The sequence below is a fragment of the Heteronotia binoei genome, chromosome 4, assembly GCF_032191835.1.
Source record: "Heteronotia binoei isolate CCM8104 ecotype False Entrance Well chromosome 4, APGP_CSIRO_Hbin_v1, whole genome shotgun sequence".
Lineage (NCBI taxonomy): Eukaryota > Metazoa > Chordata > Lepidosauria > Squamata > Gekkonidae > Heteronotia > Heteronotia binoei.
In genome coordinates this window covers 152,629,467-152,700,447 of record NC_083226.1, presented here as the reverse complement: position 1 = coordinate 152,700,447, position 70,981 = coordinate 152,629,467, and the positions used below count along the sequence as shown (strand labels likewise).

General features: G+C 45.8%; 2 protein-coding genes across 3 annotated transcripts; one reads left to right on the top strand and one right to left on the bottom strand.

Annotated features, from left to right (window-relative positions):
* Window positions 1–11,459: 11,459 nt before the first annotated feature.
* Window positions 11,460–23,066, top strand: NIM1K (NIM1 serine/threonine protein kinase). Its single transcript, XM_060236027.1, has 3 exons — window positions 11,460–12,043; window positions 20,535–20,803; window positions 22,180–23,066. The coding sequence occupies exons 1-3, from the start codon at window positions 11,767–11,769 to the stop codon at window positions 22,927–22,929; spliced, it is 1,296 nt and encodes a 431-aa protein (XP_060092010.1). The 5' UTR covers window positions 11,460–11,766; the 3' UTR covers window positions 22,930–23,066.
* Window positions 23,067–24,489: 1,423 nt separating this feature from the next.
* Window positions 24,490–69,682, bottom strand: HMGCS1 (3-hydroxy-3-methylglutaryl-CoA synthase 1). 2 transcript variants are annotated; one of them, XM_060236033.1, is made up of 11 exons: window positions 69,575–69,682; window positions 51,762–52,219; window positions 49,996–50,121; window positions 45,367–45,531; window positions 44,292–44,460; window positions 42,787–42,957; window positions 41,650–41,756; window positions 34,070–34,195; window positions 33,360–33,523; window positions 32,511–32,672; window positions 24,490–26,405 (listed from the first exon to the last, which is right to left on the bottom strand). In XM_060236033.1, exons 2-10 carry the CDS (start codon window positions 52,207–52,209, stop codon window positions 32,580–32,582), a joined length of 1,569 nt encoding a protein of 522 aa, XP_060092016.1. In that variant the 5' UTR covers window positions 52,210–52,219; window positions 69,575–69,682; the 3' UTR covers window positions 24,490–26,405; window positions 32,511–32,579. The 2 variants fall into 2 exon arrangements, with proteins under 2 accessions (XP_060092016.1, XP_060092015.1); XM_060236032.1 differs by lacking the exon at window positions 69,575–69,682 and adding an exon at window positions 57,237–57,385.
* Between the last annotated feature and the right edge of the window lie 1,299 nt (window positions 69,683–70,981).

Sequence of the window (70,981 nt, the reverse complement as noted above, 5' to 3'; positions counted from 1 at the left end):
GGGGCTCTTTAGCTTGGAGAAATGTCGACTGCGGGGTGACATGATAGAGGTTTACAAGATAATGCATGGGATGGAGAAAGTAGAGAAAGAAGTACTTTTCTCCCTTTCTCACAATACAAGAACTCGTGGGCATTCGATGAAATTGCTGAGCAGACAGGTTAAAACGGATAAAAGGAAGTACTTCTTCACCCAAAGGGTGATTAACATGTGGAATTCACTGCCACAGGAGGTGGTGGCGGCCACAAGTATAGCTACCTTCAAGAGGGGTTTAGATAAAAATATGGAGCACAGGTCCATCAGTGGCTATTAGCCACAGTGTGTGTGTATATATAAAAAAATTTTGCCACTGTGTGACACAGTGTTGGACTGGATGGGCCGTTGGCCTGATCCAACATTGCTTCTCTTATGTTCTTATCTGTTTTCTCCAGTGATTTTGATTGTGGATTATACCACATGCAGCATGGTGCAGTGTTAGAGCATTGGAGGATCTGGAAGATGCAGGTTCAAATCCCCAGTTTACCATGAAAATTTTCTGGGTGACCTTGAGCCAAGCACTCCTTCAGCCTAACTTACTTCAGAAAGTTGTTGAGAAGGAAGAATTGAGGAGGGAGAACAACATCATAAGCCACTTTAGGTCTCTGTTTGAGGGGGAGGGCGTAGGGTATAAATACATAAATAAAGCTCTCTGAATGTCAACCCAGATGATTTTCAAGGTTTCCTTCCATTATGACATTACATGAGCCCTGCAAAGGCAAGCCACTGCATTCATTCTGACTGTTTTAACTACATATTATGGAGGTTGCAGGATCAGCAATAAGCCACATCTCCCCTGCAGTACTGCAGTTCTAAGCTCTGCTCACGACCTGAGTTTGATCCCGGCAGAAGCTGGTTTCAGGTAGCCGGCTCAGGTTGATTCAGCCTTCCATCCTTCTGAGGTCAGTAAAATGAGTACCAAGCTTGCTGTGGGGAAAGTGTAGATGACTGGGGAAGGCAATGGCAAACCACCCCGTAAAAAGTCTGCCGTGAAAGCAACGCCACTCCAGAGTCGGAAACGACTGGTGCTTGCACAGGGAACTACCTTTACCTTTTTACCCCTGCAGTATTTAATTAAATACATGAGTGACATGGCATCACTTGCATCGTTTCCCTGACCCTGCAAATCCAAACCAATTAAATGGCTGGAAAGCACTAGACGTGGTGATGCTGCATCATGTTCAGCTAAATGTTATCACATTGTCTGAGAGGTGAAAAGGAAGGTCCATACAGTGACAACACTTTTTTTGCTGTTGCAGCTGACTTATGGTGGTCCTGTAGAGTTTTCAAGGCAAGAGAAATTCAGAGGTGATTTACGATTGCCTGTCTTTCTGCAGTGATCCTGGACTACTTTGGTGATCTCCCATCCAAATACTAACCAGTGCTGACCCTGCTTAGCTTCTGAGACCTAAAGTGATCGGGCTAACCTGTGCTATCCAGGTCAGGACAGTGACAGCCATACAAATCTCATAATATTCAGTTAGTCTCTGGCCTTCACTTCAAGGACAGGGGGATTAGCAAAAACAGCTGCTAATCGGCCACCAGCTTTCCCCCATCTTAGAAGTGGATGAATTGTTTGCTGAGCAAACTGGGTAACTGAACTGAGTAAATCCACTAATCTTATAAATCTGTCCTCCTGTTCCTTGTCACCAAACATTCGCCAAAAACACCACAGTGATTAGCTTCCTAAAGCAGAGAGAGCTGCATTGAAGGAAACCTGGGGGTTTCTCTATGAGAAGTTTATTAATGGCAGACACATTTCCCTGAAAGGCTGTTAGCCTGATGCTAGCAGACTTGCTCTCCCAGTATGTGATTGCAGGTCACTGAAGTGATGAGAAGTCTGCATTGGTAGAATGGACTTCTAGAATTGTTATTCCCCAGTTTGGGGGCAGGGGATCCCCTGGTTTGGAAGCCTTCCCCTTGTCTCCATAGACCAGTCTCCATAGAGTATAATGGAAAATTGATCCGTGAGTATCTGGGGCTCGGTGGAGGGGGGCGGATTTTGAGGTAAGGGGACCAAATTTTCAGCATAGCATCTGCTGCCTGTCCTTAAAAAAAAAAAAAAAGATCCGAAAATATTGGACCAGGGAGTCCAATTCTATGAGCCCCCAAAAGAAGATGCCCCTATCCTCCTTTATTTCCAACACAGGGAAGGCATTTGAAAAGAACACAGTCTGGTCCCAATGCAGCAGGACTGAATTCCAAAGGAAGTTCTGGCCATCACATTTAAAGGGACCGTGCTCCTTTTAAATGCCACTTACTGTATGGTATAATGGAGTGCTCAGTAAATATTTCCTACCCCTTCTGATAAACCTGAAGTGGGGGGAGGGCCTCCAAACCAAAGGATCTCCTGCCCTGAACTTCGGATTGGCAACTGTAAGTGCATGCCCTGCTACAACACTCCTGTGTTTAGTAGGGAAAGAGAAGTGGGTGTACTTCATCAGGGTCTGGGGTTTTAAAGGAGCCTATACTACTAATTTTCCTCATTATCAGTCACTTTTTACACTGGCTAGTTTATAGCCCTGATTTGGTCAGCCAAGTCTTCTCAATTTTCAGAAATTTAGCAGGGTCAGCCCTGGAAATTATTTGGAGGGGAGACCGCCAGGGAAATCTAGGCTGGCTATGCAGAAGCAGGCAATGGCAAACCACCTCTGAACTTCTCTTGCCTTGAAAACCTTTAAGTCAGCTATGACCTGGCAGCAAATAATTTTTTTTTAAACTTCATTTCTACCTCAGCTTTCTCTGCAATGGAGACCCCAAGGTTATACTGTTCTCCTTTCCTCCATTTTGTCTTTATAGCAACCCTGTGAGGTAAGTTAGGCTGAGAGTGTGTGACTGGCCCAAGGGCACCCAGCAAGCTTCCATGGCACAAGTGAGGGTTTGAACCTGGATCTCCCAGATCCTAGTCTGACCCTCTAACCACCACACCACCCTGGCTCTCATCTAGCTAACATAAGAAAAAAAATATTTGAATGACTTTTGAGCTACACAAGTATTCTGAGGGAATTCCCCCCCCCTCGAATTTCATATTTGTTTCTGGAGGCTTTTTTTTAAACTTTACATTTGTAAGTGTAAAGCTTTGGAGTGTTTTTCAAAGAAGACACAAGAGGATATGAAGGCTGCTGGGAAGTCACACCCCCTCAAGAGGAAGCAAATACTCCTGGTGATGATTGTCACTGTGTTCTGTGTTAAATGTACCCTGCTCATCTCCTTGAGCTGAAGACAGTGAAAGCTGGGATTACTGCTGCGGGCTACTTAAAAGCCTGTCTTTCCAATTGTGTCCAGAGATTAAAGCCTGAGAGAGAGGGGGGGGGGATGGGTAATTGGTGCATGAGGTCACATCAAGCAAATTGCTCATAGCCAATGGTGGTTGGGTTCCCTCCCCTTCACTCTTTAGTAGGATTTTGTAATAGCTGGTTTCAGAATGAATGACAGGCAAATTCAGTTATGGAACAGCTCTGTAAACTTGTGTGGTTCCGTAAGCGGATACTTGGAAAGCCAACAAACATGGCAGAGAGGCCAAAACTTTTCTTTGGTCTTGCCTCCTACTAGAGCTTTTTTTTTTTTTGTAGAAAAAGTTCAGCAGGAACTGATTTGCGTATTAGCCCACACTCCCAGACACCAGGCCAGTCAGAATTGTGTTCTTGTGCATTCCTGCTAAAAAAGAAAAAAAAGACCTGCCTTCTACTATGCTGAAGTTTACTGCCTTTGGATTTTGGTAGTTTTGGGAGGATAGCCATGTTGGCCTGAACTAAAGTTGATTCCTGTAGCACCTTGGTGGTGGAAAGTGGTGTTATGCTGACCCCATAGGGTTTTCAAAGCAAGAGACAAATGTGGTATATTTATTGTATATATGTAATAGAACACTCTGTTGCCCCCCCCACCCAATGTCTGTGCGATTTAATTTGGTCCTATTAGATGGAGTTGTTATTTCAGTTTCCAGTTTTGTATATTAACTGTAGTTGTTGGTTGTGGGAGATGTCCGTTTGCAAATAAATGGTTATTTTGAACCAGCTTGTCTCTGCTGAATGAGCCTGAAAACAAATGCCTGAGTGATGACTCTAACCTGGAACCCATAGCCAAAGGGGGGGGGGGGACATTGTAAAACAGGTGATTTGCTATTGCTTGCCTCTGCATAGCAACCCTGGATTTCCTTGATGGTCTCCCATCCTTATACTAACCAGGGCTGACCCTGCTTAGCTTCTGAGATCTAATGAGATTGGGCTAGCCTAGGCCATCCAGTTCATGGCAAAGTGCTAGAAGGACTGGCCTGCCATGTTGGCAGTGAACACCCTACTTATCCATTTGCCAACCATGCAGGCAGCAAGCATCCTGCCTCACTGTGCTGGTGACAATCATCTCACCACACCACTGAACACTTCATCTGCTTGCCACATTAGTGGTGAGTGCCCTGTTTGCAGCTTGGGTCACCCAATCACAGCAGTGGCTCACACCTGCCTTATATGGGTTCAGGTCGCCAGCTCAAGGTTGACTCAGCCTTCCATCCTTCCAAGGTCGGTAGAATGAGTACCCAGCTTGCTGGGAGGAAAGTGTAGATGACTGGGGAAGGCAATGGCAAACCACCCCATAAAAAGTCTGCCATGAAAATGTTGTGATGTGACATCACCCCAGGGTCAGAAATGACTGGTGTTTGCACAGGGGACTACCTTTACCTTTTTATGTTTCTTCATCACCTGGGTATACACAGCCTCAGCCTTCTCTGTAGGTGTCCCTGGGGTTGCCAACTTCCAGGCTCAGGCCTGGAGATCTCCCAGAATTATTCCTGGAATTACAACTGATCTCTAGACTACCAAAATCAGTTTCCTTGGAGAAAATGGCTGCTTTGGAGGGTGGACTCTGTGGCACTGTACCATGCTGAGATCCCTCTCTTTTCCAAAAACCACCCTCCCCATGCACGGCCCCTTAAATCTCCAGGTATATTGCAACCTGGAATTGGCAACCCTGCCTACAAATAGTCTCTTGACCGTTATGTTTCATTCAGTATTCAGAGCAACATGGCAATGCCATGCTCATAGGTTTTATTGTGCAGAGCTCAACAAAAGAGGTACTGAAATGAAATTGATGGGACTGATAGGCAAAGTAGAAACAAAACAGGGCTCCCCACTTGTGGCTTATTTCCCCATTTATGGCCTATTTCCAAGTCTGCATCAGATTTTCACCAAAGCAGAAAACAAAGCCTTAGTCAAGTACCTGTGTCTGAAATATCACTGGCTCTTCATGTGGCACAGAGTGTTAAAGCTGCAGTACTGCAGTCCTAAGCTCTGCTCACGACCTGAGTTCAGTCCCCGGTGGAAGCTGAGTTTTCAGGTAGCTGGCTCGAGGTTGACTCAGCCTTCCATCCTTCTGAGGTCGGTAAAATGAGTACCCAGCTTGCTGGGGGGAAAGTGTAGATGACTGAGGAAGGCAATGGCAAACCACCCTGTAAAAAGACTGCTGTGAAAACGTTGTGAAAGCAACATCACCCTAGAGTCGGAAACGACTGGTGCTTGCACAGGGGAGCTTTCCTTTTCCATCACTCTATATAACTGCTATTGTCTGGAGGCTGGTGCAGGCTCCTTGGCCAGAAATTAAAACATGTGTTTTGATTATGTAACCGGGGGAAATGAATGCTCCAGTGCTCATGATGTTCATTTCTTACAATTGAATATGGCATGTGCGGGGGGGGGAATAGCATCAGCATTTGAAGCAGAGATGCAAACGTATTCTGAATAATGAATGTAGTTTCAGGGGTGGGAGTTGGTTTGCCTCTTTCTTTGCTATACCCATCTGCTGCTGTTGTCCTAAGTGGCACTGCCCTTAAACTGCTTTGCTATTTATATCCTCTTGGCCACATATATAGAAAGCCTGCACTAAGTATCTGCTTTTGCTTTGTCAGAAGTCTTAGGATCTTTTTGTATTCTAATGGCTCTTTAACAGTGATGCAGCAAAATATGAACAGAAAAGCAGGAACAGTGGGATATACTCTCAATTCAGCCTGGATCAAAGAATAGAAATGGTTTGTTTATATTACAGAGGGGGGTTGTAGCAGGAACTCCTTTGCATATTAGGCCACACACCCCTGATGTAACCAGTCCTCCTGGAGCTTACATTAGGTCCTGTACTAAGAGCCCTGTAAGCTCTTGGAGGATTGGCTACATCACAGGTGTGTGGCCTAAGATGCAAAGGAATTCCTGCTACAAAAAAAGGTCATGTTTATATTACTTCATCTATACCCTGCTTTTCATTCCAATGGGGACCAATTACATCGTTCGCCTCCCCTCCATTTTAACTTCACTAAAACCCCATGAGGCAAGTTAGGCTGGGAATTTGTGGACTGACCCGGCAAGCTTCCATGGAAGAGTGGGGATTCAGATTCTAGTATGACAATCTAACCAATACATCATACTGCTGCTTTTACAGTCATAGAATCATAGTTGAAAGGGATCTTCAGGGTCATCCCCTTCACAGTACAAGAAATTCACAAATACCTCCTTTCCACAGACCCAGACCGATTTCCCACTAATCTTATTCCACTCTCATTCTCCTCTTCTCCACAGGCCTTCGGTCAGATTTCACACTATCTGCCCTGAGGCTTCAACTCGCTCCGCCTCTTTTGTGCAGCAAACCAGTTCCTCTAAAAGCCGGTTTCTGTTTGTCACGTGAAAAAGGTGAAACTAGTTGCAGCCCCGAGGCAGATAGTGTGAAATCCAATCAAAGCCCTGTGGAGAAGAGAGAACAGCATAAGGCTAATGGGAAATTGGTCCCAGTTACCATGCAATATATCTCACAAAGCCACACTGCTGGTGGGGGACTGTTGAAGTGTTGTGGGAGGTTTCAGTGTGCATTTGTGTGCAGGTAATGATAATCTGACTGATAACTGAAGCAAGGGTTGCAGTAACAGGGCATTTTTGACCGTCTCCATCAAGTCCTTTGACAGCAAAGAATTTGGATGACAAAAATCCTCTCCTTGAACAGCCTGCTAATTTGGCTGCTTGCCACTCCTGCTGTTTTGTCTGTATCCCAGTGTTTCCTGGCACCTATTTGCTTCTACCCCAAATGTCTTCCCTGGCTCTTCTCCACTTCAGTGAAGTAGGGAGTGCTTCAGAAGAGCCCAGGAGGCATCAACTTTGTATTTGCAGGGAGCACCCAATTGGAAGTGACTGCCTTTATTGTTAAGAAGAGGCTCTGCTTGGAACCTCCCAACATTTTGTGACTGGCCCCTGCTTCCACGGCAGCCATTTTTAAAAGTCTCCCTTATGCATGGCAGCCATTTTGATGTGGCAACCACTCCCTGTTCTCAGAATTCTGTATGTGCTCGCAGCTTCAGCTTGAGGACCACTCCTGTATCCTTAAAAAGCCCCGTGGCGCAGAGTGTTAAAGTTGCAGTACTGCAGCCCTAAGCTCTGCTCACGACCTGAGTTCGATCCCCAGCAGTAGCTGGGTTTTCAGGTAGCTGGCTCGAGGTTGACTCAGCCTTCCATCCTTCCAAGGTTGGTAAAATGAGTACCCAGCTTGCTGGGGGGAAAGTCTAGATGACTGGGGAAGGCAATGGCAAACCATCCCATAAAAAGTGTGCCGTGAAAAAATTGTGAAAGCAACGTCACCCCAGAGTCTGAAAGACTGGTGCTTGCACAGGGGACCTTTCCTTTCCTCCCCCCACCCCATATCCTTAACTCATGTCTTCTCACAGAGTCTTTCATTCCACAGGAATAGTCATGGTTTTGGAAAGCAAAGCAACATTAAGACTTTGAGAACTGCCCCAGTGGGGTTCAGATAGGCTTATTTGCCTGCCCCTGGCAGATAAACCCCCATTCTTGTCCCCAATTTCCCACTTCTGAGAAGTTAAGAAGGTGGAGGAAAAAATGGCTGGAAAGTGGCCTCCATAGTGATGGCCTCCATAGTCTAGGAATCTTCCCATATCTCCATGTTCTTCACAATAGAGATTAGGGGAAATTCTCATAGTGTCTCCCAGAAATGACATCACACCTTCCCCAAATTCTACCCTCCCCAGGCACCAACTTCAAAACTTTCTGGCATTTGTTTGTTCTGGCAGTATTAGCAATCCTAGTTTCAAAATACAATTTTATGGTTTCAGCAATAAGCAGGTGGTGAGAATCCAGTGTTACTAGGCTGTCTCTATAAGCCCAATAGTGAAAATCTAATGTTTCTAGTGAATAATATCTGCAGAGCCTGGTGTAGGGCTCTCTGCCTTAAATTTTAAATGGAGTCCCTTGAATAGCTTGTCCTCTAATATTGTCTTGTATAAATGGACACACCGAGTCCACTTTAAGAACATAAGAAGAGCCCTGCTGGATCAGACCTGTGGTCCATTTAGTCCAGCATCCTGTCTCACACAGTGAGAGTAGTACCCCAGAGTGTGGAAGCAAACTCTAGGCAAGTGAACAGGCTGGTTCCAAGGATGTCTTAGGCCTAGTGCACTATGCCAAAGAAAACTCCAGATCTCTGCTGCCATCATAAAATATACACCCAGCTGGCCAAATACTGCATTTACATTGTACTGTGCTCACAGACTGTTCCTGCGCAACCAGCCCATCCCCCTTTAGTTCGGTACATGTTTTCTTTTGCATGTAAGAAGCTGCCCTTTTCTCCTTCTAACATATACATGCAGGTTTTTTAAAGAAGTGTCAGACTTCTGTCTCCAATGCAATACGATGGTGAGATCCAGTGCTGAATGCATGCCAGCTAAATATACTTGTTCCTTCAGTTGAGGGAAGAGATGACTGCCCAGAAGAGGAGTGTTTTCAGGGATGATTTGAAGGAAGGAGGGATGAATGAGACAGAGGTAGCATATCAGTGCTCTGGATACATGTTTCAAGCCTAGGGAGTAGCAGTATGAACATTAAAGCCACCTGACTGATTTTTACTCTTTATCTCAAGGATGTCAAACTCATTTGTTATGAGGGCCGGATCTGACATAAATGAGACTTTGTTGGGCCAGGCCATGTGTGTCATAAAATGTAATGTCAGGTAGCAGAGATACAAACTTTATAAAGGACACAAACACATTTTTTTTTAAAGAACTTAAAACATGCTTAAAACATTGGCACTTTTTGGTCTTAATGGCGCTTTGTTTGTATCTCTCCCATGCAATCCAGGGAACTGGGCAAAGGAAGCTCTGGCTCTTTCCTTTCTTCCCCAGGAGATCAGGAGGTTGAGAATCCTCAGCCAATAGAAGGAAGAGAGGCTGGGATTAGTAGCTCTGCTGTGCGATTGAGAGAGCCTGGCAAAGCAAGCTCTCCCCCCCCCCCTTCCTCCCCAAGGGAGGAACCTCAGCCAATGGAGAAAACAGAGGTTTTGCACTGTAGCTCCTGTGCAGTTGAGGAAGCCTGGCAAAGCAAGCTGTGATGCAGAAGGAAGCAGATGACAGCCAGTTGCTCAGGGGCCTGATAGGAGCCCTCTGGGGGCCTGATTCAGTCCCTGGCCCATATGTTTGACACTCCTGGTTTATCTACTGCTATTTTACATTGTCCCAAATATTTATTTGGATTTTTTTTTGCCTTTATGGAGGATGTTGTAATTTTGTTGGTCTTGGGTAACCCAATCTTGATGGACCTCAGAAGCTGAGCCCTGGTTAGTATTTGGGTGGGAGACCGCCAAGGAGGTACAGAGTCGCTGCACTGGAGGCCTGCAGCACCTTCCCTATGAGGAAAGATTGAAGAGTCTGGTACCTTTCAGTTTAGAAAAGAGATGACTAAGGGGGACATGATAGAGGGTTATAAAATTACGCATGGGGTGGAGAGAGTTGACAAAGAGGACTTTTTCTCCCTCTCTCAAAATTCTAGAACTCAAATGTATCCAATGAAGAAAACTGAGAAAAGGAAAGACCACTTTACACAGAAAATGATTAAAACGTGGAATTCGCTGCCAGAGGATGTAGTGATGGCCACAGGAATAAACATATTTAAAAGGGGATTAGATAGATTCATGGAGGATAAGTCTATCAGTGGCTACTAGCCGTGGTGACTAAAAGGAACCTCCACATTCAGAGACACGAAGCCCCTAAATCCTAGAACCAGGAGGCAACATCAGGGGAAGGCTTCATTCACTGTGCCCTGTTGATCCTCCAGCAGAATTGGTTGGCCACTGTGTGAGACAGGATGCTGGACTAGATGGACCACTGGTCTGATCCAGTAGGGCTCTCTTCTTATGCTCTGCAGAGTCAGACGATGGCAAACTACCCCTGTCCATCTCTTGCCTTGAAAACCTTTTCGGGTTGCCATAAATTTGCGGTGACTCGATAGTACTTTCTACCACCCATCAGTGTTTGTATAGATTAGTTTACCACCAGATTAGATTACCACCATATTTTACTTTGCTTGTAAACTGTCTCAAATTTTGGTTGAGAGTTTGTGGAGCGGGGTGGGTAGAAATGTTTGAAGTAAATGGAGTAATTTGAAGAAAGCAGATCTTGAGGTGGCTGAAAGCAGCAGAGCTAGAGCACCGAGAGTTCCCAAATACTCATGGGAAATAAGGATAGATGCCATGGGAACCAGGCAACAGAAAGCACTTGATAGGCAGGTTTCAGAATGTGGACTCCTGAGCTATTGAAAGCTTCAGTGCATCTGTAGGCATCAAAGAGACGCTTCAGGCCAACAAAATGACAATTGAATTGGTTACATAAAGCAACAGCTGTGTCCTTGGTAAACGGCAAGACAGCACAAAGAGAGAAGAGAGCCATCCTCCTTCAGGAGCTGTTTTTTCCAGCAGACGCTAGCTGGGTTACAAAATGGGGATATTGTCAGTTCACAGTTTTGCAAATCTCTTTTGATCCTTGGCTAAGGGGAGAGAGGTTAGGCTGTTAGCAAGTGCAGTGAGTGCCTGTAACTGAGTGCTTCCCAAAAGATTCAAAGGCTCTAACCAGATTTTCTGCAGCTGCTGCTTCTTCTCAGGTGAGCATTGGAGTCAGCAAAATTTCTAGAAGGCTCAAGGCTTTAAAGCAACCTCATCTAAACTGAGGAGGGTTTAAGGTGGCCTTGCAGTAACTTAATCCTTCATTGACGTGTGACTTGCGTGATACTGAAGATTAGATTTTTTTTTTCTTTCAGATTCCTCCTAGCATCCTCCATCAGCTCTTTACATCATTCTAACAATGGCAATGAAAAGGAACTTGGGCAGGTTCTGTACAGCTGGGCTTTGGAGGTGTGTTCAAGCATTTCCAAAGGGGAGTTAAAAGCTCTCTGCTGTTGAAGAATGTAAGAACAGAAATTCTGGCTTTTGGCTCTTAGACCGGGACCTGATTTCCAGGGGAGAGGAACATCTCCACTCTTGCCTGATGTGGCCAACTGTTCCAAAGGACCTTGAGAATCTTGGATGTCCTTCAAAGCCGTTGCAAGTTGAGCATTCATTCATGTGTGTGTGTGAGATCAGCCTGGGGATTTGAAGCAGCTTGTGGAAACCTGAAAATGAGCGTCTGTGTTTGTGCTTCACTGGGGTATGTGCTCTCTGCTTTTCTGCTGTTGCTTTTACAAAGCCTTCATTAATGCTTTAGGCCATGACCCATATGAACTCAAAATGGCTCCTTGAAGGTGGGTATGAATGGCTTGTCTTGCATTTTCATCTGACAGCGACTGAACGCTAAACTTTGATGTCTTGGACAAACTACGACTTCTGCTTGGGCTGCCATGGATTCTGTTCTCTCCAGGTGAATATCTCTGAGCAAATCCCCCCAGAAGGGCTTGTTAAAGCCTGCGGACATGTGATTGCCCCCGGACTATGTCCACAGGAAGTACAGGGAACCAGAGATATGTTAGATGGCACCGGGAAGACAGCGGCGAGGACTATACAAAAACTGAAGTCTATGCCAACGATGACCAGGGCCAGCAACGCCGGCTGACCCCTTTTGAGAAACTTACTCAGGATATGTCCCAGCATCAGAAGGTGGTGAAAGAATTAACTCTAGGGAAGAGGATTGGGTTTTACCGTATCAGAGGGGAAATAGGGACTGGGAATTTCTCTCAGGTGAAGCTTGGGATCCATTCTCTCATCAAAGGTAGGCTGCACCAGTTTATGACACTTGTGTTTGGGGGCAGGGGGCTGTGCACTGAGGCCATGGAGATATTCATTGGTGACTGCAGGAACTAGAAAGCATTGTGTAAAAGCATCCTCTAATAATCTGACTCCTGCGTAAGTGCAGGATATGAACTGGAGGCTATGCCCAGAGCTGGATTATTACAAGCCATGCACCAGTTCAAGCATGGAGACTTAAAACGGGTTATCTTTTTTTTTTTTGCTGTCCTATAAGGTTATTTAGGGAGAGGTGACATCAGGGCTTTTTTTGATCAGAAACACACAGGAACGCCGTTCCAACTGGCTTGGCATCAGGGGGTGTAGCCTAATATGCAAATGAGTTCCTGCTGGGCTTTTCCTACAAAAAAAGGCTCTGTTAGATCTCTTCCCCTAGTTTAGCACTGCATATTTATTTCAAGAGATGCTCAGAAGTGCACTTTCTTGGAAGTCTCCCATCCAAATGCTAACCAGGGCTGAGCCCACAGAGCTTCTGAAATCTGAATAGATCCTGCTAGCCTGGCCCATCCAAGTCACCACTGGGAAATGCAGTGCTTTTCCATGTCATTTTAATAAAAGGTGCTGGTACTCATATAAAGTTGCACTGATTTCCACCAGTTCCCCCTCCAGACTTGGGAGAACATCCCCTCCAAGGGGCCGGTACTCAGGACCAGTGAGTGCCAACACAAAAAAGAAAGAAAACTTCTGACCCACTCAGTCAGCCATCCTATGAGTCTAATTTCTCCCGCCATGATTTATTATTGATTTGTGTGTGTGTGTGTGTGAAACAGGTACAGACAGTCTTCCTTCCCATAATTCTTTATGGGTTTGCACTTGTCATAGTCCAAAATCAGACATTTTGAGGGTGTGATGGACAAAGCCAACTCCATCCTCTTTTCCAGTTATCTGCCAATCTCCTCTGTACTCTGTTGTTCTGGAGAGAAAGCCAGGAAAACAATCAGGGCTCTCAGAACACTTTGAGGGATAGGGAGGAACCAGAGGGGAAAAAGAGGAAGTTGGAGATTTAATGGAAGATTGAGTCAAACAGGGTTGAGAGGCTTTCGTTCCAGCATTTCCCCCAAACACTGCAGTACACTTTCTTTGAGTGTTCTGATTATTTTGGTTTCCAGAAGGCTGGTGCACTCTTTTCAGAACCCAAAGCCCTTCTCTTAAAGCACCAGTACTTGTCTTGAGTTTTTAACTGATACTTAAGGTCTCCAAAGGCAGTTTCTAATCACATCAGCCCAGGGATCTCTGCACTCTTCAGAGCTAACTCCCTGTTTGATTGGGTAGGGAAATTCTCCTCTCATTAGAAGATCTATCCTCTTTCTTTGGCCCAAATGGGGGCCTCTGTCTACCTACTCACTCGTCCTTACCAACTTTCTCCCAGTTTTGTGTAGTGGTTAAGTGTTTGGTGTAGTAGTTAAATGTGTGGATTCTTATCTGGGAGAGCCAGCTTTGATTACCAACTCCTCTACATGCACCTGCTGATGTCACCTTAAGTCAGTCACAAGTTCTCGCGGAGTTGTTCCTCTCAGGAGCAGTTTCTGTTAGAGCTCTCTCAGCTCCACCTACCTCATATGGTGTCTGTTGTAGGGAGAGGAAGGGAAAGGAGATTGTAAGCTACTCTGAGGGCTGGATATAAATCCAATCTCCTCCTCCTGTGTTAAATTCCAAAACTGTCAATATTTAACTCTTCTCATCTAGGGCTGAAATCAGACTCTCAGTACTCAACTCGGTCAAGGCAGAAATCTGACTGACTCTCTCCTCAGCATTTAGTTCAAAGTCTCTGCTCAGCTTATGCTAACCAATCAGATTGCTTGGAGCAGCCTGTCACTCAGGGCTGTCTGTTTCTGTGAAGAATTAACCCTTCACAGTCCTTCAACTGTTTATACAGCACTTCTAAACTTTTTAAAAGTGCAGTCCGTCAGATCAGGTCTGGATTGGGAAATATCTGCAGATTTTGAGTAGAGCCTAGGGAGGGCAGGGACCTCAAAAAGAAATCATGCCATAGAATCCACCCTCCAAAGCTGCCATTTTCTCCAGGGGAACTGATTTCTGTAGACTGGAGATGAGATGTGATTTCAGGAGATCTTCAGGTACCGCCTGAAGGCTGGCAACCCTAATCTGTTATTACTATGGAGGAGTTGAAGAAAAGGGCTTTTTGTGGTGCTAGGAAATATTGTGGGGAAAGGGTATAAGTAAAAGAAGGTTGAGATTTTTAGCTCCCAGGTGCTGAAAAGGATAAAAATCATTTGATGACCTGAGACTTCAGTTTTGAGGCAGCCCTAATGCAATGCAGTTAATAATCTCATCAGGGCTGAGCTTGTTGCTCAGAACTGGTTTCTCAGGGAGTTTCACATATCTCATTCTCTCACCTGCATAATTTAACAAAGGGAATCCTGTATCCTTTACTGACAGTTCTCTTTGTATGTCCTGTCTCCATCTGTAAGTATACCTGCAAGCTTCAGTGAACACATTTTTGGATTCAATTTTGAGCAAGAAAAGAGCAAGAGTCCAGTAGCACTTTAAGACTAACAAAATTTGTGGCAGGGTATGAGCTTTCGTGAGTCACTGCTCACTCCACTTGCTAATTTCTAGTGCTACAGACAGACTAATACAGCTACCCATCTAGCTTCTGAGCAAGAATGCTTAGCTAGAGATGACAAAGACAGAGCTCCTTTTAACACCTACAACTTCTCCTTCAGCTAAGCTGTTGTCAAATGTACTAGCTCATAATTTTACTCCTTTTCAGTATCTAGGTTGCCAGGTCCTCCCCCCCTCCCTCAGCCACCAGCAAAGGATAGAAAGGTAGAGTTGCTAGATTCAGGCTGGAAACTACTGGAGATTTGGGGGTGGAGCTTGGGGAGGATAGCAGGGTACAGTGCCATAGAGTCCACCCTCCAAAGCATCCATTTTCTTCAGGGGAATTCATCTCCATAGTCTGCAGATAAGCTGTAATTCTGGAGGATCCCCAGGTCCCAATTGGAGACTGGCATCCCTATTAGAGTACCTCTCAAATTGGACATACAAAACTGCTTTATCATGTTCTTGGTCTATCTAGGTCCAATGTGGTTGGCAGTGCCTCATCAGGGTTTCAGGCAGAGGTCTTTTCACCTGTAGATGCTGGGGACTGAACCTGCTGCTTTCTGCATAAATTGTTTTGGCTACCAGAGTCCTAAAATACTTTCCCACTAGAATGTCAGGTGATATTTCAGTGTAAAAACCATTGTTGGCTTTGATTCTGGTACCTCAGGGTCAGCTTACAGTTTCAAGATGTACAACAGAAATAAAACAAGAGCAGAAATAAAGCAAAACAACAGTAACAACATTAACTGTTGCTGAATTTCCCCCGATAATGAAGCTAAAGACAATGCATCCACCTGGACTGAATCAAGATCTAGGTTTCCTGTCTCATTATCAGTGCTGATTTCTCCACCCTACTACCCCTTTGCATATCACATCTAATCCCTTCATGCCTCCTATTGTCATTTGGCATCTGAAGTCATTTCCATTATTTAGACTCACATTCCGGCTGTATCTGAAAAAGTGAGCGGTGACTTACAAAAGCTCATCCCTGCCACATGTTTTGTTAGTTTTTAAGCTGCTGCTGGACTCTTTGGGGTGCTTTTATACATGCTAAATAATGTAGTTTCAATCCACTTCAGCAACCGTTTGCAAATGGATTTTGCCATTTCACACAGTAAAACACATAAAGTGCACTAAAAGTGGATTGAAAGTGCATTATTTAATGTGCGTGAAAGAGCTATTGCTCTTTTCTACTGCTACAGACAGACCATTGCAGCTATTGATCTTGATCTACCTTTCTTTAAAAAAAAAAACAACCTGTTTGAAATGCACTAGTTGCTAGGAAATAACTCCACAGTGCCATATAAAAGACAAGCTGTCACACAGTGTGGCATTAGATTTCCTGAAATATAATATGACATCGTTTGGAATGAGGTCAAATAAATAATATAATAAGTGGGCAGCAGATAATATTTGTTTGTTTATTACTTCACATTTCTATCCCGCCCCTTCCCAGATGGGCTTAGATTTGACCAGTCATTTGGCCAGTGTGACAACTTCTGTGCATACCTGCATTTTCTTTCCATGCCCCATTTCTGTGTGCCCAGGGACATGCAGTGAAGTGTGAAGTACACCCTTAAAACTAGTTCCTCTTTCATGTGATACAAATTTGAAACCCAGTTTGGTGTAGTGGTTAAGAGCATGGACTCTGATCTGGGAGAACTGGGCTTGATTCCCCGCTCCCCCACATGCAGTTGCTGGGTGACCTTACGTAGTTACAGTTCTCTCAGAGCTGTTCCTCTCAAGAGCAGTTCTCAAAGAGCTCTGTCAGCCTCACCTACCTCACAGGGTGGGGAGAGGAAGAGAAGGACATTGTAAGCCATTCTGAGAATGAGTGAAGGGTATAAATCCATCCATCCATCCATCCATCCATCCATCCATCCATCCATCCATCCATCTTCCCTCCTCCAAGTGACAGCCCTTCAGATACTTCAAGTGAGTCATCAGGTTTCTCCTCAATCTCCTGTTCTCCAGACTGAACATTCCCAAGTTGTAGTCTCCTCCTCCTCCTCTGGCAGTTCTGAACCACTCATTGCATCAGAAGCAATGATTAGACTGTTCGCCTGACATCACAGGCAAGGTTAAAGCAACCTTTTGGGCTGAATTTTTCCGATCAGTGGAACAAATGCAAAGGGACGGGACTTGGAAAAAAGAAGGGGAAGGGAATTTTAGAACTTAAAATCTGATGTCAGTTTGTTACTGGTTTAGTTTTATCTGACCTTACAGGACTTTATGTTTCCTCCCACCTTTTGTATCACCACCTTGTCCTGCCCTGGATGGCCCAGGCTAGCCTAGTCTCATCAGATCTCAGAAGCTAAGCAAGTTCAGCCCTCATTAGTACTTGGATGGGAGACCACCAAGGAAGCCCAGAGCTGATACGAAGAGGTAGGCAATGGCAAACCACATCTGTTTGTCTCTTGCCTTCAAAAAGCAAGAAGGGGAAACAGTTCTTTCTGTGAGAATCCTCTGATGTGTGTGTGTCACCTTATAGAATTCACTGCCAGATTATGTCATGATAGCCAGGGGCTTTTTTTGTAGCAGGAACTCCTTTTCATATTAGGCCACATGTCCCTGATGTAGCCAGTCCTCCAGGGCTCTTAGTACAGGGCCTACTGTAAGCTCTAGGAGGATTGGCTATATCGGGGTTTGTGGCCTAATATGCAAAGGAGTTCCTGCTACAAAAAAAGCCCTGATGATAGCTATTCACTTAGATGACATTAAGATTAGTCAAATTAATGGAGGATAGGACCTAGCAGCTGCTAGCTTAGATGATTTATTGTGGCCTCTGTGCTCAGAGATAGAATGCTTCTGAATACTGTGCTTTTGAATTTGTGTCCATCTTGTCACCCTTTCAGAGGGCATCAAAATGACCAACAAGGGAAACAGGATGCTGGACCAGATAGACCTTTGGGCTAATTCAGCAGGGGTCTTGAGAGAGATCTAAAGATTTCTTCCCATTCATTGAAAGATCCCTTCTTTGAGTAAAAGGCTTTTCTTGAGTAGACAGGGAACAGTAGCTCCAACTTAGAATCTACTTACTGAAACATTAAAATCTCTCAATCTTGCAATTTTATCATTTTGATTTCTTTTGCTAGGGCTTTGTGTTTCCATAAGGATATAAGAAGAACCCTGCTAAATCAGACCAGTGGTCCATTTAGTCTAGCATGCTGTATCATACAGTACCGATTGCCCTGGCGTGTCAACAAACAGGGGACAGAGGCCAAGGCTATCTCCTGATGTTGCCTCCTAGCACTGGTATCCAGAGATTTGCTGGCTCTGAATATGAGGATTCCCTTTAATCATCCTGGCATTGATGGACCTGCCTTCCATGAATTTTTCTAGTAGTCCTCCTTGAAATAAAACTCTCCTCACCTCAGTTTGACTTGGTTCTTCAGATGCACTTCCCAAAAACTCACTCTGGCAATGGTATGCCCCATATTTTCCTTTGTAAAAACAAGACATAAAGAATTCATTCAGTGAAACAGAAGTAGAATAACTTGTTATTATCAACTGTATAGGAAAATAAGGAGAAAATGACATTTGGCCCATTTTGTATATGTAAATTATTTCGTTTCAATGAATAAATTAGTTTGTCTTGTAACTTCACTATGTTTTTTGGTTTGAAATAATAAAGATGTTCTCTCACCTGCATGGGATCTGTGTTCATGTAGCTGAGGGGGATTTTAAAGGCCACCAGCTATGGAAGTACATTCTAAATCAGTGGTCTTCAGCCTTTCCAGACCCAGGATGGGTTGAAATTAAATCAAAAGAGTTTCTGGCTCAACATTAGGAAGAACTTCCTGACCATTAGAGCGGTTTCTCAGTGGAACTGGCTTCCTCAGGAGGTGGTGGACTGTCCTTCCTTGGAGGTTTTTAAACAGAGGCTAGATGGCTATCTGACAGCAGGGAAGATCCTGTGAATTTAGGGGGAGGTATTTGTGAGTTTCCTGCATTGTTCAGGGGGTTGGACTAGATGACCCTGGAGGTCCCTTCCAACTCTATGATTCTGTGATCCACTGAGTATGGGGACTTCTAAATTGCAAACAAGTAGCAGGAAGTTCCGTAACAGTCATGTGACAGGAAGGGGGGGGCAGTGTTATGACCTCACATTTATGCCAGTAACACAGATCAAAAGAGCTGGGGACTGAAAATACAAGCCCACAGTGGGAAGTGAATCACAATGAAGGACAAGCCAGGGGCCAGAGCCGTGGAGAAGTCCTCTCTACTGCTGGTCTCATGATCTTGCTGTTGTTCTTAGCATATAAGCATTCAAAGACAGAAGGCATGACACTTTTCCTCTCATAAGGTTGCCAACCTCCAGGTGGGGCCTGCAGATCTCCCAGAATTAGAACAGAGACCAGTTCACCCAGAAAAAAATTGCTGTTTTGGAGGATGGACTGTCCCTCCTCAAACCCCTCTCACCTCAGTCAGGCTGCTCTCCTGAAATTCCAGGTATTTTCCATCCTAGAGTTGGCAATCCTGCTTTAGGCAGGAGGCACTTCCAAAAGGCTTCATAGAAACAATAGCAGCTGAATAAGGTTTCACAGCAAAGCAAAAGGGCTTTTGTGACCCACCTCTGAGTCTCAACCCATGTTATAAGGATAACCACTTTTCTAAATTAGTTCAAACACAGCAGTGTTTGATTTTTTACTCAGGTGTGTGCCTCTCAACATTGTTCCTATGAATTATGAAGTGATACCAAAGCTTAAAGGGGGCTTTGCATAACAGGACAGCATGGTTTTGATACCAGCAACACTGGCACTTTTCAAGTCTCTGAAATTTGGTGCTTGCCAAATGTATAATATTCCAAAATAAGAGAATAAGAGCATTCTCTGTCACTCAGACCAGTTCGTTCACAAATAAACTCCACTGTTAGCTCAAGCTTCAGTACATCACAGCAATTGGCATGCTTAATGTATTTATAAAAAGGTACTGTATCTATGAAATTGAAACTGGGAATTTTGGCCTTATGGAGATACTCCCTAGCTGATTCAAGCTGCTGTGCCTTCATGACAAATTCAGTTTGCTTCTTTGGTACAGTTTACTACATTTATATAAAATAGAAACTGAGATAATAAAAATGCTCCGACTGCAAAAAGTTGAGAAATGTTGACGTTTCAGCAAATAACTGGTGGCCCAGAGTTGGGTACCTAGTCAAAGTCATGCAGCCATCAAAGTATGGTTCCGCCTATCACCTTTAGAGCCATGAAGAGGAGCCCTGCTGGGTCAGGTCCAACATCCTGTTTCCCTTAGTGGTCAACCTGATGCCCCCTCTGAAGCTCAGGACCTGGCCATGAACACCAAAGTCTTATCCTGTTTTGCCCTAGTAGTAACAGGTATAGTATCTGTGAGTATGGAGGCCCCTTTTAGACATCTTGGCTTGGTGGTTCCATCAGTATTTGTCTAATCCTCTCTAAGACCCATATGAGCTAATGGCTACCACAGCAACTTGGACTATATCTGGGCACACACCAACTTCGCCATCAGTTGAGAAGCGGTATACTGATTGTATACTAAGAGAACAAAGTGTAAGAATATACACCACTTTGGGGTAAAGGACTTATCAGCCCTTTTGTCACTTCAATAAGTCTTAAATTCAACACTTCTTTTTCTATTCTTTCTCTAAAAGCTTACAGTGAAAAAAGAGATGGGGAAATCTGTAGCTCAGTGGTAGAGCACATTTTACCTACCCAAGGTCCCAGGTTTAAGCTCCAGCATCTCCACTTGCCATCATTTCAGGTGCTATCACTCTGAATAGCCAGTGCTGAACTTGGCAGAGCAATGTCTATGGTGCCTTTTTAAGTTTGAGATGTGTATTTTTGAAGTATGAGATCTGTTGTACTTTAATAATAACACACACAAAAAAATCCCACTTGTTAACTTTCCAGAAAAAGTAGCTATCAAAATTCTGGACAAGACAAAATTAGACCCGAAGACTCAGCGATTGCTGTCCCGTGAGATTTCAAGCATGGAGAAGCTGCACCACCCAAACATCATCCGGCTTTATGAGGTGATGGAGACTTTGACTAAAGTACATCTGGTGATGGAATATGCCAGTGGTGGAGAACTCTTTGCTAAGATCACAACAGAAGGGAAGTTGCCTGAATTAGACAGCAAGCTTATCTTCTCTCAGGTCGCATCTGCTGTGAAACACATGGTAAGGATGTTCCAGAGGCCAATGAATCCCCCTCCCCTCCATGTTTCCTTGTGTTTTCTCTTGGCTTTGAAATAAGGGAATGCAAGGCTGATTCATAAGTGTAGCTTTCCCTGCTCCGACTGTATGTGTGGAGGGGTGACAATAGTCTGGCTTCCCACTGCAAAATTGACCCACTGGGGTCAATTTTGAGTAATTGAAGCCAGGGTTCTGCAGCATTTAGATCCAAAAGAAAGTGCCTAAAGGCTACTTGCTTCTGGAAACCACTTGTTGCCTTGCTACATATCCTCCACTTGTAACGTGAGAAGTAACATAAGGACTGTTACAAGATCGTTCTAAGCCTAGCAATGTGAGGACAACTATGGACGACTTTTGCAGCACAACTGCATTTTTAAAATTTCTTTTTTTAAAAAATTGCCCACAGAAGGGCAGCAAGCTGACCTGGAACAGCATGGCCTGCTATTTTCACAGCTGCCTTTGTCAGCTTTTTAAAAGGCTTGAGACAAATTTGTGGAACATTGGTCCTTCAGGGCTTTTAGCTGCTATTTACCTTTGTCTCTCCTCCACTTTCCTGATAAAATATGGTCCTGATCGTAGATATATCTAAAAATTCAGTAGTTAGAGTGGTTCAGAAAAGGCACTGCTGAAAAGCAGCATGTGGGTATAGGTAGAGGGAGAAAAAAGTAGAAGTCCAATAGCACCTTTAAGACAAACAAAGTTGTATTCAGAATGTAAGCTTTTGTATGCATGCATACTTTATCAGACAATGGAATGGGGTACAGTGAGCAGAGCTACATATAGCTGGTGGGCAGTGCCATACAAAAGCTTACATTCTGAATAAAACTTTGTTGGTCTTAAAAGTGCTACAGGACTCCTACTTTGTCCTATTGCTTCAGATCAACATGGTCTGTCCACCTGGATGTAGGTAGAGGGAAAGTTGGTTCTCTCTTCTCTGAGAGCCAGTTTGGTGTAGCGGTTACGTGCACAGACTCTTATCTGGGAGCACGGGATTTGATTCCCCACCCCTCCACTTGCAGCTGCTGGAATGACCTTGGGCCAGCCATTGCTCTGTCCTTGAAAGGGCAGCTTCTGAGAGCTCTCTCAGCCCCACCTACCTCCCAGGGTGTCTGTTGTGAGGGAGGAAGGCAAAGGAAACTCAGAGTGAAGGGCAGGATATAAATCCAGTATCAGCATCTACTATTGCACCCTTCTTAAATCTTCGTTCACGAAGCCAAGCCGAGAGAGAGAGAGAGAGAGAGAGAGAGAGAGAGAGATCTTCTTCTGTAAAGGCTTAAGGGTACAGGCACTATAGAAAGGAAAAAAAAATGCATTGCTTTCTGTTCCAGTGCCCATGACATTTCATTTTATTTGCTCTGCAGCATGAGAACAACATCATCCACCGGGACCTCAAAGCCGAAAACGTGTTTTACACCAGTAACACTTGTGTGAAAGTGGGAGATTTTGGATTCAGCACTGTGAGCAAAAAGGGGGAAATGCTAGACACTTTCTGCGGCTCCCCGCCTTATGCTGCCCCCGAGCTCTTCAGGGATCAAAGCTACATGGGTGTTTATGTGGATATCTGGGCTCTAGGAATCCTTCTGTATTTTATGACAACTGGCACAATGCCCTTCCGAGCAGACACTGTGGCCAAACTGAAAAAGTGCATTCTTGAGGGAACATACGTCTTTCCACCATTCCTGTCAGAACCTTGCCGGAAGCTGATCCGGGGGATTCTTCATCCTGTTGCACCGGAACGCTATTCCATTGAGCATATTATGAACAGTGAATGGATGAGGGGTGTACAACATCCAAGGCCCTTGGAGCCGTTTAGACTAGACCCACAGTACTTGGCAGAGAGCGGAGTGCTCCGAGAGGAAGAAGCAGAGGTGAAAAACGTCCTGCACAAGCTGGGAATCACGGAAGAGCACATTCGGAATAACCGCGGGAGAGACTCTCATAGTGCAATCACGGGGATCTACAGGATTATTTTGCACCGAGTACAGAAGAAAAGGGCTATGGAGACTGTCCCTATTATTACAGTACCCGAGCCCAGAGACCCAGAGATAAGGAAAGGTCCTATTACGTGTCGGGGCCTCAGGCATTCATCAAAACTCTGTTTGATTTTATAAACCCCAGAGCCAGCCTGGCATTCAGCACACTTTCTGGAGTCCTTTCTTTGGTCCTACTTTTTTTTTGGGGGGGGGGGGGAGGGTTTTTTTTTTGTAAATTTGAAATGAAGTAAAAAAGATGCCTTATGAATTAAAAATGTCTTATTTGTGTCAACCCTAAATTAAGTTCCTTGAGTTCTGGGAAGAGGCTACAGTAACAACCAAACACCAATATTTAAGGAACAAATCCCAGTAAACTCCATGTGCAAGTACTGAGAAAGCAGACTCAATTGGAAAACAGTTGTGTGCATTTCAGGGAGCTTACTTATTTGGGTTAGGTGTCTTTAGGTTTGGTTTCTTCTGGGTTATTTAAGGTTTAGCTTGTTTTCCTTATGCCACTCACCCCTTTTCCCAACTGAACCAGGGATTGCCAGAATCATTGGAGGAAATGTCCGAGTTGTAAGTAACAAGAGTTACTGCAGAGCAGCTACGTGTCATAGTACATCAGTTCACTTTCAGTAGTCTACCAGAGTCTGGTTGGAATTCTAGAGTTTTCTTCAGTGCTTCAGCTTGCACGAAAAAAAAAAGATAAAAACTAATTCCTGGTGTCACATCTGCTACAGGAATAGATGTGTGGCTACTGCTGGCACCTAGCTGATCAAAGCAGTGATTCTCAAGTTGTCATTTGGGACCCAAACATGTAGCACAGTTCTCTTAAATGTCAGGCCCGAAGCCTGGATGTAGGAGGACCAGGGGAACCAGCAGATGTGGCCAATTTGAGTTTGACTCTGCATCATATGCCAAAATTACCGGAACATATAGCTTGTTCCTCATTAATACTGTATATAAATAATACACATGAAAAATAGAATATATACTCGTTCAGCCTGATAACTAATGGGACATTCCTCAGTTTTATATGTGGGAGGAGCACATGTCGTTTAAAAGCTAGTCCCACTTCAAAAGGTTGGGAACCACTAACAAGTCCATATATAATGCTAAATTTTCTCCTTCTTAGAGTAGTTCAGGTAGAGTTTTAAGGATTAAGTTCATGAAAGAGATAAGCATCTTCAAGTAGCTTTTGGTAGAAGAAAAAACCCCCTAATCCAGCTATTTAAAAATCTTTTACTATCCATTGATTGTGCCATGAATCCACTGGAGCTGCTGCTTTGCATGCAGAATGCATACAGTTTAAGCCCTGGGCACAGTACTCAAGCTGCAGGAAAGAGCTTTCTTACACTTAAGGCCCTGGAAAAACCCGTCACTCAGAAGGCAATACTTAGCAAGATGGTCCCTCGCTGGCATGAAACTGCTCAATACCAATTAAAGTCAGATGTTCTTACAGGAAAATGGGGAAGCAGTCGTAATTATGAATTGGCTGTACAGCTTAATGGAAAAAGAACATACGTTTAAACCAAAATATAGAGATCAACAATTGTTCCCCTTCCTTCTCACATTTAAAAGAGCCATGTATTACGTAACGAACACCAAAAGAAAGTATAAGATGCGCCTTGACTTGGGGTCCTGACGGTCCAGCTCATATGGGATCCAGAAACAAAACATGGGCAATCACACAGGTCATTCAAATAGCTCAAAGTTTATTTTACAAGGCGTCTGCCTCATAGTTTTGTGAGGTTTATAAAGATTAATTTTTGTGCTGTGGTTCTTGGCCTTGTCCATTGCCTGCAATGGACTCAAATCACGTCAGGTGACGTGAGAGCAACCCCGCCCCGCCCCAGCTTGTACCCTTGCCATGCTTTAGCCACAGCACTTCAGACCGCTTTCATCAAGTCATGTTAAGTCAAAACATTTCATCTAAACACGCTGTACAGATGTCCAGTATACCATTTTAGTCAGTGACAGGCTTTTAAAAAAAGAAACAACCAAGACACTACATTACACCCAAACCCTGCCTCTTGTAACGTAGCACGAGATGTACTAACTCTGTAAGCCTTTTTTTTTTAGCCAAAGCTCTTTTGGATGAATTTCGCAGCAAAATAAAAACTGGAGAAAATGGAGTAAGCTTAAATGCAATGTATTTTACAAGCCAGGAGTTTCCCTCTCCTTTAGGTCCAGTGTTCATCCATGCTGACCCCAACTTGCTTGCTGGTCAACCCCAGGGAGCTTCTGTGTACCACACTTGTTCCTTGAATGATATTCAAATTCCAATGACCAAGCACTTCCTCTGACAGAACTCAAAGTCCAACAAGAGAATCACTGTAGAAAACAAGGTTCTACGCAACTTCTGATCACCTTATGAGATCACACTGCTAAAGGCAGCCCTAGCAAGGGCTCTACAAAGGCCTCTTTTTGCATTGCATGTAGCTAACTGAGGTTCATCAAGTCCCTCACTATATACATAACTGGTGGGCTGCCTTCAGTTTGAAGGGTCGCAAGTTGTAGAGGTCACAAGGGAATGCCGTCTCCCGGTGCTCCTGCAGAGGCCTAAGAAGTTTTAAATAGGGAGTTTGAAACATGAAGCTATGTACAGAAGTTCAGAACCACAGCTATTGTAATAGGATCCAACCACATACATAGGACAGGCTAAAGGAGCAATAAGTTCCAAGACAAACAAGAACTGTTCTTGGGCTGTGAGTTTTGACAAACTTTTTGTACTATCTGAAAGTCAAGTTTACAAAGCAAGCTCTTGAGTAACCTTTATAAAAGATTACATGTGAAGAAGTTCAGAGTTTGCCAACTTGCCAGTTCCTCCTAAGAGGCAAGAGAGCATCGCTGTTTCAATATCCTGCCATGAGCAGTTCTTGGGGAAAAGGAACTGTTTGCTCCAGGGGTGTGTGTGTGTATTCTTTTGCTTTGCCAGCACAGCAAATAAATATGGTGCAGAAGATAAGGGAGTTTCTAGGATGAGGGCACACAGTTGGAAACCAAATTTTAAAAAATCAGTTACGTCGCAGCTTTCTGGTAAGGGTTGTGCCAATAATGGCAATTGGGAAAGGTTTCTCCAATTAACAGCACCTTGAAAAACAAGCCAGTTGCACCCTCTCCTCTTCAAAACCACGGGCTGTTTGGAGAGAGCGGAACAACGCTTGCATTTAAGAGACTGGGTGCTTATGCTGTTAAGGCACACACGCCCCTAACATTTAAGATTTCATAAAAAGTCTCACAAATGGCTTTAGGTCACATTAATTTTTCCTCAGCAATGGCTTTTTAAAAGTCTTGGTTCCTCCTTGGAGGTGTATTTTACAAAATTTGCAGAGATTTATTAAAAACGAGACAGGAGAAGCACAACTGGTGCGTTTTTTCTTTTTCCTGAGCCAAAATTAAAAGTACCTATTCCTGACCCATATTTCTTAAAACCAATCCTCCTCAGAAACAGCCGTTGGTCATTTTTTTTCTAAGAACCTTGCTAATTTTTTTTAGTGTTATGAAACAGTATGTGTCAGCAAACTGCATCATTAAGAACAGAGCCTCAAGATTAATTTTTTTTTCATGCTCCAACTAAGCAGTACTGTACAGCAGAATATGAGTAAAAACAGGTTACTCACCTGTAATTGATGATCTTCGAGTGGTCATCTGTGCAGTCACACACATGGGTTTTCCTGTCAGGACGAACCCTACCTCGGAGATTTTAAATAGCTAGCCTAGGCGTTATTTTTGGCGCGCACTCCCTCCCGCTCTGGGGAGCAGGCATCCACTGCGCATGCCTGTAGCGCGAGGGAGGCGCCCAACCCACTCAGTTTCTTTCCCCGCCGCTGACATAATAGGAGCGCGGATATATAAGACAAGTAGCCAGCAGCGGGGACGGCTGGGCGGGCGTGTGTGACTGCACAGATGACCACTCGAAGATCATCAATTACAGGTGAGTAACCTGTTTATCTTCTTCGTGGTCTCTGTGCAGTCCCACACATGGGTGACTGATAAGCTGATCTGCAAGGCGGTGGGTGCTGGCACTAGAGTTGGAGGAAAAAATAGTGCAAAGGTTAGTGCAACATAGGCAGCACATTATAGGCTATAAGGTAAGTAACTACTCACCAAGCCCGGACCAGCTTCTTAGTCAAAGATGGAGCGAAGAACTGCCTGTCCAAAGGATGCATCCCGCCTAGCACGAACGTCCAAAGCGTAGTGCGTGGCGAAGGTCGAGGAGGAAGACCAAGCGGCAGCAGCGCAAATGTCCTCCATGGATACACCCCTGGCAAGGGCAGATGACGTTGACAAAGCTCTTGTAGAATGAGCTCTTATGGCAGATGGAACTGGTTGCTTCGCGAGCTTGTAGCACAGCTCTATAGCAGCAACCAACCACTTTGATAGTCTCTGCGTAGATATCTTTTTTCCCTTATGACGGCGGCCGTAGGCCACGAAAAGTCTGGAGTCTGTGCGGAACGATGCAGTTCGATCTATATAGTAGGCGAGTGCTCTTCTCACGTCTAGACAGTGTAGAGCTTCTTGGCCCTTATCCGTAGGCCGTTGGAAAAAGGCAGGTAAGGTAGTGGTTCTATGCAGATGGAATGCGGAGACCACCTTCGGTAAGAAAGCGGGATCTGGCCGTAACACCACCTTATCATGGTGAAACATGGTGTAAGGCGAGTCCGCTCTGAACGCGCAGAGATCACTTGCTCTTTTAGCAGAGGTGAGTGCAACTAAAAGAGCCGTTTTCCATGAGAGGAGGTGAAGTGGTATCGTAGCCATAGGTTCAAAAGGTGGTTTTACTAGTTGGCTAAGCACTAGTGACAAACTCCAGCTAGGATACATTTGCCGTAGTGGTGGGTGCAAATGTAAGATTCCCTTTAAGAAGGATTTCGCAGCAGGGTGTGAGAAGACAGTTCGACCCTGTACATGCGGGTGAAAAGCTGAGATTGCTGCCAGGTGCACCTTCAGAGAGGAGTACGTAAGGCCCTTTTCTGACAAATGCAGTGTATATGCTAAGATTTGAGGCATGGAAGCCGAGGAGGGTCTGAAATTATGCTTGGTAGCGTAGATGGAAAACCTTTTCCATTTCATGGAATATGACTTCCTTGTTGACGGTTTCCTTGCATTAAGGAGAACGTGTCTTACTCCTTCAGGAAAGTCTGAGAACATATCCTCCAGGCCGTCAGGCGAAGTCTGTTCGGGTCGTGGTGCAGAACCCTGCCGTTCTGTTGGGACAGGAGGTTGTGTGCCAGAGGGAAGTGATGGTAAGTGCTTTCTGACAGGAGGAGAAGGGTTGTGAACCATGGCTGACGTGGCCACCATGGCGTCACGAGAATGCAATCTGTGTTGTCCAGTTGAATTTTCTGTATGCACCGTGTTATTAACGGAAAGGGAGGGAAGAGGAAGTGTAGTGGACCGGTCCACGTCTGTATGAAGGCATCCCCTGCAGACTGTTGTGAGGGCGGACCTCTCATAAAAAAGATCGCACACTGTGCATTGTCTGGTGCAGCAAACGCATCTATTGACGGAGTTCCGAATTTCCGGAATACTGGCAGAAGGTATGACCGGTGGAGTAACCACTCGTGGTCGTTGATGGAATATCTGCTCAGTCTGTCCGCTTGAACATTCTGTATGCCAGGAAGATGTACCGCAGTGAGGTGAATCTGATGGGCAATACTCCAATGCCACAGGTGCATTGCTCTTTTGCAAAGGCGGGTGGATGCTGTCCCTCCTTGCCGGTTTATATAAAAAACCGTCGCCACATTGTCTGAGGCGATCTGTACGTGTAGGCCTTGAAGAGATGGAAGGAACGATTTTAACGCTCTGTGAACAGCTAGAAGCTCTAAGCAATTGATGTGGAGCGACTGTTCGTACGGTGTCCATTGCCCCTGGACCGTGAGTACGTCGAGATGAGCTCCCCAGCCCCATCTCGAGGCGTCTGTTGTAACCACTGCTGATGGACTTGGCCGTAAAAAGGGCATTCCCGCAAGCAGGTGAGCTCGAACTGTCCACCATTCGAGCGAAGGGAGGATGTGGCTCGGAACAGTGAGGACCGTTCCTTGAGATTGGTGTTGGGGTCGAAACGCGCGGACGAACCAGATTTGTAGGGTTCGCATGCGTAGTCTTGCGTGTGTCAGAACTGCCGTTGTGGCTGCCATAAGTCCTAACATGCGCTGAATGTTGAAGGCCGCTTGTTTGGGTTGTTGCATTATTTGTGTGGCCAGCGTCTGAATGGAGGATATCCTGTCCACAGGAAGATACGCCTTGTGGTCCGTGGTGCACAAACGAGCCCCAATAAACTGAATGTCTTGAGTTGGGGTAAGGTGTGACTTTTGATGATTGACCTGGAGGCCCAGGTTTGCTAGGAGCGCAAGTGTGATGGAAATGTCCTTCATCAACTGTGTCCTTGAAGCTCCCACAAGGAGCCAATCGTCTATGTATGGGTAGGTTGCAACGCCGCGTTGCCTGAGGTACGCTGCAATAACCGCCATACATTTTGTGAATGTCCGTGGTGCCGTGGAAAGTCCGAAGGGCAGAGCTCGGAACTGGTAGTGGTTGTTGCCAACGGCGAAACGCAGAAACTTCCTGTGGCATTGGTGTATTGTCAGGTGGAAGTATGCGTCCTGTAAATCTACCAGTGCCATCCAGGAGTTTCTGGGGATTAATGGCAGAATCGATTGTAAGGTGATCATTCTGAATTTTCTGTGGCGGATGAATTTGTTTAGGGCTCTTAGATCCAGAATCGGGCGCTGTCCCCCATCCCTTTTCGGGACTAGAAAGTACCTGGAATAAAAACCTGTCCGATGATACTGGACTGGGACAGGCTCTATAGCCGCTTTGGCTGTTAAGGTGTCTATTTCTTCCTGAAGGGAAGGTGATGGGGGAGTGGAAACAAAATGATGTCTTTTTGGTGGTGCTTGGAACTCTATGGAGTAGCCCCTCAAAATAATGTTCAGAACCCATTTGTCTGTGGTTATTTGTTGCCAATTGTCGAGAAATGGAAGAAGCCTGGAGACGTGCTGAAGTGGTAGAGGTAGAAAGTCAAAGAGACTGCTTCGATGAAGATGCAGCCTTTTTAGGTGGTTGTGGTCTCTGCTGTCTCTGGTTAAAGGATTGCTTTGGAGGAGGAGCTTTACGTTTCCAGTATTCAGATTGTCGAGGGGATCTGGAACGTTTGAAGGGGGTTGGTTTCCATGATCTGGGCTTATAGCTCTGTTGTTGTTGTTGCTGTTGGGCTACCCCCAATCTTTTCGCTCGTTTGCGGCTGTCATCCACGGTGGACAGTATATCGTCCGTTGTGGCATTAAAGAGACCTTGGCCATCGAAGGGAAGGTCTTCTATCTTGAATTTTAGATCAGGCTGCAACGAAGAGGATCGAAGCCAAGCATGTCGCCTTAGGGCAATGGAGGCGGCCATCGCCTTGGAAGTGCACCCCACAGAGTGACGGATGGTGTTTATCTGTTGCTTTGAAATCCTGTTGAGCTCCTGAAGTAGCTTGCAGGCTTGTTTCTGGGAGGGCTCAGGCAGGGCAGAGACTAGCGTATTCAGTTGGGAGGAGATATTGTGGGAATACGCGGCGAAGTATGCTAGGTAATTGTTGATCTTGGCAGTTGCCGTCGAGATTGAATACATTTTCCTTCCAAGAGTATCTAACTTCCTGCCTTCCTTCTCAGGGGGTACCGGGTGGCGGGTCTGTTTAGTTTTAGAAGATGAATGCACTATCAGAGAATTCGGTGCTGGATGGCTAAATAAAAATTTCGAATCCGGTGCTTGGATCCTATAAAGGGATTCGATTCGTTTTGAAGTCGGGGGAATGGAGGCTGGGTTGTCCCAAGCTTCTTTGATGGCTTCTAGGTGTACCGGCAGCATCGGCAGAAAGGAACCAGCAGGTAAATCTGAGTGCACCAGGTCGTGTACCACGTCTGTCACCTTGGGTGCATCCGAAGTCAGAGTTACGTTAAGTGCAGAGGCCATATTGGCAATCAAGTCCAGGTATGTCTTTGCCCCTTCGGAAGGTGACAAATCCGCGGGCTTGGCGATATCTGAAGCAGGGGACCCAGGGGACATGGACTGTATCGAATCCGATGATTGAGCTTCGGATTCAGCATCAGAGTCAGGTTCGGGTTCAGGTAGGTCCGGCCTGGTTGGAGTCGTGCTTTTGGGTTCCACTGGAATCGCACCCCTAGGTTTAGAAGTCGAAGTGGAAGGAGTCGGAGACGGCTGTCTCGGTGGTTGCTTGCTCCGTTGGACAGGAGTCGCTTCCTTGGATGGGTTCATGTGATAATCGGTTCGGTACCGAGAATGATGGTATCCGCAGCATGCATGGGATTCGATGGAAGGAGACCTTGAAGCATAATGGCGTCGCCTCGGGGACATGGATGGGGACCGAGATCTCGGGTTGTAGCGATGGCGGTCCCTCCCTCTACTAGGGGATCTCTCCGGGAAACGCGCATGATGGTACCTATATCTCTCCATGCTGGGAGACCTGGCTGGGAACCGATGCGCATCGAAGTACCTGTAAGCATCATGTTTGTGCTGGATGGGATTCGACATATCGCGGAACGATCTAGGATTGATGTGGTGTCGAGTCCACTGTTGCGGGTCTCGAATCGGCTCCAGCGCAGGGTCTAGCATGGATCCATGCGGGGAAGGGGATCGGGACGGAATGGGAATAACTTCTTCCGTCTGCTGGTGCGGCGACTCCGTAGCCGGGGTGGTCACTTCCTGGGTGTCGGATCCGGGAGTGGAAGGCTCGCATTGCGTCTCAGGCTCATTCTGTTGTTCGGAGGATTTTCTCGAGTCCTTCGGAATCTTCGGGTCCTTCGGGTCTGTCGGTTTCCGCGGAGCCTTCGGATCGGACGGTTTTCTCGAATCCTTCTGGCCCTTCGGGTCGGAATGCTTATGTTTCTTAGTGTGCTTCCCGCCCTTTGGTTTAGTCGCCGCGGCCGTTTGTTCTGACGTTCTCGCGCCGTCGCCGGCTTTCGCGGCATCGCCGGACTTATGCTTGCTGGGAGCAATGGCCACTGAAGCTGCCGACCTTGCGCCGTCCCCTTGGGGAGTCAGTAGGGGAGGCGACTTACTTGCTGACGAAGATTGCGACATATCAGGCTGGAGCACAGACTCCATTAAGTGGCTTCTGAGTCTAGCGGCTCTGTTTTTTCGCGCCTGTTTGCAAAATTGAAGGCAGTGCGCACAGGCGTCCACTTTATGGGATTCTCCCAAACAGAACAAGCAAAGCGAATGCCCGTCCGATGTAGGGATTTTCGCCCTACAGCGCGAGCACCTTTTGAAAGTTATTTTACTGTCCCTTCCTTCCATACGCCCGGGGGGGGGGGTGGGGGTGGGGGAAGGGAGGTCTGAGGAAAAAGCGGGGAAGATATTTATCTAAATCTTTTTTTTTTTTTTTTTTTTTTTTTTTGAAGATAAGAATATGAAGAAATAGCGAAGGATGAAAGAAGAGGAAACTTGAGGAAAACGAAGGCTAGATATCTGAGGTAAGTGAGGAGCGCAACGAGGTAGGACTATCCCGGGCGGCGGTTGGAAAGAAACTGAGTGGGTTGGGCGCCTCCCTCGCGCTACAGGCATGCGCAGTGGATGCCTGCTCCCCAGAGCGGGAGGGAGTGCGCGCCAAAAATAACGCCTAGGCTAGCTATTTAAAATCTCCGAGGTAGGGTTCGTCCTGACAGGAAAACCCATGTGTGGGACTGCACAGAGACCACGAAGAAGATCAACAGTTAATCCCTTGTACGCTCCCCACCCCTCCTTAATCTTTTGTTTTCCAACTCCCACCTCACAGAGGTATCTTAATGCTCCCCATTAGAAAGGGAAACAGCAACGACTTCAGAGTCTGTTTTCCCAGGAATCCTTGGCACCTTCTTGGCAGGGCTTGGGATATGCTAAAGGGGGAATTAAAAAAGAAGCCACAGATTAGAACAATTTCAAGCAGAACTGCCAGTTATTTTACTTAGGGTTTTCTTGCACAAGTAGGCAACAAGGGAAAATTCCAGACAACCTTCTATTGGAATCTACAGTGCATTAACAATGGAGACAATGCCAATCAAGCATCAGAAAATGTTCAGGGTTGGACAGATTATATAGACGTGTGGATTTGGCTGAGAATAGCAGCATGACCTCATGAGATGCACAGTATACATGGTTGTCTTCCATGTTATGCTCACTACAACCTTGTTATTTAGATCAGGCTGAGATGTGCTAAGGCCCAAGATTGAGGATCTGAACCCTGGCCTTCCTGGGCTCTGATTACAGAAAAAGCTTTGTTATCTGGTATTCATAGGGAATGAGGGTTACCAGTTAATCAAATGTGCCAGACAGTTCAAGTGGCAAATAAAGCTTTTATTGTACTAAACCACACTAGCTCAGCTGCCTAGCTAGTTGACAGAAATCCTCCCTGTTAGTATTTTCAAACCAGTTAGCCCTAACTACAGTACAGTCAAAGTCAGTGATGACACAGTCATTAACTGTAGTTGAGGGAGGGAGGGGAAGACAGTAAACCTGCTCCTAATTTTTCTATTCTCAGCTCTGTTACATAATCGTGGAATTTAAAAAAAGAGGATTAGACTTGCCTCATGAGCAAGGCCCAGATGAACAACTTCAACTCCTGCTTCCAATGGCCCATCACCCAGAAAGGGGCGGCGAGCGTATGTTCTTCTGTGTTTTTCATCCACTTGTACCAAGTACCATGTTCCCTCACAGAGATCATCCACAGAACATTGCGGAGTATAGTTGGCTATTGAAAACAAGACACACAAAAATCCTGAAACAGTTTATCCCTGGGGTCAGCACAGCTGTAGACTCTGCCTGCAGTCCATCTGGCGAGAGTCAGAATTATTTAAAAGTTTCTGGCTCCTTTCTGTTCGCAGCAGAGAGACAGGTTTCAGATACAGGAAGCACAATGCACTTGTGCTTCCCATTTCAGCAGTGGCACATGTTCAGAGATGCTTAAGCACTATGCAAAATCACTCTGCGGTAGACTTCAAAAGTTAAGACGACTATAATGCCCCCGCTCTGTCTTACACAAGTCTTATCTGGCATCAGATATGGTTGCTCTTCTTCCTGGACCCAGACTTGAGTTCTCTCAATGCTAGATAGGCGGTTCATCTTTCCTGAGAAACTAGACCTCATAAACTAGCGGGGCCTCATTTTTTAAAAAGGGAAATGAGTGGCAACATCCCCTTTATCATTGGCACATGTTTAATGTTGTCTCTGAATTTATGCTACATGTTTACTGTACTTAATCCCAAAACACAAATTCTTCCCTGCATTTCCCACTCACCTAGGTGATGAGTCTCCTGCCGGAGCATCATGTTTTCTGCAAACACTTCTGGTGCGATACACTTCCTTGAGTCAAGTCTTGCTTTCAGATCAGACAGGCTTGCAGTTATTTTATCCAAGGAAGAACCTGCAAAACAAAGTAGCAATTATCTATCGTGTTTAATAGAAAAGTTATTCAGTATTTTGTAAAGAATAGCACTGCAACTGGACATTGAAAAATAGTTCTGGAAACTCTGCCTAACCTATCACCTAACAGGATTGTTGTGAAGATCAAATAGAAGAGAATGATGTAATCTCCATGTTGTGTAGAGAGAGGCACAATGTGACTTTACAATGTAAATATAGCAAATAGAATAATAAACATAGTTCAAGATGGGGGACAGATAAAAAGGGTTTGTTGTTGGGTGAGAAGAGAGAAGGTAACAGGGAAAGGGGAGGATAATTTGGAGAGAGGAATACAAGTGAAAGTGAGGTGGCTGCACCAGTTCCATAGGGTTCCCCAGCATACAACTGGCCGGCACAGCAGCTGGCAGTCTGCAACTTTACCAGACTCCACCAGAAGTAAGGAAGGAGGGAAAACTGATGGTGGGGAATAAAGGTAGACTGGGTTGATGGCTCTGAAGGAGAAGGCAGCAAAGAAAAGATAAGCTTTTATTTATTTAGTTGCACTTATATCCTGCCCTATCCCACAGTAGGCTCAGGGCAGCTCACAGCATGAATGGGAGCAGTCAGGGAAAAACAGGTTTCCTACCTGTAACTGATGATCTTCGAGTGGTCATCTGTGCAGTCACACTTGTGGGAGTAGGCGCCAGCGCCGACCTCGATCGGTAAACTTCAAAGCTGTGGATTTCCGCGCCCCCGACCCAGTGCGCATGCCCAGAGGCCCCACCGCGCATGCTCACTGGGACGGGCGCGGACATCCCGCAAGTTCCTTCTGACCGCCGCGTTAGCCCCATGGAGGGACCGGCTGCAGCGGGGAAGGCGGGCGGGTAGTGTGACTGCACAGATGACCACTCGAAGATCATCAGTTACAGGTAGGAAACCTGTTTATCTTCTTCGTGGTCTCTGTGCATCACACTTGTGGGAGATTAGCAAGCTCAGGCCTACCTGGTGGAGGGTACGCCGGTCCATCACAAGGAAACGGACTGCAACACTGCGCGGCCCACCGAGGAGGCTTGTCTGCGCCGCAGGTCCAGGGCATAGTGCGTCACGAAGGTGTGTGCCGAGGACCATGTGGCTGCCCCACAGATGTCCTGTAGGGGAACTCCCTTCATAAACGCCTCCGACGTCGCAACAGCCCTTGTCGAATGGGCACGGAGCGGTCCCGGCAGCAGTTGCTTCTGAAGAAGATAGCACAAGCAAATAGCTCCCGTGATCCACTTGGACAATCGCTGTGACGAAATACGCTGCCCCAAGGAGGACGCAGCGTAGGAGACAAACAATCTGGCGTCCTTCCTGGAGGGTGCGGTGCGATGCAGGTAGAAAGAGAGCGCCCTCTTGACGTCCAGAGCATGCAGCAACCGCTCAGAGTCATTAGCCGGAGAGGGAAAATAGACAGGTAAATGGATCTCAGAATTGAGGTGAAACGGCGACACCACCTTAGGCAGGAAAGTGATGTCTGGGCGCAGGGTGACCCCCTCAGCCGAAAACACCAAGTAGGGAGAGTCGCACCTGAGTGCGGCCAATTCCCCGACCCGCCTTGCCGAGGTGATTGCCACAAGGAAGGCCGTCTTCCATGCCAGGAGGTGGGAAGGACACTTAGCCATCGGCTCGAATGGTTTGGCCGTCAACGCCTTGAGAACTAGGGGGAGGTCCCATGCTGGCGTAGGGGCCCTCACTGCCGGGTACAGCCTCGCCATGCCCTTGAGAAAACGCTTAGTGTCTGGATGTGTAAAGGGCGAGTGGCCATCAATCGGAAGATGTTCTGCAGAGATGGCAGCCAAGTAGACCCGTACCGAGGAGGGCGCCAGGCCCCCGTCTAACAGCGTAACTAAGAAGTCCAGAATTAACGATAAGTCCGCTCTTTCCGGCACCACAGAACGATCTGTAGCAAACTTGGCAAATCTGGCCCATTTGGCCGCGTATGACCTTCTGGTAGATGACTTTCTGCAATTCAGGATGACAAACTGGGTTCTGTCTGAAAATCTGGATCCAGACGCCAAGCCGTGAGTCGCAGGTTCGGGATGTCGTGGTGCAGGACTTGTCCTTGGTGAGAGAGCAGGAGGTTCCCCACCTGAGGGAATTGGTGGTAAGTTCCTCCCGACAAGCGGAGGACCAGTGGGAACCAGGGCTGTCGAGGCCACCATGGCGTCACCAAGATTCCCCGTGGACGTTCCCTCAGGAGCTTCTGCACCACCTTGGTGAGTAGCGGTATGGGGGGGAACAGGTATACTGAGTGGTACCTCCACGGCACCAGGAGTCCGTCCCCCAACGCTAGGGGGTCTACTCCTCCCCTGCAGCAGAACAGGTCGCATTTTGTGTTTTGCCTTGTAGCGAAAACGTCCAATTCCGGGGCTCCCCAACGGCGGAAAACCGGTTGCAGAAACTCCCAGTTGAGCTCCCACTCGTGCAGGAGAGCTCCGCCCCGACTCAGGAAGTCCGCTTGTACGTTCCGGTCCCCGGGGAGATGAGCTGCTCGGAGGAACACCCCTTGAGAGATGCACAACTCCCAGACCAGGAGGGCCAACTTGCAGAGTCTCTGAGACACCGTGCCCCCCTGACGATTGATGTACGCCATTGCTGTGGTGTTGTCGGTCATCACCGCCACCGACCTGCCCCCCAGAAGCGGTTGGAAGGAGCGAAGGGCATGAAAGATGGCCAGCAACTCGAGAAAGTTTATATGCTGGCTGGAGTGGTGGCTCGGCCAACGGTCCCCCACGCACATGCCTCCCATGTGGGCCCCCCAACCCCATAGGGAAGCGTCCGTGGTGAGCGTGAGGGTCGGTTCCGGCCTGTGAAAGGGAGCCCCTTCCATCAGGCGACTTTTCAGCCCCCACCAGGAGAGGGATGACAGGATTTCCGCAGGAACCGTCAGCAACTTGGAGGGGTGCTCCACATTGCACTTGAAACTCCGCAGGAACCAGAGTTGCAGCGGCCTCATCCGGAGCTTCGCGAACAATAGGACAGACGTTGTCGCTGCCATCAGTCCCAGAAGTCGTTGCAACGTCCGTGCAGGGGCGGTCGGATTCAGTTGGAGAGAAAACACCAGTTGCACTATAGCGTCCGCTCTGTCTGGAGGGAGAAACGCTTTGCAGGCTCGAGTATCCAGGATCGCCCCAATGAATTGTACCTTCTGAGAAGGCGTCAGACGAGACTTTTTTAAATTTATTTGGAGTCCCAATTCGTCCACCAAGGCCAAGGTGATTGTTATGTGCCGCAGCAAGAGCTCCCTCGACTCCGCGACCAGGAGCCAATCGTCGATGTACGGGAAGAGTGTCACACCCCGTAACCTCAGGTGGGCAGCAATGACCACCATGGTCTTGGTGAATACCCTTGGGGCTGTACAAAGGCCGAATGGTAGGGCTCGATACTGGAAGTGTTCGTCTCCGACCGTGAAGCGCAGATACTTCCGATGGCGGGGGTGGATGGAGATGTGGAAGTATGCGTCTTTCAGATCGAGGGTCGCCATCCAGTCTCCTCTGCTCAGAAGAGGAAGGATGTACTGCAGCGAAGTCATCCTGAACTTGTCGCACCTCACGAATACATTCAGTGCTCTCAGGTCCATAATCGGCCGAAGGCCTCCATCCCGTTTGGGGACTGCAAAGTAGCGGGAGTAGAAGCCCTGACCTTCCTGGTCCGCAGGAACCTTCTGGATGGCGTGTTTCTGAAGGAGTGACTGGACCTCCTCGCAGAGGGTTGGAGATGGTGCTGTGGAGACGAATCTCGGGGTACACGGGGGGTGGGAGAACTCTATACAGTAGCCCATCCTGATTATATACAAAACCCACCGGTCCGAGGTGATACGGGACCAAGCAGGGAAGAATTTGGCAAGGCGGATGGAGTCCAAGTCCGATGGGCCAAGCGTCCCAGGGGGGAAGTCAAAGGCCCTGCTTGCCCTGCTTCGCACCCTTCTGGCGAGCCGTCTGGGCGGAAGATGGGGAGTACTTGGGCTTTGACTGGTAGGAGGGTCGAGTGAAGGGAGCCGATTTCGAGCGCCACTGCCTCTCAGGCGACTTGGAGTACGGCTTCTTCTGCCAGGTTTTGGGCCACTGACGCTTAGATGGAGGGCGCGGCCCGGACACCCCTAGGTTCCTGGATGTCTTGATACTTTTATCCAGCTCCTGGAGGACCGAGTCCGTCGTCGAGCTGAACAAACCCGCCCCGTCAAAGGGGAGATCCTCGACATACGCTTGTGTGTCGGGTTGAAGCGCTGTGGATCTCAGCCATGCGTGCCTGCGCAGGGAGATAGCCGATGTAAGGGCCTTCGCACAAGTGTCCCCTGAATGCCTGGCAGAATTTAGCTGCTGTTTTGCCAGGGTCATACCCTCTTTCTGCAACCGCCTTAGAGCATTGCGGCTCTGTTCGGGGAGGGAACCCAAGATGGTGGAGACTTGGTCCCAGAGGGCGTATTGGTAGCGGCCATAACAGGCTGCGTAGTTGGCGATCTTAACGCCTAGGGAACCGGCTGAATAGAGTCTTCTCCCCATGGCGTCTAGTTTCCTGCCCTCTTTATCTGGTGGGGTGGAGTGTGTCTTTTTTGCCTTGGAAGACGACGACACGACCACCGAATTGGGCTTAGGGTGCACGTAGAGAAATTCTGCTGATGCTTCCTGTATCCTATACATGTGATCCAGCCTGCGAGAGGAGACAGGCGTGGAGGCAGGCTTGTCCCAGGAGGCCTTGGCTGTCTGTAGCATGACGGTTGTAAGCGGTAAAGCAATAGCTGTGGAGGTATCCTGTTGCACTATGTCAAAAACCGTGTCCGTCACCGTGGGCTGAGGCTGCACAGTGGTGAGAGAGAGGGTTTGAGCCATTCTCTTGATGAGATCACCGTAGGATTTGAGGTCCTCGGAAGGTGAGATTGGCTGCTCCTCGGACGTCTTTACAGGAGGTGAGGGTTCACCGCTGGAGGTCTCTCTTTCGGGCGATGAGTCATCCAGAGACCTGGAAGAAGCATCAGGGGAATCATAGAGTTCGGATCGGTGCCGGGTAGGAGGCTCTGGAGCGACCGGGGTAGATTCCTTCATCGATGGGGAGCGCTGCTTGGGGTCCTTCTGGACCGGTGGGTCCCGCTCAGGAGGCTTCGAGACCGACGCCGACGGTGCATTTCGCTGCGTCCTGTGGGACGTCCGGGATCGGTAGGAGGTCTCAGAGGCTTGATCCCAGTCCTTCTGGCGTTGCTGAAGCCATGGGAAGGGAGGCTGCACCGGGTACGCCCCGTACAGGTATTGCCACTGCCTCTGGTCCCAGGGGATCTGGGCTGCCTGATATCGTGGCGAGCGGTCCTCCTCTCGGCAGCGAGGGGAGTGGCTGCTGGAAGATCGGTCCCGACGGTGTGGGCTCCGGGACTGAGAAGTCGATTTTTCGATAGGGCTACTTCCGGTACCGACGCGTTGGGCCGACTCAATCTCCGAATCGGAATCGGAGATGACGAGTTGAGTCGACATCGATGCCAGCTGCGAAGTCGATTGTCGGACGGGCGAGGCGAAGAGTTTCAGTGGCGGGACGATTGGTGCTGTCGGATCGGCCGGGGATGCCGGTGCGGAGTGAGTCGTCGCTGCACGCTTTGACTTCTCCGACTTCTTGTGTTTCTTTTTCTCGACGGGCATCCCTTTGTCCTCCTTGGGCCTTTTGATCGGCACCGAGGACTCCGAGGCGGCTACCGAGCCCGAACGCTTTCGGGGTCGGTCGGTATCGATGGGCCGCCCGGTATCGACCGGAGTCGATGTAGACTGGTCCGCCTGACCAGCCGCGGACTCGGCCTGCTCGGTTCGGGGAGACAGTGCTCGCTCCATCAGGGCCGCCGCAAGTCTAGCCGCTCTATTCCTCCGCGTCTGTTTGGAAAACTTGGCACAGTGCGAGCAGGAATCGGGCCTGTGTCGTTCCCCCAGGCACAGTAAGCACAAAGAGTGTCCGTCAGGTGGGGCAATTTTGTTCCCACACTTGGAGCAGCGGCGGAAAAATCCCCACTTTCTTTCCATGCGAGGAAGGAAAGGCGGGAAAAACGTAGAAGGGGAGAGGGGGCCCCTACCCCGAAGGGCGGGAAAACAAAAAAGGGAAAACCCCGCTCTCCCAAACAAGACGAAAACTAAGCTATCTACACTATCTAAAACTAAACTAACTAACTATATACAACTAAGCTAGCAAATCCGAATGGATAGAGAAAAAGTTCACCGACCGTGGCAGATAGATCAACCGATCAGCGCGGCGGTCAGAAGAGAACTGGCGGGATGTCCGCGCCCGTCCCAGTGAGCATGCGCGGTGGGGCCTCTGGGCATGCGCACTGGGTCGGGGGCGCGGAAATCCACAGCTTTGAAGTTTACCGATCAAGGTCGGCGCTGGCGCCTACTCCCACAAGTGTGATGCACAGAGACCACGAAGAAGATGAGAAAGAGGAAACAGTGCGGGAGGGGGAAATGAAGTGCCCCTCCCCAAGACTTTTTGAGTTCCCCACTTGTTTAGCGTTTTGAGCATTTGTGACTACAGCCCTCTCTGAAGTGCTATAGTAGCCTTCACCAGAAAGGAAACATTCAGACTTTATATGTATCTTTTGAGTAGTTCATTCTGATTTTGTCATCAGAAGGGGTAAGGAGTTGGAAGACCTTAAAGCCCTGCTTTCTGTCCATTGGAAATTGTCTTCCAAATTCCCAGGTGTCATACATACTCACATTCTGAGTCTACCTCTGTATCTATAAAGTCTAACGATTTTGCTTTTAAAGTGAAAAAGACATCCCCCAAACTGCCAGAGAGTACACAAATGGACCAGGTCAAAACTAGTGCTAAGAGAATCTTTGCTTCTTCAACCTGCGTGCATTCTCAGCAGGAGTTCGCACTGGCTGAACAATATCAGTGATGCAACTGTCAAAAGCATCAGAAGAAAGGTTGAAACGCTTAGGGCTCTTTAGCTTGGAGAAACGTCGACTGCGGGGTGACATGATAGAGGTTTACAAGATAATGCATGGGATGGAGAAAGTAGAGAAAGAAGTACTTTTCTCCCTTTCTCACAATACAAGAACTCGTGGGCATTCGATGAAATTGCTGAGCAGACAGGTTAAAACGGATAAAAGGAAGTACTTCTTCACCCAAAGGGCGATTAACATGTGGAATTCACTGCCACAGGAGGTGGTGGCGTCCACAAGCATAGCCACCTTCAAGAAGGGGTTAGATAAAAATATGGAGCAGAGGTCCATCAGTGGCTATTAGCCACAGTGTGTGTGTGTGTGTGTGTGTGTGTGTGTGTGTATATATATATATATATATATATATATATATATATATATATATATATATATATATATATATATATATATTTGGCCGCTGTGTGACACAGAATGTTGGACTGGATGGGCCATTGGCCTGATCTAACATGGCTTCTCTTATGTTCTTATGTTCTTAAGTCCACTTGAAACCTTCGTAACTCACCAGGGGTTGCATCTTGGGTAACTTTGAGAGAATACAGGGTAGCAGCGAACCCAGAGCCATAAGAGAAGATGCCAATCCTTTGCCCTGCCAGTTGCTGAAGAGAGTACCTACACAGAGGACAAACAATACCCAGTAGGTTAGGGAAATCCTAAACTTCATGGCCTTGTTTCCTGGATATGGGTTTACAAAGTTTAGCTAGCTCACTCTAATCAGAGTCCGTATCAGAGCCACACAATTTACACAACACTCAGAATGCTCCTCCTTTTCTCCTTCTTCATGCATCCTTAATGCTAGCTGCTCTTGGTAATGAGCTTTCCTATCTCACATGCCTGCAGGCTCTTCAGAGAACATCCTGTACTCTTTTCTCAGCTGCAGAGTACGGAGCCATAAAAGGACCACGTAATTGTCTTCAAGATCTTAGCTAGGGGCTGTTCAGGTTGGAAATGGCTAGTGTGTAGATTTTTTTTAGTTCCACCACCTAAGTGTGCTGAGGAATTGCACACAATGACTGCTGAAGGCACACTGCCTCACCTAGGTTGCAAGAGAACAGACAGCAGTTTAAGCCTTGCACAGAGGCACTGCTCAAAAGCAGCCTGCTAGGCCTAATTCCTGTGAAGTTGCCAAAGCTAAAACAACACTTATGAGCAGCCTGCACATTCTGGATGCCCCACTGCAAGGACATAAAATTTTGGATTGTGCAATCCATGGTTGTTGCAAAATACCCTCATCTATCCATTGTGAGCAGCCACCATCTCTACTGTTAGAGGTATTCATACTATATTTAACTCACCTTCATGTTTCCATTTCGTAACTCATCTACAGTACAGTTTAGAACACACAATCATACACTTTCTAGGGCACTGCAATCTTTAGAAGTTGCTTATTTTCTTAGGTGAGAAGCAGGGGACCTCAAGACAGTCTGGGAATGATTTCCCTTCTCCAGGAATTCCTTCCCTCTGATATAGGAATGCAAGCATTATTCAGTAGGAAGCAGAAAACACTTTGTACATGCCTGAATGCACTTTACTTCTACTCTCGTATGGGCAAATTGTGTGGCTATGGCTCCAAGTCCAGCCTTTAAGAGTCTAGTAGCTAAAGTCAGTCACAACCACCTAAACAGCCTAAGTTCATACTTACTGAGCTAAGAGAGAAGCCAGGCAACCATAGACTGAAGGCGTGTACATATTCCCATTCTGATTGGAGACGAGTAAAGAAGCTTTGGTTTTCTGGTTGAAAATCTCAGCACTGGCCTTCATAAAAGCTTTCTCCACATCCCGGTCAAAGTAGGTGTCTTCCAGTTTCACATCCCTGAGAAGCATGAAAATTCCAGACATGTCATGCAGTAAGAGAGGAAGGTTACTGAAACTAAAGAAAATTAGCTTTTGAAAGCTAGCTTCTACATCAGGGCCTTTTTTCTGAGGGAACGCGGTGGAAGTTCTAAAATCTGAGGGAACGCGGTGGAAGTGGAACGCGGAGTTCTAAAATTTCTTTGCTGCAACAAAATTCTCAAAAAAAAATTTTTTTTAAGTTCATGAGAGGCACCTGTGTGTTTCTCCTTCATCTCCCTCTTGAGAGTTGTGGCACATCTTTTTCCAGAAAAAAAAGCCCTGTTCTAAACTATTAGATATCAGCACCACTATTAGATATTTTTACTGTTTTTTTTAAGCCTACCCAGCGTGACAGATTAGCTTTTTCCTTTAATCAAGCTCATTCACTATTAGAACACTGCCTACTAAAAAAGAATGCACAGCTTGAATTTGAAAGTCATTCATCACAAAACCACCCCTGTTAATTAACCTTCAGTTCCAAGAACCAGCTTTTATTACTCAATATTAACCTAGCTTTCAATTTTGAATTTACTCAGTTCTTCCCAAAATTCCTAATCTTACCTATAGCTACAACTAAGCTCTCTCCTTCCAAACTGTATTTGCTAGTTCTTTCATATAGTTATGCAGCCTAGTAAAATCCATACATATTTGGGGTGGGGGGGGGGAGGAATGAAGAATGTCCCTTAAAACAACTTTGTGTTTCTTCCACTTCAAGCTTTTGAGAATCTAAGGGGAGCCATAGCAAACAGCACCACGTGCCATTACAGAGTTAGTGTAATTTTAAAAACTTAAAAACTACATACAACTGGGTGATAAGCAAGTCAGTGTGGAGACAAGAAGGGGAAAAAACAGAGATGAAAGAAAAAATCAAACATACTGGTTTTTGAAACCAGTACAATCTAAACAAATCAAACATCCTTTAATGAATTAACAAAATACCTATCATCTCCAGTTATAAAAAAATCTGTGGGGGAGGGGTATGGGCAAATTGGGGGAGGGGTTGTGGTCAGTAGCAAAGCATCTGCCTGGCATGTAGAAGGTCCCAGATCCAGTCCCTGGCACTCTAGTTAAAAGGATCAGGTAGCAGATGATGTGAAAGACCTCAACCTGAGATCCTGGAAAACTGCTGTCTGTCTGAGTAGACATATTGACTTTGATGTACCAAGGGTCTGATTCAGTTATCAGGCAACTTTGTATCTCCTGCTACACACATCAGCAAGGTACCATCTTTTTTACTACCGTTTGAAGAGAGTGCAGTTAATACTTCCAGATACCAGTTCCAGAATTATTAGTAAAGCAGCTTGAGCAATTTACCTAAAAGCTTCCAGGCCACTGTAGATCCCATTTTCTTTCATCGGTGTCTGATCACTAAGGAAATCATTCAGCAACAGACGAGCTACAGATTTCTGTACAAGCTTGCAGTATGGAGAGTGAAAGACTATGAAGCCAAAATCATTCAAGCTGAACTCTTTGTCAATTCCCTCTGGAAAAGGAAGCAAAACAAGACGTTCTTTAAATCCTACCAGCTTTTTAAAAAGCCTACTGCAAAGCCCTAGCATGCGCTCGTATCTCTGTGTTCTGGACCATGTTTAGCTCACTGGACAGGTCATAGGACTGCATGTGCAGTCACTGGTGGCGGTGGAGAAGATGCCAGCTCCTGAGCTGGAATGCTAGAATATTCTGAGCCTAAGCTGCCCAGGCAGAATTCCTGCATAAGGACAGCACAGAGTCCAGAAAGAAGAGCAAAAGGGTAAAGCTCAAACTGGTAGGTGTATCACAAAGTCAACATACAGCAAATGTCATCTGTCGCACACATTTTCTCCTTCCACTGAACACGTCAACACTACTTGAAGACATCTGTTATGATACACTGTACTGTGTTGTATTTTCTGCAACATAAAATTACCTACTTTAGAGGGAATGGAAGAAGGACAACAGGTTGATGCCAGTGGTTGCTACTGAAACCCAAACAAGTCATCCTCTTACTCCAAAGGCATTTATTTCATAGCCCTTAAAGTTTAACTGAAATGTTGGAATGGGTGCTGAAGGTGAAGGCCTCCAAAAGGCCTGATGAAATCCTCAAGGCTGACATCCTTGCCTTAAAAGGCCAGGCATTATACCCACCGTGGTAGAGACAGACTGTACATGAGTGGAAACAGATTAATGATTAAATTTCTGATATTCGTTAATTTAAATCCTTATGCTGCGGCATATGCTTGTGAACAGCATTTAAATGCAAAATGTGTTCCTAAATCAACAGAAGAAACCTGAGATCAATCATAGCTAGAAAATGCTTTAAATCTGTCATTTTTCTGGATGCTGTGGGAAAAGTCAAGTTTCAGAAGTAATACAGCAAAGCCCTGAATTCTGCAACAGTATTTCTTGATACCTTTTTGCAATTGAGTACGGATCTTCTTGCGATAGACAGCATAGCAGCGATCCAATGCACTGAGGTAGCATTGTATGGACAGTTTCCCATCAACAACAGGATACTCAGACACCATATCAGGCTTATAGAAGTCATAGGCATGTTGCATGTGTGTCCCACGCAGTCCTAGAGAAAGAAGTCAGATGTGATACTACGTTCAAGAAAATAGTTCCTGCCTAAAACACACTGCCTATGAAGCTAGGAGTGAAAGAGGTGATATTGGTAGTGGTGAAGGGAAGAGCATTTACACTTTTGAATATAAGCCAGAGTCCCCTGAATGAATACTTAACAGGTGAAGAAGAGAGTTCTCAGAAAGAAAAAAAAAGGAAGAAAAGGCACAGGAAGGTAAGTACCAACTAGAGGTGGAAGGGAAGGTTCTATCCGTGTGGCTATCAGAAAGGAACTGGCAGGATCCTCGTGCCCATTCCAATGGACATGTGTGGAGCCCCCGTGCGTGACAACTGGAAAGGGCATGAAAATCTTTTCCTCTAGGCTTTGAAGTACTGATTGGGATCGGTGCAGGCGTGCTATATCCATCAGTGTGAAACACAGAGACCACAAAGAAGATTTAACTGCACAGTTATGCTTTGGTCTCTTTGACAGCTGAGGAGAAACCTAGCACTAGTTTTCTGTTATTAGAACGTTAACATAAATACTTCTCTTTCAGCTTGGAGCAGATATTTGCACAAGCAAGTGGGGCTGGAAAACGGCCCATTGGACTTACCGTGAGGGGTCCTTCTCCTCAAAGCTTGTCGGACATCTCTGTGGGTTATTCCCACTGTTCCTTCAGGGGGGCAGGAAACACTTTTTTCACCTTCCTGTTGGCACCTTCGGAAGAACCCCGCCCTCAGTTGTGGGACTCCAAAAGCAGTGGAAGGTCTATTGATAGTTCTGTCAACATCAAGAACCATGGTTGCCATGGCCAGTAGAGCGCTACCATGATGATTTCCGCTTGTAGATCTCTCACTCTCCGAAGAACTCAAGGAACCAGAGGGACTGGAGGAAATGCATACAGGAGATCCAGAGGCCATGGAGCTGTCAGAGCGTCTGCCTGTTCGGCATCCGAATGAAAAAACCTGGTGAAGTACCTTGGTAGCTTCTTGTGTGTCGGAAGCGAATAGATACACATCTGATTGACCCCAGCTTTGACAGATGAGGTCGAGAGAGCCCACTCGCCTTCGCAGATTACCTGTCTTCTCAGCCAGTCTGCTTGTGTGTTGTCCTGGCCTCTGATGTGTTCCACCCGTAGAGAGGTCAGGTTCTTTTCTGCCCATGCTAGAATCTTTGATGCTTCCTTGTGTAGCTGTGAGGATCTGGAGCCCCCTTGATTGTTCAGATACGCCTTGGTAGTTATGTTGTCCGTTCTGACAAGAACGTGTTTCTCAAACAATTGTGTCTTAAAGGCAACCAGAGCTAGACGTATGGCTCTGACTTCTAGGAGACTGATGGGAAGCCGACCCTCGGATTGCGACCACCTGCCCTGGACTGGACCACCTGCCCCCACGCCCCTAGCCTGGCATCTGTGAACAGCTCTAGGGATGAGGAAGGATGAAACATCTTGCCCTGGCAGAGATGAGTCAAGTCTGTCCACCACTGTAAGCTCTTCTTGACTGGTAACGGAATTGTCAAGTTCATGTCCTTTCTCTTCATGATTTGGAGCTGAAATGGTCGTAGGAACATCTGAAGAGCTCTGGAGTGGAATCTGGCCCACTGGATCAAGTCTATGGTCGAAATCAATAGTCCCATTAGTTTGGCAAGCAACATCAGTTGTGATGGTTGGCCCTGGTAGCCAGATCCCTGATGGTCCTGGCCTTGGACAGAGGCAGAAATAGCGAGTTGCATGTGGAGTCGATCACCGCTCCTAGATGCTCCAACCTCTGGCTCAGCTGCAGCAGACCCTTTGATATGTTCACAATGAACCCGTGCGACTGAAGGCATTGAATGGTAAGATCTGTGTCCCAAAGAGACTTCTTGCTGTTGGATCTGACTAAAAGGTTGTCCAGGAAGGGATGGACGTGGACCCCCCGTTTTCTCAGCTGGACTACTGGATTTATTAAGATCTTGGAGAAGACTCTGGGAGCTGTTGATAGACCAAAGGGCAATGCCCTTTACTGGTAATGTTGATTCAGTACCACAAACCTAAGGAAACGACGATGGGAAGGCTGGATAGGTATGTGAAGATAAGCTTTGGTCAAGTCTATGGAGGTGAGATACTCCCCTGGCAAAAGCGAGTCCATAATGAATCTCAAGGTTTCCATTCTAAAATGGTGTAATTTGATGTAGTGGTTCAGAAACTTGAGGTCCAAGATGGGGACAGTGAAGAGGATGGAGTATACCCCTTTCCCCCTCTCCGACCCTGGGATTGGTTCGACTGCTTGAATGTCGAGGAGGTGCTAAATTGCTCTTGTGGTAATGAGACATTTGTGGCCTTGCTTGGGGGTAAGCAATCTAACAAATCTGTTTGGTGGAATGCAGTGGAACTCTATTGAATACCCCTGTTGTACAATTTCTAAAGTCCATTGATCTGCCTGAGAGGCATCCCAGGTTGCTGCAAAATAGAGTAGTCGAGCTCCCACTGGTATCTGATCATAGTCATGCCTGCTTGGACTTGGACTCTCGGTCGGACTTGTCCATTTTGGAGAAGTCGTTTCGATTGAATTTGGAGCCGAATGAACTTCTCTTGAAGGAGTTCTTTGATGTCTCCCAATTGGACTTTTTGAATTGATGCGGTATCTGGCCAGGGAATGCTAAGTCCGAAAGGACTGAGGACCCCTTCTATCATTTCTCCGAGTGGATTTGGACATGGCCTTCTTTTTGTCGTGAGTCTCTACGAGGATCTTATCCAAAGCATCCCCGAAGAGACGATCCCCTTAGAAAGAATATGCTTATGCTGTAGATTTAGAGAGAAAATCAGCTTGCCAAAGCCATAATAGGTGTCTAGCCATTGTAGTGGACGCCCTAGCCTTAGAAGCAAATGTCAGAATGTCTAAGGTCGTGTCGGCAGTAAATGATGCCGTCTTAAGGATGCGTGAGGCACCCTCTAACAGACACCTGTTGTCCTCTGGTAACATCTGGATTAACTTACGTACCCAAACAATGGATGCCCTGGAAACCAGGGAGGCCATAGAGGATGCGTTCACCATCATGGTAACAGATTCATATAGTCTTTTCAAGGTTGCCTCAGCTTTTTTGTCCAGAGGATCTCTAAGAGAACCCTGGCCATCCTCAGATACCAGGCCTGAGGATTGTAGGGTTGCTACTGTACTGTCCACTGTTGGGGCCTGTAATAACTCATTAGTGTAAGCAGGAAGTGCGTACAACTTTTTGACTAAGTGAGGGAACTGCTTAAGAGAAGCTGGCTTTTCCCATTCAACTCTAACCTGTTTTTCAAAAATATTCTGGGAATGGGAATACTTGTTCAGAAGTTTCCCCCCAGGGCAAGAACTCAGTATTTCCACTGGTTCCGGACTTTATCTTCTTTGAGTTAGATACCTTGGCTTTCTCATCAATGGGCCCCTCCTCAATTTCTAATGCTGAAAGAGTTTTGGCTAGCAAAAACTGATAAATCTTCCTGGCGGAAGAAACGACTAGCCTGCTCAGGTATTTTAACTTCCTCCTGTTCCTCCTCTGAGAAACATTCCCCCTCTTCCTTATCCTCCTGATCAGAGCCAAACGCTATAGATTCAGACTCAGCAGGTAGAGGCTGAGAAGGATGTAAGGGGGCCTTTCGTGCTGCCTTGGTAGACCAGATGAAAGTGGGGAAAGAGCGGGGAGGATCTAAGGGAAAGGACGGTCCCTGTGGGAGAAGCCCCATTCGGGCATCTCCTCCTGCATCACCCGCCTAATAAAGAGCATAGCCTCTGGATTAAGAGGGTTGCCCATTGCTACGTTACCCCCGCTCGAATTGTCTTGGAAGCCTTCCAATTGTGGCTGCAGGTTAGTCCGAACCTCCAGAGTGCCTGCCCTTAGGAGGCCGAAGGTCTGCGAGCTGAGCCCCGCACTTCCAAAATGGTCACTGCTGTTCTCTGCCACCCCGAGGAATGTAACAATGCAAGGGCTTCCATTATGCGCTGTTTCTTGGTGCCAGCAGTCGTTTCATCTACAGCCGCATTGGGAAGGGTGCTGACAAGCCGCAAAGACAAGTCGGCACCTTTGATGAAGTTCACCGCCACGAGAGGCGTGGCGTGCATCTCTCCCTCCTCATCAGAGAGGAAGCCGTCTCTGTGCCTGCAAGCCATTTTGTAACAGCCCGAGTTATTTCTCTCTGCTGCTTTTGCTCAGTGAGGGGGAAAGGAGAGGAGGAAGAAAACTAGAAAGAGCTAAAGCAAGGGAAGTTATGGAAGGGAAAATAAAGAAGAAAAAAGGCTTAGCCTAGACTCTGTGCTGCTGCTCCTTGTAGAGGCAGGAACAAAACTGAGGGCGAGATTATTCCGAAGGCGCCAAAAGGAAGGTGAAAAAAGTGTTTCCTGCCTCCCTAAAGGAACAGTAGGAATAACCCACAGAGATGACCGACAAGCTCTGAGGGAGAACTGTCAGAGTCAGCTCCATGAGTTGTAGCAATTCTTCAGCTAGGGTACTTAGGAAACTAACCTCTTTCAAAAATCAGAGGGGCATTTGGACCCACAAGCATTGCAACAGCACCAGCTCCTCCAGTTGGCCTTGCATTTCCAGTTGCGTACACAGCTATATCTCCAGCAACGACAAGTGCATAACGTCCTGTAAAACACAAGCAAAGACTATGAGAAATCTGCATAATGCTACTGGAAGTTTCAGCAGCGGCAATTTCTAGCCATTTGAGGCTAGAAGACCAAGTATCTTTCCTGGAAATTAAGGCCCAAAGGATTCAACAAGAACCACTTCTGAGTGAACACAAACAGAACTGGCCAGCATGTTTACTCTTTACAGTCAAAAATGACAGCAGTGCTAATACTTGGAATACTGACCATATATAACATTTTTGTGGTATCATTGATCTTTATCAACACCCAGTTATGCAGACTATTTTAAAGGAAATGAACTGAAGATGTTTCTGGAATGCAGCTTTCCTGGAGAGCCAGTTTGGTGTAGTGGTTAAGTTTGCAGACTCTTATCTGGGAGAAACAGGTTTGATTCCCCACTCCTCCACCTGCAGCTGCTGGAATGGCCTTGGGTCAGCCATAGCTCTGGCAGAGTTGTCCTTGAAAGGGGAGCTGCTGTGAGAGCCCTCTCAGCCCCACCCACCTCACAGGGTGTCTGTTGTGGGGGGAGAAGATATGGGAGATTGTAAGCCGCTCTGAGTCTCTGATTCAGAGAGAACAGCGGGGTAAAAATCTGCAATTCTTCTTCTTCTTCTTGCCACCTTGCACTTGTCATAAAGGTGCTTCTGGAGATGGGGTCCCCGGAAGAAAAAAGGACTAACCAGCCCAGGGGGTTAATGCTAGAGTCACCAATTCAAATGTTGTATCCTACCGTGACCACACTAACTTGCTGGTTCTACAGCAGCCAATATAAAGATCAACTTTGGTACCTTCATGCCTTACACATTGCCCCCACTCATATGAATCTCTTTATAAGAAACCAGAGAGAGCAACTTTCAAAGGGTGTTCAATTAATTCCCTAATACAGCAGAGGACTGATCTTTGGGTCAAAGGCCAATACTTTTCTCACTAGATAAAATGGCTTTGCCAAAAAGTGTGCATACATTTTACACACCCAAATTCCCATTGCTACAGCCCATAATTACAAATGACAGCCATACTTGTTTCATATAGACATTAACAGGGTTATTATGAGCTTTCTTTCCTAAGCAACAGTCCACTTCCTCCCACTGTGGCATGCCTATAAAAATCTTATACCATAACGTGATGATGTAAGGTCACTGCCAATAAAAGAAATCTCATGCCTTAATGAAGTTGTCAAGCACAAAGTACATGGCATTCTCGCTTCTATACTCCTACTAACCAAGACAGCATCCTTTGTGAAGTCTGCCAACTGTATGCAATGGCAGGAAAATTAAATTGCTACTAAGTCTCACTGAAATCAACAGGGTTTTTTTTATAAACCAATCCCGTGCATGAAGCCAATCCCACTGAGTCCGCTGGGCATTACTCCCAACGTTACTTGGACCTCAACTGTCAGGATGCATTAGGGAAGAACTATGGCAAAGCCTCCACTGCTATATGACACCAGAAGGCACAGACTCTTTAGAAGCCTTCTGCCTGTGTCTTGTCTGAGATTCAAAACTCAAGGCCCTTGGGACCCCCTATGGCTGCCAGTTGCCTATCCTTAGAAATACACTTGAGGTGCCTAATCTTGCTGTGTGCTTCTGCAAACTCAAAGATGCAGCTTGCTTGTGCAGTTGCAGTTACCAAACTTACCATCCCAAGAACTCGATTCCACCCAGTTAACAGCATTGAAGAGTGCAGCCGTGCCTCCATAGCACGCATTGGTTGTGTCTATACCTTCTACATCTGTGTTGCCAGATTCTTCAAACAGCTGCATCAGGACAGTCTTTACAGATTTGGATTTGTCAATGATCGTCTCTGTTCCAACTTCGAGCCTCCCAATGCAGTTGTAAGAAAGACTGTTCTTCTCCATAAGCTTCTGCACCACAGTGAGGCAGAGTGAGTTGATGTCCTCTCTATCAGAGCAGAACCCCATCTTTGACTGGCCCAAGCCAATGGTGTATTTCCCTGCATCTACGCCGTCAAATTTCTCCAGCTCTGCCTGGTCAACATACTGGGAAGGGAAATAGATCTCCAAAGCCACTATTCCCACATCTTTTGGCCAGCAAGCTTCAGCATTCACAGGAAGAGAGCCAGGCATGGTGGTGTAGCTGAAAGAAAATGACCACATATTTAATATGAATGGAACTATGGGACTGCTGTGAAGCACAACTCCATATATACTTATGCAGAAGCAAGTACCATCAAGAGATCATACTCCCACTACATCAGGATAGCAAGGTCTGTTTTTTGTCAAGACCAATAATTTACACACTTGTACTGTAAGCAGGCCTTTGGATAGAAAAGGAGGAGCCTGGAACTGTTCAAATGGACCCACCCTCATTTTGGCAAAAGACACAATGTGGATAGAACAGAACTGGGATCTCATGGCATAGCTTCAGTTGCAGATGGCTGTCCCTGCATTTCCATACGTTGGACTGGTTTTGCAAGCGGGAAGAACAGTGGTATTTTCAGCACTCAAATAAATTCTTAATACACACTAGTTGAACACATGAAAATGGAAATGACGCTGCATGATCAAGTGCAACTGCTCCGTATAGATTGAGAAGTCAACCATTCCCAGGCTACTTAAGTTAGGTTCACTATAGCATACAGCCTCAAAAGCACTGGTAGCTCCAAACCTCCTCACAGCAGTGTTTCCATCCAGTTGTGTCTCTAGTAGTTATCAATGTTGTTACAGATGAAGAAATTATTTACATATTAATGTATAATTTGACTTCCAAATTTATCTTCATTCAAGAGATACCAAAGGAAACATTTCTTCACACTACACATAAGTGATTCACATACTCCAAAATGTTGCGATGGTCAGAGAAGATGTTAAAGGGGATCAGACGAATTAATGCAGGGTAGGTTTATCAACAGCTACTAATCATGATAGCGAAAAGGAACTTCAGAGTCATTTGTTCTTGGTGGTGAAGTGTCTACATTTTATGGATAACCTGAAGACATTATTTTTATTATCACTTCCAGCAGCAGTTCCAAGACATAAGAAACCCAATTAGAGGAATCATGAAATTTTGTCCTTCAGGGAATGAAAAGATAACAATGCAGAATTCTCTCACCTCACTGCAAGCAAGAAGGTAAACTAAAAGCAAGGGTATAAATAGCAACTGTTTTATTCCATGAACTGCAGTGGGATCAATGCAAAAAAAAAGAGATGAATGAAGCCTTAATAGAACTGTGTAAAAGGCACAATTCAAGTGAAGCAACTAGGGCAGGATGATTAGCAAAGAAGCAAGAAGAAGGAAAAGCCAGTGTAAACACAGCCTTTATTGTGGATGGTAGTTTCATAAGAAGCCCTGCTGGATCAGATTAGTGGTCCATCTAACCCAGCATCCTGTTTAATGGCAAAGCAGTTGCCTTGAAGAGCCAACAAACAAGCCATAGAAGCTAAAGCTGACCTCCCCCCCCAGATGTTGCCTCCTAGCATTCAGAGGTTTCTATATATGGAGGTTCCAGCTACGCACCCATTACTGGACATGTCCTCCATGGTCTAGCCCCCCCTTAAAATCACCTACGCTTGTGGACATCACTATGTCCACTAGCAGTGAATCCTACCAATCTATAATACAATCCTAAGTAGATCCAGGTGGGAAGCCGTGTTGGTCTGAAGCAGTAGAACAAAGCAGGAGTCAAGGTCCACCTTTAAGACCAACAAAGTTTTATTCAGAATGTAAACTTTGTTCGTCTTAAAGGTGTAACTTGACTCCTGCTTTGTAATACAATCCTAAGAACGTCTACTCAGAATTCTACTGATCTACATAAATGAGGTTTACTCCCAGGAAAGTGCCTTTAGGTTTGCAGAGTTAATTATTCAATGAATAAAGAAATATTTCCCCTTGACTGTCCTGAACCTATGGTCCATCAACCATGGACACCAAGTTCTAATATTATGGAATGGGGAGAAAAAGCTCTCTTTATTCACTTTCTCCACTCCGTACATAATTGTACAAACCTGCTTAAGGAACATGAGGTCATGAAAATGAGCACCAGTAAAACCCAACATAATGTTTATCAATTTGGCTAGGGTATAGGTTCTTATGATCCTGCAGCTTGCCAGACCATACCATTCAGCATTGAACAAACATTTCTTGTGAAATGGCACACAATTTTATATATACAAAATATTACCTCTAAAAGTTAACGAAATTAAATACCTAGCTTCCTTCTTCATCTAACAACAGCAGTTGTGGTTCCAGTGAGTCGTACATTCTTTACCAGCAAGCTTAAATTATGCTAGTTAATTAATAATACCTAACAGATGGCGGAACAAAACATGAAACAGAAACCACAACCACTCAGTAGCTCACCTGTGACCTGCAGTAAACAAAACAATCCAGGATCTGTGCTGTGCTTCAGTTCTCCACTGAACATCCACCTCTGAGAAGATGTTCAGAAGGGCTTATGCCAATGGTACTTAAAGCATGACAGATTATCCTAGAAATGTAAGCTCCTTTCCAAATTCCTCATCCAGAGGCAGCTTCCACTATGCTCAAGGCAGAGCACCACCCCATTTTGTTTTTACTGGGATTGGCTCTTCCTAGTTTTGCATTTTTCCAAATCCTAGTTTCCAAATGCCCCTCACTTTTTCAGCTGCTCCTCTTCAAATCATATCATGATTGAAAATGGCCAAACAATATGCTTTTGCCACAGTTACACTGGGAAGACTTGTACAGAACTTTACTAACTAAAGAGGGGAAAGGGCAATCCAAACACTGCATGAAAGCCCACTGCGTGAGTAATGAGATGTGCCAATATGCGACCACTGAAGTGAAGACAATGCAAAAGTTCATGGAACTTTGTTCCTGAGGATCAGAGGTGCACTTAAAATTTTGGATTTTGAACTCCACAATATAACAGTAGTTATTACTTTTTAAAATCCTGACACTTCCACAGAGCTCAGGGCAAAGAACCTTGCTTCTGTCCTCCTAGTTTTGCTTCACAACAGTCCTATAAAAAAGATTAGGTTGAGATAGAAAAAGCCCAAGACCACCAAAGCTGAATGGAGATTTGTACCTAGATATGATATCCTAACCAATACATAATATTGCCTTATTTCTGACAGCTGCGGGGAGAGGAATCATCCCATTTAATACAGAAGGATATACAAGTTGTAAAACTTTGCCCAATCCATCTAAGTGGATTTCCCCCCTCCTCTATAGTTCTTATATTACAGTCTTCCGAAGAAGGCAAAGTCATTGCTGTATCTGCCTCATCCATGTCGGCTCTAAGATTCATAGCAGGTACCAGTAAAAAGAAATTAACAGGTAAAAGAATAATCAGCAAGCAAAGATGGCCAATTATGAGAACATAAGATAAACTATGTTGGATCAGGCCAATGGCCCATCTTGTCCAATACTTAGCCACACAGTGGCCAATCCGGAGGTCCACCAGAGGAGCCAGAACTCAAGAAGCCCTTCCCCAAGCATCAAAAATACAGAAGATCACTGCTCTAAACATCATGTTCCAACTATACATTGCAGGAAATAACCACTGGTGTATTTCTGCTCCATATGTTTGTCCAATTATTATTGGATTAAGCGCTAACATATTCCACCCATGAGAACCCAGCCCTTAGCACCAGAAACTGGGTGTGTGGCCAAACTAGTAATACACAGCAACCCAAGAGCCCCATAACTTTGGTTGAAAGAACATGCAACAACATTCTGCAATGCAAAAGAAAAACAAAGTGCATCACCTGTATTTCTGGCAGGGTGGTGGCCACTAGCCCTGGTGACTTTTTAAAAAGCTGTATTATGCACAGCCCCCCCCCCCAAAAAAAACCCAGCCATTGTGCACTACTGGGGAAGACTTCATCAGTCAGATACCTGCCTATCACTGTTCCTCTAAGCTGAGTTAGCATGAGCTAGCTCACAGATTTTTGTCTTAGCTCAGGAAAAATGGCCCCAGAGCACAATAATTTATCTAGCAGCTCACAATTTTAATGCCAGTAGCTCACAAAGTAGAATTTTTGCTCACAAAACTCTACATCTTAGAGGGAACATTGCTGCCTATTATGTTACTATTAATGACAGGATACAACAACCTTGCTAGAGAAATATGGAAAGTGGAAGGAGACACCTAGTCTCTTTTTTGAACCAGGGGTGGCAGGACATTATCTGAACAAGACCACAAAATGTTGTAGCCAATGTTCCCTCTAAGCTCAGTTATTGTGAGCTAGTTCAGTTTTTTAGCCTCCAGCTCACACATTTTTGTCTTAGCTCAGGAAAAATGTCCCTGGAGCAAACTAATTTACCACCCCCCCTCAACCTCACAACTTTAATGCCAGGAGCTCCAGATGTAGAATTTTGCTCACAGGACTCCACAGCTTGGAGTATAGGTTGTAGCACAGGTTTTTAAAAGTATTAACCAAGATTGTTCCTGTTTCAGTATTAACTCTTAAGACTGCTATTTCTGTTGCAACAGATTAATACAGTGGTTGTCAAACTTGCAAAATGGAAGAGCCACACAGAATAAACTTCAGATGTTTGAGAGCTGCAAGACATGAATGTCAGATGTTAGAGAGCTGCAAGGCAGGAAGGGGAAAATGCAAATAGAAGAAAGGAGGGGGGGAGAGAGAGAGAGGTGGAAAGAAAGAAACTTTAAATGCATTCTTCAAGTTGCCGGCTGGCTTGTTGAAGTCATCTTAAAGAGACAAATGCCTTCTCTAAGCTGGCTGGGGCAGTGGAGGCTTCGAGAGTAACACAATATGTGTGAAAGAGCCACATGTGGTTCCCGACGCACAGTTTGGCCACCCCGGGACTAATACATTTCCCTCATATAAATTATATTGCATGCCCTCCCTCTCCAGCCTAAGTGTGAACTAGCTAAACATATCACGTGACACACACACACCGGCCAAGATGTCCTTATGTTTCACTGCTCCCTCAGAAGCAGGCACTAAGGAGGCAAAAATTATTACTTTTTAAAGGCACTAGCACTAGAAAAGGCAAAGCAGGTCAACAACACCTCCAACAATACCAGAGTCTGAACTAGGCGAGTAACCCAACCAGGGACCCTTTCCCCTGTTCCCAGCCCTTACAGAAGGCCCTGGCCGAGGCCTCTTTCCTCCCCCTCTCCACACTTCAACGGCCGGCTACTCACACAGGGCGGAATCCCATCCCTGGGTCCGGAGTCTCCGTCAGACACCGGGACGCCCGAGAGCATGCGCGTATCACTCCTTCGGCCACTTTGCCGCTGTCACCTTTGAAGGGGAGCACACGACAGAACATGCGCGCCGGCCCTGCCGACTCGTACGCTCTTCCCGACCTCTGACTCGCGCGCTCGGGCCACGCCTATCCCCGAGGTGATTGGCCCATCTGCCCGGCTCCGGCACAAATGACACGAGGGTGTTCTAGCCCGCCCACCCGCGGGCGATCAGACCGAGTCGTCAGGCGCACGCGCGGACTCCACTTTCTACTCCCTCCTCAGTGCAAAAGGAAGGGTGCCTGCCTGGGTAACAAAGTGCCCAAAAGCAAAGTCAGTGAGGTGGAATCAGGCGCTGGCGCTCGGAGGTATGCATTTTCTAATCCGCACTACAGCCGCCCCAGGAGTTGTTATAAAACTATCGTGCAGAGTATCTCCTAGGGTTGCCAAGTCCGACTCCTGGGGACTTTTGGGGATGGAGCCAGGAGCAAGGGTGTGGCAAGCACATTTAAAGAGCACACACCTTTTAAATGCTTTCCCTCCACTGGGAATAATGAAGAACAGGGGCACCTTCTTTTGGGCTCACAGAATTGGACCCCCTTGTGCAATCTTTTTGAAACTTGGAGGGTATTTTGAGGAGTTGCCAGATGCTATGCTGAAAATTTGTTGCCTATACCTCAAAAAATAGCCCCCCCCCTGCAGCCCCACAGATCAATTTTCCATTATACCCTATGGGAATCCATCTCCATAGGGAATAATGGAGTTCCCAGCAGACATTTCCCTCCCCTGCCTCTGCTTTCTGACGACTCTGAAGAGGGGGGAGGCCTCCAAACGGGGGAGGGGGGTCCCCTGCTCCCACCTGAGGATTTGCAGCCCGATCTCCTTGTCTGTGCCCCACAGCACGTCTCTTTGCCTTCCACGCGAGGGACATTTTCAGCCTATTCACGTTTTGTATTTAGTGGCTGGATGTCTGAAAGCACTAGCGGAAACCAAGCCATCCATACCATCAGAATTGTGCCTCTACACATAACATGGTAACTTACGAGACAGGCAATATGGCATGTTTTCACCCTGATTTTAGTTCAGAATATTTAGGTTGAAGGCTTCAAGGCATATTACAAAATCAACGGGACCTTTTCTGAGGGAAATTCAATTCATTAAGATGGGTGTTTGATAAGAACGGAGTTTCCTAAGAACATTCTTTTGAACTGGGAGTTGGAGAGAGCATTTTGTTCTGTGCCATAGGGCACAGATTATATTTAGGAGCCAAGAAGTTAACGGGAAAAATCCTATGCAGGTCTACTTGGAAGTAAGCCCCATTTCACTCCTCACAGAGGAATTCTTTTTTAAAGAACTACAGCCAAACTCTTGCATTATCCACTATATTGGATCAAAACACATGAGTTGGGCAATATGTGCATTTCCTCACCATTTCTGTGAAATCGTGCAGCATACCTCCACTTCTAGCCAGCGCAGTGAGTACATCCTTTGAAGAATTTCAGGGAAAACCAACGCCCAGCAGATAAAGCTTTGTTTGAGAACACTATTAACTGAGGCCAATGTTTCAATTTGCTGGTGCCTCAGGAAACGTTTTCTGATTAAGCTTCAAAAGTGTGCTTCCCCCCCCCCCACCATGTTAGAGAGTAAGTCTGCAATCCTATGAATATTTTCCTGACAGTAGGCCCCACCACTTAAAATATGATTTACTTCTGAGACTACCTGCTTAGGATAACTCCATAAAACAGAAAATCTTTTGCTGGTGAGCCCAAGGAATGAGCCTGAGAGGAAAAAGCTGATGAGGTGAGTTCAGATAGGATTCAGATTGAGGTGAGAGTGTGGGGAGATACTTAGGTTTGAGAGACTGAGAGTGCATTCACACTACACAAAATAATGTGTTTTGCAACTGGATTTTTACTGTGTAATAACAAAAATCCAGTTGCAAGAAGCATTATTTAGTGTAGTGTAAATGCATCCTGAGTGTCCTACCATGTTACAGCCAAGTGGACCCTCTGTCCAATGTTTATCTAAATCCAGTTACTTTGTATTTAGACTAGATTTCTTTTGTCATCAGGTGATGCTTTTGAATTGACATAGATCAGAGGTCCCCAACAATACTTCCTCTGCTGTGGAGTCTTGTGAGCAAAAATTCTACTTTGTGAGCTACTGGCATTAAAGTTGTGAGCTACTGCTAGTTTGCTCTGGGGCCATTTTTCCTGAACTAAGACTAAATGTGTGAGCTGGAGGCTAAAAAGCTGTGAGCTGACTCAGCTAAGAGGGAACACTGGTCCCCAACCTTTTGAGCCTGTGACCACCTTCATCACCGAAAGCCAGCTTGGTGTAGTGGTTAAGTGTGCAGACTCTTATCTGGAAGAACCGTGGTTGATTCCCCACTCCTCCACTTGCAGCTGCTGGAATGGCCTTGGGTCAGCCATAGCTCTTGTAGGAGTTGTCCTTGAAAGGGCAGCTGCTGTAAGAGCTCTCTCAGCCCCACCTACTTCACAGGGTGTCTGTTGTCAGGGGAGGGGAAGGTAAAGGAGATTGTGACTGCTCTGAGATTCAGGGTATAGGGCAGCATATAAATCCAATATCGTCGTCTTCAGAATTCTGACACAGGGTGGTGGGTAACAACAGAAAATACAAGCCACACACACAGAGAGAGAGAAAGGGAGCACAAGGAACAGGAGTACTTAAAAAGTATACTGGGGAAAAGAGGGAGATAGAATAAAACCAACCCTGCGGTGGCACCTGCCACCAAAACATTATGACCAAACAGAAGCCTGACTTGGTCCCACCCACTTTCTAAAAACACTTGATGGGCACCATGGTGGCAACAGGTACCATGCATTGGGGACCACTGATGTAGAGAACCTTCTGGCAGGAAGTATGTTGTACTGATTTTCTTTAAATGCAGTGTTTTGATTGCTTCTCCTTGAGAAAACAAGCTCTCTTTTGCCCATTGCTGATGAGGACAGTTTCATGGAGGGAATCATAATGAAACTATCCTGTTCAAGCAATGGGTTCTCACAAAACCTGACACAATTGGTCTCAATTTGTGCAGCTATGTTAAGCCTTCTGAAGTCCCTGTCCACCAAGCCCCTGTGCAATGCTGTTCAGTCAGGTACTTCTCTTGGGAAACTTCAGCCCTCTTCAGAACTCATTCAGTTCCTGATGGTGGCTAGTGATCCCAAAGTCTTACAGTGAGCACGTGCAGTATCCAGGGTTTAAGCAAGCAGGCCTGATGAAAATTCCAGATTGACACAGTTATTACAGAAAAAGGCAGGGTGAGGGTGCCTTGATTAACATCACAAGAAGCCCCTGGCCTCTCAGAAAACACACCCATATGGGAACCAGAATACGATTAGATCCTGCAGAGAGGAGATATCCCCTGGAGGTGAATGGATAGATAACTATTTGCCAAGAAGAGGCAGTACAGATTGCTTCTGATATCCTGAGTCAGGGTCATAAAGGCCAAGGACATGCACTTTGCTATGATTGGGTAAAGGTGAATGGCAGAAACGTGGGGACACAGCCTCCTTTCAGAATGGGTAAAAATGGAACACTTCTCAGCTGGAAAGAAAAGAGTAAAAATGTTTAGCCTGAGACAGGGCAAGCCAAGAACAAAGGCATGGAGATGAACAGAGTCTGAGAATGTCTGAGTTTTTATGGTTTCTGTAACACTGTCTTGTTCATTTTTTGTGTATACAACACTGTCTTGTATCATTTTTCTGTGCATCTGTGCTACTACAGATGTATGTTAATTGAATAAAAACCTCCCCCCACACACCTTTTAAAGATATCCGACTGTGACCAAAATTCTTACCTGAGCACCTGGCCATTATCCACAAACAAACTAAATTGCTTGAACAGACTAGGGAGCTAGCTGGCAGGTAAGGGGGGGGGTGAGTAACCTCTTATGCAGGGCTTTTTTTGGAACAGGAACTCCTTTGCATATTAGGCCACACACCCGATGTAGCCAATCCTCCAAGAGCTCTTATTACAAAAAAAGCCTTGTTCTTATGTATACATAGGTGGCCCCCCTGTCAGTGATGCACACCCCTGATAGGAATGGCAGGTTTGATAAGATGGAACAGCAGAATTCTTCTTGAACAACAGGAAAGGTGGGAAAGGTGTTAGTTGGTTCACGCCCTCGCTTACACAAACACAGAGTCCCACACTCTCTTGCGTACTTGCAGGCAAGGTGAAGAAGTGGCAATGGATCAGGACAAACACAATCACAAGTTAAACATGTGATACCTCAAAACATGTCCTAATGGCACAGTTCTTGCTCTATATTGATTTGTTGTATAACAAGAACACAGGAATATAACCTGCAGAGCTCAACCTTTGCCTATTTGGCAAGACTACAGTTTTGTTTTTAAATCCAATTTTAATTACATGTATTTGTGGAGCACCATCAAATGCATGACATATCACAGATTAACAGTAACCTTGTTTTATGCAGATTTACAGATTTTTGGGTTTTTTTACATTTACCAACATTTCTTGAAGACTGGGCATGCTTCCAAGACTTGGTTGTAAGCATCTTTGCATGGCAGAAGAATGGGTGCATTTTCCTTCCCACCTTTATACAGGGCACAATACCAGTTTATCACAGGCACCAAATCATAGGAAAAGGCCCAGTTTCATAGACAGCCTTTTAAAGAGAGTTGAAGCAAGCAAGCTGCACAGACTGGTGAAAAGGAGATTTGATATTAACTGTGTGGAAAGGAAGGTGGATCTGTTCTTCTACAATACAGATATGCTCATTGGCCAAATCACTGTCTGAACAAGGCCTCTCACAGGTAACATTTGTCAGTCTGTAGATGGGGAGTCCTGTAGCAATGCAGACTGAAGATACACAACAGTTAAAGAGTTCATTATAGAATGGTGATAAATGGCATTCCCCTGCTCACCTTTTTTTTTTTAAAAAAAGGTATTAGGACCCAGATGGGAAAATTGCCCTGACCTGTATGGTCCAGGCTAGCCCAATCTCATCAGATCTCAGAAGTTAAGCAGTCAGTACTTGGATGGGAGACCACTAAGGAAAACCAGGGATCCTATGCAGAGACAATGTCAACCCACCTTTGAATGCCTCTTGCTTAATCCCAACTTCTTCCCTGGATGTTTGGCTTCTTGCAACTGTCTTGATCCCTCTCCACCCACAGCTAGGAGTATTTGTTTATCTCTGGATGTACTTCCTTGACATATCTGTCAAGGGAATTCCCTCAACAAGTACAGAGAGCTCATTTGTCATAGTTTGCTTTCCTGAGACCTAGTTCACAGAACCACTGGATATGTGGAAACCCTATTGCTTTTGAGCTCTCGGGAAGATGGGACAGCATAGAAATGCAACATCTAGATACCTTGCCTTCATACATTCCCACTATCGTGCATTTTGCATATCAGCTCCACAAATGCCAAAACTTACTAGTCACCACTCCAGAGTGTGCTAATGGCACAGGATGTGGCTGATTAAAGCTCCAGCACAGAAACTAAATGCAGAGTCGTGGCAGCTTGCCAAACACCTGCAAACATAACAGTGAGACATTATCAGTGGCTTGCTGCTTGCTAGCTGACAGCCAGGATGGGCAAGTAAGGCAGATGGCTGGCTGAAATCATGGTTGTGCGGTCTCTGAGACAGACAGCAATAAAGCCTGAAAATGGTCTGGGACAACACAACCTTGTTTAGTCTGCAAGAAGCAGGCTCTTTTGCTTACTCTGGCTTGGCAAATACGCAACAATTAAATTTATTCTGTTATAATCCTTGGCTATTATCATCATCATTTTGATCAGCCAGCCAAGTTATGACTACTGTGAATGCCACTGTGTGCTTGACTACTGAACATTCAACAATTTCACTTGCGTACATTACTGGCAGAAAGCAGTGAAAACTTAAAACGACTACTGGTGAAGGTTAAAGCAGAAAGTGCCAAAGCAGGATTACAGCTGCACATCAGGAAGACAAACACACATCCAGCAAAGTCAAGCCCTGGAAAAACCACACGGTGTCACCATCTCCCAGTTTCTTCCTTGCACACTCACCTGTTTGCCAGGACCCTACACATTCTCCCCTTCCTTGTGTGCTTGGGAGTTGGTGACCGTCTTCCTGCATTGTGTCAGGTCCCTCACCTTGCATCTGTGTGTTGTCACCAATATTCCCTTCTAAGCTGTGGAGTCCTGTGAGCAAAATTCTATTTTGTAAGCTACTGGCATTAAAGTTGTGAGCTAATGTATAAATTAGTTTGCTCTGGGGTCATTTTTCCTGAGCTAAGGCAAAAATGTGTGAGCTAGAGGCTAAAAACTGAGCTAGCTCACACTAACTCAGCTTAGAGGGAACACTGGTTGACACCATAGCTCAATTTTGGGTGGGGGGGGGGGGTGGAAAAAGTATGTGCAACCCCACGCAATTTCATCTGAATGCTTTCAGGGGAAAAGGCACCTTAACATTAGCAGGGACCTTGAGAAAACTCTCCATAGGTTATGGTGACAGCGGACAGCATTTTCGTTGAGAGCAGTTCGCAAGAGTAAGAATTACTAGACAGGATAAAAGATATGGATGTCTCAAAGAGATGGAGTGCTCTTCCACTGTCTCTATAATTTGGAATAGGGAGGGTAATGCGAACAAAGCCTCACACACACCCCACACACAAACACACCAAGATCTACAATCAGCTGTGAGACTGAGACTCGAAACAGATGATTCAGCACGGGGAAGAGAGTAAGCCTACTGAAAAGGAGGCAATGACATCATCTTCACTATTTATAACTCTTTGGCTGCTTAGCAAGTATCAGTGTCCGATACAATCTCCCTTCCCATCAGGCCTCCAGAAGGACCTAGCATGGCTCACTCACTGGGGGTGTTAACAATATCTTAGAGCATTAATCTGGCTATACCTCTATATATTTCCATTAGATTTGCTTATTATGTTTCACCCGTCTCTAGACCTTTATGTTAATCCTATTTAGCTGATCTATCAAGAATTGGGAGTTGTCCTCATCCACGCTGAGTGCACTGATTATTATTTTGATGGGCTATTGTTTTAAAATAGCTCTCTTTTTCGTAATCTTTTAATAAAGTTTTGTTGGCCTCCACATCCACCTTCTGTCATCTGCAGCTTTGAGTATAAATACATCAGATCTCAGAAGCTAAGCAGGGTTGGCCCTGGGTTGCATTTGGATTGCAGACCACCAAATAAACTTTGGGCACATAGGCTCTGACCTTACATTGACTTTGATCCATTCTGAACCATTTGGCATACAACAAGACATTTGATTCTACTTGTATGCCCTTGATTTTTTTAACTATTTTAACTTAATGTTTATCTAAATTGTTTTATTGTGATTTACTGTGTACTGTGAGCCGCCCTGAGTCTGCTTCGGCAGGAAGAGCAGGATATAAATTGAATAAACTCAAGCCTCGGATTCAGCAGGAGCTCACAGGAGTGCAGCTCCTGAACCTTTCTGTCCCCTGCCATTTAAAGGGCGAGTCAATCATCTTATTGGCTGGCTCTAAATCACACAGGGAGGAGGAAGAAGGGTGGCCCCCAGCCTCTCTAGCTTCCTGCTCTCGCTCTCACCCCCATCCCCCCTCTCCCCAAGCCCCCTAGTTACTGGGCTGATTCTGAGCCTATATGTGTATTTATTTGTTTGACCTCTGAGGAAGACCAGTCTAGGTCAAAACACATCAGGTCAGGTTGTTTCCCATTGTGGTTTTATGATTTTTATAAAGGAAAGAGGCTAATGATGGGCCCCTAAATGTTTTTTAATATTCTATAATAAATACATGTATTTTGCATATGATTTATTATATATTTTGCTTTCAATTTTTGGCCCTCTAGTTTGCATATTAGCCTTTCAGGTTTCTTTCCTTCCACTGTACATGACCACATCTGCTGCACAGATGAACACTTTATGAAGCTTATGAAGTGAACTCTGACTCATGAAACTCTTCAGGGTGCAACTGGACTCCTCCTGTTCACTTCTCCAAAGGTGTACAATACAGCCAAAGTCCTAACTCATTGTGGTTTCTGGGAATATTTAAATTAATGCTTATGGCTTCCAAGAAAATCAGTGCGTCCTAGACATCCTTTGTGGGTAGATTGCCCTCCCTTTTCTCTCCAGTCTTCTCTCTATAGATTTTCTGCTGATAGAATTACCAGCAATACTAAGTCTTTTTGTTTGTTTGTATTTGTTTTATATGTATGTGTGTGTGCATAAGAGTGTGTGAGCACCTGGAAGGCATGGTGACCTCAGTGGTGATCTACCCGTACTGGGGGCCTGGAGGATCTTCAGGGAGATGGCTGAATAAAGCCTGCCCTCACCTCCCAACTGCTGGTATTCCAAGGAGGTCTCCCATCCAAGTACCTGCCAGAGTCGACCCTGCTTAGCTTCTGAGGTCTGACGAGATCAGGTTTGCCTGGACTATTCTGGTCAGGGCAGAATATTAAACCATTAAGCAGCTCAAAGAGAATATTGTTTCAAGAAAGCTACTTCATTCAAAAATACCTTTTGAACATAAGATGCATTAGTACTTCGTGTCTTGTTTAATGAACACAACCTGAAAGATAATCTGAAATGCAAACTTAGAAAGGCAAGCTCATCAGAAATCCAGACATTTGAGGCAACATAGTAACCCCACAGTTTGGACTCTCGAGTTTGTCAATGGGCATTATGCTAGAATCTCTATGACATCCTCTAGCGACAGGAAGCACAGCCCCACCAAAATCCAGCTGTTTTATTAAAAGACTATCTAGATGTTTGGCAGGGAAGCAGGAATTATGAAGGATACCAAGTTCCAGACACACAGGATGCAACCATTTTTACACAGAGAAAAGCTAACTTTACCTAAATGGTATCCTCCCTCCTGTGGATGTAGCCTTATCCCCAACATGTTTTCCTTGCATAGCTGCAAACACTTTTTTTTTTAAAGGTACAGCTTTTCAGGAATGTATCTATATTTAAAAGCTCTTCAAGCAAGCTAGCCGTGCCAGTGACGCAAAGCCATTGTAACTACACAGGCAGCATGCTGGATAAGAGATGTGCAGCTTTACTGAGAAGCTCCATTTCCTTAGCACACTAAAACTGAGTAAGCATCCATGGACATGCAATGTGAATGATATGTTCATTAACCACACACACACACACACTCCAATATATTCGTTTGCCACTGAACTCCTGCTGCAAGTTAGGGACTTGGAATGTTATACAGGAGAGAAGAGCTGCAGCAGAGAAGTATAATTTTGCCCCAAACTAACCTCAACGACAGGGTGTAAATATGCCAATTGTATAGACCCTTCCTTCTCTGACACAAATGCAAGGGTTCAGGAAGCTCTAGTTCAGCATCTCTACCAGAGACCATGTGGGAACTAGATGACCCTTTCAAGTATTCTCTCTCTCACTCCATCCTTTTTGACCACAACAGGGCAGAAAAAAGATTTTGAGGAGAGGCGGAGCTGGTTAATGAACACAACCTGAAATGCAAACTTAGAAAGGCAAGCTCATCAGAGATCCAGACATTAAGAACATAAGAGAAGCCATGTTGGATCAGGCCAATGGCCCATCCAGTCCAACACTTTGTATCACACAGTGGCCAAAAATTTATTTATTTAGATATATATGCACATATATATACACACTGTGGATAATAGCCGCTGATGGACCTCTGCTCCATATTTTTATCTAACCCCCTCTTAAAGCTGGCTATGCTTGTAGCTGCCACCACCTCCTGTGGCAGTGAATTCCACATGTTAATCACCCTTTGGGTGAAGAAGTACCTCCTTTTATCTGTTCTAACCCGATTGCTCAGCGATTTCATTGAATGCCCACATTAAAAACCATGTCTTAAGATGAGGCAACATAGTAAACCTCAATAGACATTATGCAAGAATTTCCATGACATCCCCTGGAGACAGAAAGCACAGCCCCACCAAAACTCAGCTGTCCTACTGAAATAATGGAGAAAGTTGCTATGACCAACGCCATTACTTTTAGTAAGATGCTCATGCCTCTACTGTTCATGCTTACTTATAATGAAGACCCATTGTGTTCCATGGATCTTACTTCAAAGCATGCATATAAAGGACTGCAGCTTTCTTTGCTGTTTCAAAAACTACACTCTGTCATGACTAACTTTGGCAAGAATGACTCAGGGGTAAAAAACACTTTGTTAATTCAGAGGAGGAGTTGCTTTAAATGGTTCAAGAATCAATTATGCATACTGGCTTCTTTACAGTTCAAATATGCAGTCCCAACCTGGCTTCTTAGGAAAGATAGCTGCTGGCAGACCCTGACCAAAAATTCCTTCTGAAAGCCATATCAGATCCCCAATGCATACCTGGACAGTAGCTCCTCAGTTGTTTCCCACTGCCACCCACCCTTGTCTGCCCACAGAAAAATCACCCTATCTGTACAATTGTTTATGCCTTGTTGAGGGGGAAAACCAATATGTTCATTACTGAGTTCACAAATTGGTAGCAGCAGTGCTGAACTGTATTTATGCCAGAAATCAGGATAGTGTAGGGGTAGCCAAAGCATGGCTCGAGAGCCACATGTGGCTCTTTCACACATATTGTGTGGCTCTTGAATCCCCCACCACTCAGCATGGAGAAGGTATTTCTCTCTTTAAATCACTTCCCCAAGCCAAGCCAGCTGGTGGCTTTGAAAATTCATTTAAAGTTGCTTTCTTTCAAACCCTCTCCCATCTAATTGCTTTCCTTCCTTCTGGCTCTCAAACATCTGATGTTTATTCGATGTGGCTCTTACGTTAAGCAAGCTTGCCCACCCCTGGGATAGTCCAGGAGCTGTTGGTATCTAATCACAATGCAGGCCTCCATTTTCCTTGCTGCCAAGATGGATTTTAACAATGGCCTTTAACAAATTTGTGGCAACTTGAATGCCACAGAACTGAATGCTTGGGAACAAGGAACTTCATGGGAGCAGTAATTTCTTAATCAGAGATGTGCAGTTTAATTAGACAGACAGAACAATCCAAGGGCTGGAAGTTATCTCAGAACACAGGTTAATTCCCACCTGGTATCACAGCACAGGCTGCTGTTTTCAACTGCAATTTAAGAACCAATTAAGTCTATTGGTATATCCAGTTTATTAATGTGACTCTGGTTTCCTTGGTGCATCAATGTGGTTAATCAAGTGTTATTTTAGGCAAGGAATCCCAGAAGTGGGATTCTTACATTTTGACAGATGATGAAATAGTGACAAGAAGCTGCAGCTGGCTTGTGTTTTTAAGGCAAGGAAAGCAGAAATCATGTTGGCTATATGAGCAGATTCAATGTACGGGGTGGAGTAGGGAGTAGGACCCAAGCCTCTAAGAATTCTTGCAGAGATGACAAAAGGCTTTTTTTGAGGGATGCATTCATATTCCCCAGCTTGCCAACTCTACAAAACCATGCTTCTTGCCAAAGATGCTGTTTTCTGGGAGACAGACATGTATCCAACAAGACCTTCTCAAAGGTAATTGACAAAAATGGAGCTTCCTGTACACATACAGTCTAATATGATCTGCTAATGTAAAGTCATTTTTAAAAAAGCTTTGATTCTGCCTTCTTACTTCCAACGTCAAGTTCTGCCTTCCTGTGGTTTAGCTGCCTTCAATCACCTAGAAAGAAAACTAAGGAACTCTATGTCATGATGTGCCACACTTGCTGCTATGTTCTTCCTTGTGACAGAATAATTTGGGCTTGCACTGGGGCTGCCAGACCAGAACTGAGATCCGGATTGTTCTAAATCTACACTGGGTGGGGCTCTCTCTTTCTTTGTTGCTGAGAAAGGAAAATATAAAACTGCATTAGACCCTAAACATCCTGAGCCCTCAAATTTTATCACTGCCCCAGCTCCAAGGAAGACCAAGTAACACACCTGATTTTTCAGAGTAATCGTTAGGAACTGGCCACCTTTTAACTATGTACCAGAATCTCCAGATAATTTCAGAAAACTGCAATAAACCCACCTTCTGCGGAAGAGAAAACAGAAGTCCAATGGCACCTTAAAAGCTAACAAAAATTTATCCAGCATAGGCTTGTATGTGCACCCATTAGGTCAATGCTCGATTAACCTCACAAGCCGTCCACTTCAGTGCATCCGATGAAGTTATAACCACGACGAAGATATGCACAGGAATAAATACAGCTGGATCTTTACGGTGCCACTGGACGCCTGTTTTATTTTGCTGTTACAGACTTAACAGCGCTACCCGTATAGAAGCACCACCTTGTCTGGTGAAAGTCATGCACCAGCACCCCTCAAATTATGCTAGGAAGGAAGCATGCACTCCCACCCACCTGTGTGCAGCAATGACGCTTTCGATACTCTGGTCCTCCGCTCGCGTTCTCTCTCGCCTCCTCCCTTTGACTAGAACGCAGCAGCAGCTGGAAAGGCGCCTTTAAACTATCCCCGCTTGAAACCGGTGACCGGCTGCTCCCATCGCCCAATCAGAGGTCGACGTGCCGAAGCCCGCCCCCCTCTTCTTCCCAACCAATGAGAGTCGTGAAACGAAAAGGAGAGGGAATGGTGTGAGAAAATGACGACGCGTGGTCAGAGGAAGGGCGCCCAATAGGTATGCAGCTTAGGTACCGGCCGGCGAATAGGCGTGTGACGTAGCCTACCGTCGGCCAATAGGAAGCCCGCTGCCGACTGAGTTGGTGAGAGCAGTTCGGCTGCAGGTCCTCTGGTGAGAAAGAGGAGACGGTCGCCTAGCAACGGGAGGAAGGCGCGCATCTCGAGGGCGTCAAGTTACTTGATGAAGGGAGGGGAGTTTTTGGAGTTTGGAAAATGCAGAGTGGCAGGCAGAGGGAAAGAAATAAGACGGGCCGGCTGTCAGCAAAGGATGGTAATGCCATGAGGGAACTAGGAAAGGAATTCCGGCTCTTTTGTAGATTCCATAAAGTGGAATGGAAACAGACACACCTGCATGGTTGCATAATCATGTTTGTCAAAACTGGACATTTTAAAATTTAGTTTTTGAAAGAAAATAGTTTTGGAGCAGGATGTGGAGGACCTGGGTTCAGAGCCCCGCTCTGTCATGGAAGCATGCAGGGTGACTGAGCCAGTCACTCTTTTCAACCTTACTGTGTACCTAAGATGCATCAAGATGGGTAGTTGTATTAGTCTCCTTTTAGTAGTAAAAAAAGGTAAAGGTAGTCCCCTGTGCAAGCACTAGTCGTTTCCGACTCTGGAGTGACATTGCTTTCACAACGTTTTCACAGCAGACCTTTATACGGGGTGGTTTGCCATTGCCTTCCCCAGTCATCTACACTTTCCCTTCAGCAAGCTGGGTACTCATTTTACCGACCTTGGAAGGATGGCAGGCTGAGTTGACCTGGAGCCGGCTACCTAAACCCAGCTTCCACCAGGATCAAGCTCAGGTCATGAGCAGAGCTTAGGACAGCAGTACTGCATCTTTACCACTCTGTGCCTTGTAGTAGTAGAAAAGAGTAAGAGTCCAGTTGAACCTTAAAGATCTACACATTTGTATGGGCTTTTGTGAGTCACCCCTCTAGGGATGCCAGCCTCCAATTGGGACCTGAGAATTCCCTGGAATTACAGCTCTTCTCCAGACTACAGAGATCAGTTCCCCTGGAGGAAACAGATGCTTTGGAGGGTGGACTCTCTGGCATTGAACCTCGCTGAGGTCCTTGTCCTCCCCAGGCTTCACCCCCAAATTTCCAGGAGTTTCCCAACCTGGATCT

Excerpts from the sequence above, each read along its gene's own strand:
- NIM1K (XM_060236027.1), top strand. The coding sequence starts at position 11,767 with ATGTCCACAGGAAGTACAGGGAACCAGAGATATGTTAGATGGCACCGG. Across the intron at positions 12,044-20,534 it reads GATCCATTCTCTCATCAAAG|AAAAAGTAGCTATCAAAATT; the intron begins GTAGGCTGCACC and ends TTAACTTTCCAG. Across the intron at positions 20,804-22,179 it reads CATCTGCTGTGAAACACATG|CATGAGAACAACATCATCCA; the intron begins GTAAGGATGTTC and ends TTTGCTCTGCAG.
- HMGCS1 (XM_060236032.1), bottom strand. The coding sequence starts at position 57,364 with ATGTTCTGTCGTGTGCTCCCCTTCAAAGGTGACAGCGGCAAAGTGGCC. Across the intron at positions 44,461-45,366 it reads CCGTACTCAATTGCAAAAAG|AGGGAATTGACAAAGAGTTC; the intron begins GTATCAAGAAAT and ends TTCCTTTTCCAG. Across the intron at positions 42,958-44,291 it reads AGTGGCCTGGAAGCTTTTAG|GGATGTGAAACTGGAAGACA; the intron begins GTAAATTGCTCA and ends CATGCTTCTCAG.